At 37.7% G+C, this 72,089-nt stretch overlaps 2 protein-coding genes and 2 long non-coding RNA genes across 5 annotated transcripts; 3 read left to right on the top strand and 1 right to left on the bottom strand.

Annotated features, from left to right (window-relative positions):
• The first annotated feature begins 9,424 nt into the window (after nt 1-9,424).
• Nucleotides 9,425-11,664, top strand: LOC131604873 (uncharacterized). Its single transcript, XM_058877288.1, has 4 exons — nt 9,425-9,725; nt 9,828-10,046; nt 10,146-10,913; nt 11,075-11,664. Exons 1-4 carry the CDS (start codon nt 9,425-9,427, stop codon nt 11,662-11,664), a joined length of 1,878 nt encoding a protein of 625 aa, XP_058733271.1.
• Nucleotides 11,665-22,872: 11,208 nt separating this feature from the next.
• LOC131606771 (uncharacterized) lies at nt 22,873-24,699 on the top strand. Its single transcript, XR_009285026.1, has 3 exons — nt 22,873-23,131; nt 23,233-23,689; nt 24,177-24,699. It is a non-coding gene; the product is annotated as an uncharacterized LOC131606771 (long non-coding RNA).
• Nucleotides 24,700-34,319: 9,620 nt separating this feature from the next.
• LOC131606772 (uncharacterized) lies at nt 34,320-36,215 on the top strand. Of its 2 annotated transcripts, XR_009285028.1 has the most exons (3): nt 34,327-34,647; nt 34,749-35,205; nt 35,693-36,215. It is a non-coding gene; the product is annotated as an uncharacterized LOC131606772 (long non-coding RNA). The 2 variants fall into 2 exon arrangements; XR_009285027.1 differs by having other exon boundaries at nt 34,320-34,647; nt 34,749-36,215.
• A 26,817-nt stretch (nt 36,216-63,032) lies between these two features.
• On the bottom strand, nt 63,033-65,413 carry LOC131606773 (protein SULFUR DEFICIENCY-INDUCED 1-like). The gene is made up of 4 exons (XM_058878907.1): nt 65,172-65,413; nt 64,111-64,323; nt 63,848-64,003; nt 63,033-63,705 (listed from the first exon to the last, which is right to left on the bottom strand). The coding sequence occupies exons 1-4, from the start codon at nt 65,304-65,306 to the stop codon at nt 63,304-63,306; spliced, it is 906 nt and encodes a 301-aa protein (XP_058734890.1). The 5' UTR covers nt 65,307-65,413; the 3' UTR covers nt 63,033-63,303.
• Nucleotides 65,414-72,089: the final 6,676 nt, after the last annotated feature.

The following is a 72,089-nucleotide window of genomic DNA, read 5'->3' on the forward strand; positions in this document are numbered from 1 at the left end:
AGTGGGTTAACTGTTCAGTTTCTATTTACTTATAATATTAGTTTTTACTTAAAGTATTTTTAAAATAGTAACACATGCATCAAATAAAATATTATAATTAACCTTTATAAATTAAATTAAATACATTTAACACACACAACAATTATAAGGGGGGATAATTGGTAATTTAAATCTATAACTATCATTCTATTCATATTCAGTTCCAACTTCATATATATTCAACTATGAAAGAAAAATTAAAATCAACAGTGCATTCATGACATTTTAACCCACCGATGCCCCTTCAATTAGAATCTGTAAACTTTTAGTATTCAAAGCCATGAGGTAGCATGCTATACATCTCATAGTGCATAAATCTATAAAAATCAATCTTATTTGTATTATTCATCATACTTTTGTGTTTGTGATGGTAACAGATGTTGTTAAAAACACCGGTCCTCAAACATCAATTGCAAGAAATAGGAGAAAACTTATTCTCAGAGCGAAGAGGGATTATCGAAACCGTGTCAGATCAAACAACCTCACTTCCCATTTAAATCTTAATTTTACATCCTCTACAACATATGAAACCACTATTGAAACAACTATGGCTAGAAAGAGAAGGTAGATAATCTTGGATAACAGAAAAAGATTGAGAAATTTATTCAATACTGAAGTTAGTGGGGTTCAAAATACAAACAACATTGTTAGTCAAAGTCAGAACATGGATCATGCATCTACCTCAAATCATAATATGTCAGTTGGGTCTCATTATCAGGACAATGATGACTCCAACTCTGACAATAATTTAAATTCTTCCAATAGTTCCGACTCTGACGAGGATTCAGTGCCGTCACAATTACAGGAGGCCCATCTTCAAGGTATATCCATATCATACATTGATAACCAAATGATGTACACTTCCTCTGTTAATAGACATATTCAGTATTGTGCTTTCTTCTTTCAGAATATTACGATATTGGCGACCAAAATTATGAATGCGCACACTGCCAAGCATGTATGTGGTACTAAGAAAAAGTGAATAGACACAAAATTACAGCAACTCCTCGCTTTCATCGTTGCTGTCGTGGAGGAAAAATTGTTCTCCCGTTCCTTGAACAACCTCCACAGGTGTTGCAAGATCTTCTATTTAATAAAACATATTCGGATAGTAAAAACTACCAGGCTAACATACGAACATACAACGCAATGTTCTCATTCACCTCCCCCAGAATGAAGTTCGACACAACATACTCTAAAAGAGGAGGACCCCCTACTTTGAGACTGCAGGGTCAGACCTGCCATCGAATTGGTACACTACTGCCAGAAACCGGGAAAGCTCCGCAATATGCTCAATTATACATCTACGACACGGACAATGAAGTTGAAAACAGAATAAAATGTTTCAAGTAAGCCTGCTCAGACATAATTACACAATTTGTTTATAAAAATATTTTGTTAAACTATTTATTCATGACTGCCAATAATACACAGGGACAACAAAGGCATCGAGCGCCCCGTTGTCAATAAGCTCAAGATGATGTTAGATGAGCACAATGTTCATGCCAAAGCTTTTAGAATGGCAAGGGATGTTTTAAGGACAAATTCTTTCATAGATTTAAAACTCAGGCTTATTTCTGATAGATCCGAAGATGGTCGTGTTTACAACAAACCTACTGTCTCAGAAGTGGCTGTACTCATTGTGGGAGACATTGATTCTGCTGATAAAAGGGACATCTTAATTTAGCGCCGCAATGGTGGTTTGCAACGAATAGATGAGTTTCACCCAACATATTTGGCTTATCAGTATCCTCTTATATTTCCTTATGGGGAAGATGGTTATAGGAAAAATATAATGCACAGATATCTCCATGAAACTGAGGTCACTAGGAAAAACCTTCAAAGCATTAAGGATTGGTTTTCTTACCGGTTACAACAACGTCACAAAGAGGCAAAAACACTACTTTACTCAAGACGTCTATTTCAACAATTCTTAGTCGACGGTTATGCTATGATGGAATCCGAACGACTGAATTGGTTGAGGGATAATCAATCGAAGTTAAGAGTGGGCAAATATAATAATTTGACCACTCAAACTGACGGCGATAGAAGAAATGAACACCAAAAGCGAGGAAAACCAGTTGTTTTGCCATCAACATTTGTTGGTAGCAAGAGATATATGGATCAACTATATTTTGACGGTATGGCCATTTCAAGTCGATCGGAATTCCCTGATTTATTTGTTACATTTACCTGCAACCCAAATTGGCCTGAAATTAAAAGAGCATTGTCAGGAACAGGCCTACAACCCCATGATAGGCCAGATATCATTTCAAAAGTTTTCAAAATAAAGTTTGATACCCTCATGGATGATATTACAAAACACCATGTCGTCGGAAACGTGATTGCATGTAAGTTGTTTCATTTAATTATACTACTTTTCAATCATGTGTCTGTGGAGTACCAAAATATTACATCAAACTAACTTTCAATTTAATAGATATGTACACCATTGAATTCCAAAAGCGGGGATTGCCACATGCGCACATATTGATATTCCTACACCCTCAGAGCAAATACCCAACACCATCTGATATAGACAACATCATTTCTACTGAAATTCCCGACCCGACTGTTCATCCCAATTTATACAAGTTGGTTAAGGAACATATGATGCATGGACCCTGTGGCCTCGCGCGCATGAACTCACAATGTATGAAGAATGGACGATGTTCTAAATACTATCCCAAAAAGTTTATTGAACACACTATTGTTGATGCAGAGGGATATCCACTGTATAGGAGAAGATCAAAAACCTTCACTATTGAAAAAAATGGTATCACCTTGGACAACAAACATTTGGTTCCATATAACACCAGATTTCTTATGAAATACCAGGCACATATAAACATGGAATGGTGTAATCAGAGTACTTCCATAAAATATATTTTCAAATATATCAATAAAGGCTATGACAGAATAACAGTAGCAGTTTCAACAAATAGCAATCAACCTGTTGATGAAATCCAACAATATCTCGATTGCAGGTATGTCTCTCCCAGTGAAGCATGCTGGCGCATTTACTCTTACAATATTCATGGCAGAAAACCAGCTGTGGAACGTATGTTCTATCATTTGGTTGGGGAGAAACCTATCTACTATACAGATTATGCACGCATGGAAAATATGCTGGAAACTGCAAGTGTGACTGAATAAATGTTTACTGCATGGCTGGTGGCAAATGCTAAATATGAAGAGGCACGAACATTAACTTACGGTCAATTTGTCTCAAAGTTTGTTTATCACAAAAAACAGAGATAATGGAAACCGCGGTGTCATACCCTAATTTTGACCCCCCCCCCTGAGATGTCATACCACCAAATACGCCATCAAACTCAGGACAGGTACTCAGGGCAGTCACTTGCTTGTCTGATACCCAGTCGAGGATGTTCAAAGACAAAAAAGCTTAGGCAAAGGATCCATCAATAAAAAGGATTAGTTTCCAATACAATCATAGGACTCAAAAGCTTCATTCTATTCACCTATGATTGATTAGACACCAGTCATCAGGACTCAGGTCTGCTCAGATCACCAATCTAGGGTTTTGAGCCCATCAAGGGCTAAAATCAGGGATCACATTTGGGAAACCCTAGAAAGCCCCAGGACATCCATCATTTGGTTCAAATATCTTCAGTTGGTTCATATGACATTATCCATTGGACATTACACTTCAATTCAATATCTAAAGTCATCAATTTCATATGGTCGACAATTAGGGTTTTTGACCTAATTCACCAAGATAGTTTACTTTTAATCAGGACATGGGTCCATAACTCAAAGCATGGCTCAATATCCTCCAATAAATCAATATGATCCATTCATATCATTCATTTTATGAGGATAGCTTAATTCACTTGAAATCTCCAGAAACGCGATTCACCTGAAAAAGTCAACTGTACAAGATCACCATTGACTTTTTGGAAATTTTGGTCAACCATGACTTTTGAAGTTTTAAATCATCAATATATGATATTTAAAGTCATTTTATCAAGGAAAATCAAGAAAATCAATCAAGAATCAAAAAGTCAAAGTCTGACTTTTCATACTTAGAAAATTTTCCAAGTGTTTTCAAGTGGTTTTTACCAAAATTTGGAAGGGAATATCTCAAAATTTCACCTACAAACTGAAAAAAACTTCCAACATGAAAGTTGTAGATTTTGATCCAATGAACAACTTTGTCACATATGATTTTTTGGCTAGAAATCAACCATTGAAGAGATATGGAGCTTCAAAGTGACTGCCTTCACAAAACTAGCAAGAAAACCGTAGTTTTCTTCAAACTTTATGGGACTTTTTTTCACTAATTTCCCTAAGGATTTTGGGCAAACACCAAACTAATGAATTGAAGTACATATCAAGGGCTTTTCAAATTGTATTCAACCATCTTCTAATTCATTATGAGCTAAGAGATATGGTTGATCAAAGTTTGGGCATTTGAAGTGAAATTATGGGTCATGTCCAAATTTGAACTTTGCAAACTTTGTACCAATGCCTCTACCAATTGATGCATTCTTGTACATGATATATCAGAAGGGATTTAGAAGAACCAAATGCATTATTGCATCATTTTTGGCCAAGTTGCAAGAATTCAATGCCATATGATTAAGTAATCATTACAAAATGGAATATTGGTGAATCATCAAGGAATCTTCTCCTAAGCCAATTAGAGGCTTCTCTGCATCAGAAATGATCCCTAAAGATCAGATTAAATCGAGGGCTAGGGCTTGGGATCAAGAAGAATCAAATTGTCATCATTGCATTTTGGATATTTCTTTGAATTCCTTCATAACCAAGAAACCAAATTAACCTCACTAAGCAAGCTCACTCTCTGCAAACACACTGAACTCTTTGCCTATAAATAAGAGAGCATACCTCAGTAATTGATCACACCAAAGCAACCGAATTCTTGTTTTCTCTCTTCTTTCTTCATACTTAAGTTTTTCAAAGGTTCTTTGGCAAGAAGACTTGGATTCTTCAAACCAAAGCTCTTCCTTTGAAAGTAAGTATTCAAACACATCAAGGGAGGTATTTAGAGGTGATCCAAACCTCTGGAACACTTCTATACGTGGATAATCATCACCTTCACCTCTCACTTGGAGCTGTATCAGTTGGGGTCGAGCAAGGAGTTCTGGGCAGTTTCAATCCAAGCTAAGCATCTCAACACCTTCCAAAGGGATCACTGAAGCTATCTGGATCATTGCAACAACTCTGTAGCACACTTTGATCAGAGCCAAATCTCCATTTTTGAGGTAAGTTTTAAGAACTTCAAACTCTATAATTCACACATGATAAATTAGAAATGAAGTTACTAGTTGGTTTCTACACCTTTAAGGATCATTAACCCTCAATCAATTGCATCAAATCATGCATATAGAGTATTTCATGTTTAATTTCAGTTTTAGGGTTCTTCGTGTTCATGTGTGTGAATTTTGAATTATACTAAAAATAAATAAAATCAAAGGATACCATCATGATCCTTGTTCAAAAACGACCAAAATCCATGTTTACATCTTTAAGTTTGGTTGAGAAACTAAGGAGATAGCAAATTCAAAAAATTGGAAGCTTGAGGTTGAAGATGAAGATGGTGGCGCCATTTTTTGAATTTCCCAGAAACAAGTTTATTTTATTTTGAATGGTAGGCGTGTTATCTATGAATTCATCGTAGTGTCCCAATGGTTACAGCGCGCGTCCAAAAGCCTTGTCTTGCCTTAGGTCTGGGGTTCGATCCCTCCCTCAGACCTTTTGTTCATTTCATTTTTGAAATTCATTTTAATGCCTTGTTTTCACATATAATCACATGGGCTCCTTTCCTAAACAGGCCACGCGCGTGGCCCAGATGGTATTTGTTTTGTTTGGTGACTAAGAGGGCGTGAGTTCAACCCTTGGCAAGACCAAACCATATTTTTTACCACTATTTTTCTTCCATTTTCTTTATAACTTTAACTAATTATTTCACCTATTTAACTAAACTATTTTTTATTCATTTTTTACACACTTCTCATTTATTATATCTATTTTGAGAATATATCAAAAAATCATAAAAATATATTATTTTAGTATATTTTTAATTAGGTTAAAAATCATATATTTTAAGTATGTGTTAATATCTTAAAAAATATAATTTTTATTTGATTTTCAAAACCAAGTCTCTTGTAAATATTTTTGTGATAAAAACCATAATCATTTAGGTCTTAATCAAGATTAGACTTTGTCATTATCTTAATTAAGTTGACAGTTGTCAAGAATTTAAACTGTTTTCAAATCTCCGATTAGTCGGACGGTCAAAGTTTTCAAACAACAAAAACAGTAATCATTTTAATTGCCAATCATCTTCAACTGTTTTCATAAACAGTAAATCATTTTCAGTGGGCTTCTAATAGAGTGTAAGACCCAACACATTCTTTCTTTTCTTAGATTGTTTTTAAAATTGTATTTACAAAATCTTCTTTCTGTTTTCAAAACATTCTTATGGTATTTGAAGGGCATTATTCCCGGTGAAACTCTTCAGATACCTATGTGACCTTTGTCCATCTTCACTTCTTCTGTTTTCAAAAAACCTCTTAACTGTTTATCATAAATATTCAACTGTTATCAATCAACTGCTGGTAAAGCCTTGTACATACATCTTCAAAGGCCTCCACTCCATCCAGGTTAGGCTTTACAAGCTTTCAATTTACAGTCTTTGTTTAAATTACTGTCAAATATAGAACTGTTTATATATTGTTTAGAACTACGTTTGAGTGTAAACCTTAGGACAGTTAAACTATATATATATATATATATATATATATATATATATATATATATATATATATATATATATATATATATATATATATATATATATATTATAGGACTATGGCCTAGGATTGAGAATGTCTTCCCGGTGAAGGCTCTTTCCTAATTAGAGATCTTTAGTTCAAACCCTCAAGATGAATTATTCCCGGTGAAACCTCTTACCCATTTGCTTAGAGCCAAAATAAGTTCAAAACCACATAGCTTTCTCTTGTGCTATAACAAGGACCCTCGATGACCCTCGATTAGCCTCCTCTTGGGCTTTGTACAAGGACCCACAAGCTTCTTAAAAGCATTTCCAGCTTCCTCTTGAGCTTGTATACAAGGACCCATCAGGTTTCTTATAAACATAGGAACAAGTCTTTAGTTACCTTTTAGCCTATCCTGGTGAGTTTCTTCCTTTCTTTAAACCAAACTTTAAACAAGCTAAGATTGTCTCAATCTCATATTGAGTATACCTTTTGGAATGAGAGACATGGACAGTCTCTGTCACCCTTATCTTTATTAATTTCCTTAGCAGAGTCTAGGATCCATAGTTATCTATCCTTAGTCAGTGTCAGCCTTCATCTTGGGCTTTAAACAAGAAGTCTCAATTAGACAATCTTTCTACTTAAATCCAAAATCCCTGGAAAGGGTTAGCCTCCAAAATCACTCCTTTAAATCCAAAATCCCTGGAAAGGGTTAGCCTCCAAAATCACTCCTTTAAATCCAAAATCCCTGGAAAGGGTTAGCCTCCAAAATCACTCCTTTAAATCCAAAATCCCTGGAAAGGGTTAGCTTCCAAAGACTAGTCTTTTAATAGATAATTTCACCAGCTGAGTCAAAATCCTTGGAAAGTGTTAGCCTTCAAAATCACTCCTTTAAATCCAAAATCCCTGGAAAGGGTTAGCTTCCAAAGATCAGTCTTTTAATAGATAATTTCACCAGCTGAGTCAAAATCCCTGGAAAGGGCCAGCCTCCAAAAAAATCAGTCTTTTAATAGATAAATCCTCCAGCAGAGTAAAACTCCCCAAAGAGTCAGCCTCAACCTTGGGCCTCATACAAGGCATGAAACAATAACTTCCCCTATTAAGAGTCAGCCACAACCTTGGGCTTTGTACAAGGCAGATAATAGAGTCTCCCCAGTGAGTCCTTCATCATCAAGTAGCCACAACCTTGGGCTTTGTACAAGGAAGATAAACCACATTTCCTGTGTCAAATATTCCTAATCTCTAGGATCTTTTCCCTATAGAGTCATCCATACTCAGTTTCCTCAACAGTCAGCCACAACCTTGGGCTTTGTACTAGGCAGAAAACAATGTTTTCCCTAGCCAGAGTAGCCACAACCTTGGGCTTCACACAAGGCATAAAAAAGAGTCTCCCTAAGTAGAGTCAGCCACAATTTTGGGCTTTGTATAGAACACCAAATAAAATCCATCAAATAAACACTCTCCAATTAGAGTCAGACTCAATTCTGGGCTTTGTACAGAACACAAAAATTCCCTATAGTTAATCCCCAGTAAATTTATCTCCCAGAGTCAATAAAATAATAAATCAATCAAAAGCCTCAAGCTTGGGCCTCATGCAAGCCAGCAAAAATCAAATCTTTTATACAGTAGATGGACATGGCTTATCTCTATAGAGAGATCTTTCTCCTATCTCACCACATTCAAACAAACAAACATTACATTTCATTTTAATTTTAATTAAGTCTCCCATTTAGGATTTTGAAAGGCATGAGCTGGAAGTAAAACCCAGACATGTGGTAACTTTCCCTAATTTGGATGAGCAACTTACTTTCATTCAAGACGCAGTTGACTGGTATACTTGCACATAAACAAGTAAGGTCCCCCTCTTGAATGAAATGAATTCAATTATTCTGTCACTCTTTTTAATGTTTGTGGTGGAATAGTAGAAATACCTCTCTGTAAAGATGATTTCATGTCTCTTTACTGTAAACAGAGATTTAATTCAAGCTTCAACCTTGAGCTTCAAGCAAGGCACCAAAAATCATTAATTTCTCTAATTAGTTCCCCGAACTACATTAAGCTCTGACTTCCATTAGGGATATGTAGGCATGAGGTTCACAAGGAATCTCAGCGAGCTAACAAAATACCAAAAATAGTCAGTTTGTCTGTCTTCTTTTCAATTCAATTTAATTCTCGCTCCTAACACAAAGGAGAAACTTTCCCAATAACAAGCAACAAACACAATCACATTGACACAGAGAAGGTTCCCGTAGAGTACTACGGATATGTAGGGTGCTTAAACTCTTCCCTATGTATAACCGACCCCCCGGACTCCAGAATTTCTAGTCTAGGTGAATCCCCACACTTAGAAAACTCCTAGGGTTTATTTGAGATCTTTTTCCCCTTTCCTGCTCGTTAGGATAATTAAAAAGTTCGTGTCATATCGTAGTAAGAACTGAAACAAAATTCATCCCACCCCGGGCGCATTCTCCTTCCAAATTTCGCGTGAAGGGTCTAGCGTGCCGTCCTCCCAAGTGAAACGGGGAGGTAAAGAAAACGAAGACCACACGCAGAAAAAAGGCTTCACCGTTAGACGTCTCATATGGGTTCCGCCAACAGCTGGTGAACTGTTTTACCTACGCATGATGTTGACGGTGGCAAAAGGACCAACAACTTATGAGGAAATCAGGACCGTGGATAACATCCAGTTTGATACATTCAGAGATGCATGCTTTGCAATGGGATTTCTTGAAGACGATAAAGAATACATAGCTGCTATAAAGGAGGCAAGTCATTGGGGGTCTGGTCATTTTCTTCGAAAACTGTTTGTTATCATGCTTTTGTCTGGTGCTGTTAATCTCCCTGCACATGTTTGGGAACAAACTTGGCTCCTATTATCTGATGGTGTCTTACATACACAAAGAGCGTTGGCTGCAAATCTAGGTTTGTTAGACAAAATAAAATAGCAAACAAAACAATTTCTTAATAACAACCTACGGATGACTTACCAACAGTATTATAACTCAATTTCTCATATCAATGCAGAATTAGTCCTCACACAAGAAGAGTTACAAAATTTGACTTTAATAGAAATCGAGAAACTGCTACAAGCAAATAGAAGGACACTAAAGGATTTTAGTCCTATTCCATATCCGAATGCTTATGTTCTTGAACAGTTGGGAAACAGGCTCATATATGATGAGCGTAATTACGATACAACGTCAATGAACTCGGAATTTGAAAATCTGTTTGCTGCTCTTACAGGTTAATATTGCATCAATTAAATTCATTTTATTTTACACTTTGAAATTCTATGAATCGATTATTTTAGCACTATTCTACCCTCACTATTATATTTCTTAGATGAGCAAAGAGGTATTTATGAAAAAATTATGCATGTTGTGGAGTCTCAGAATCCTGCCGTTTTCTTCCTTCATGGTTATGGTGGTACCGAAAAGACATATATGTGGAGAACACTCGCAGCAGCTTTAAGATCAAAACACGATATATGTTTAACTGTTGCAACTAGCGGTATAGCATCATTGTTACTTCCAGGAGGTAGAACTGCACATTCAAAGTTCAGGATACCGGTACCCACTATGGACAATTCTACTTGCAAGGTTGAATTCAACGATGATGTTGCAGACATGTTACGACAGACAAAGCTTATAATATGGGATGAGGCACCAATGGCGCATAAGTATGCAATAGAATCGCTTGACAGAACTTTGAAAGATGTTATGAGTGCAAACAAAAATTCCACTGATGTATTTGGTGGAAAGGTTGTTGTTTTCGGTGGCGATTTCAGACAAATTTTACCTGTCGTCCCCAGAGGCAGTCGTTCTGATATTGTACACTGTGCCATAAATGCATCTTACATATGGCATTCAGTTGAGGTATTAGCATTGACAAGAAACATGCGGCTACAAACAGGATCAACACAGACTGATAAAAATGAGATAGCACAGTTTTCGGATTGGATTTTAAGAATAGGAGAGGGCCGAATATCTGAGCCTAATGACGGCACCGCCGAAATCGAGATACCACCTGATATTTTGATAACAGAATTTGATGATCCAATTGTGGCCATTGTCAATACCACATACCCTGATTTCATAAATAATTTTCAATGTGTTGATTAACTTAAAAGTCGAGCAATACTGGCCTCTACACTGGAGATTGTTGATCAGATCAATGACCATATACTTAACTTAATGCCAGGTTAAGCAACAAAAATATATAATTTAATGGATTATATTAATTGATTTTATGCTTTTACTAATTCTGTTCAGTCAACAATGCAGGAGAAATTCGTGACTACTACAGCGCAAATTCAGTTGACAAGTCTGAGATTCATGACCCAACAGTAGTTGATATCCTCACGCCAGAATTTCTAAGTTCCCTCCGAACATCAGGTTTGCCAAACCATCACTTAAAACTAAAGGTTGGGACACCTATAATGCTCATGAGAAACATAGATCAATCTGAAGGTTTGTGTAACGGCACAAGGCTGTGTATAACAAAGATGGCAGCCCATGTACTCGAGGCTTCAATAATGGGCGGTAAAGGTTTGGGAAATTTGGTTTACATACCTCGAATGGACATGTCACCATCCCAATCACCATGGCCATTCAAACTGAATAGAAGACAGTTCCCTATTATAGTTTCCTATTCTATGACAATCAACAAATCACAGGGACATTCATTGGATAACGTCGGTTTGTACTTACCAAGAGATGTATTCACACATGGCCAGATTTATGTGGCATTGTCAAGAGTAACAACAAAAAAGGGAATCAAAATACTAATACATGATGAAGAAAAGAAATTCAGGGGGAAAACTACAAATGTTGTTTATAAAGAGGTTTTTAACAATGTCTGAGTTTTAAACATTAATCTCAGTAATTCTGTAACAGCAGTAATATATATTACTAACAGCATATTAGTAATGCAAGTAACAGCAGTAATATATATTACTAACAGCATATTAGTAGAAAGAGGTTTTTAACAATGTCTGAGTTTCAAACATTTATCTTAGTAATTCTGTAACAACATTAATATATATTACTAACATCTTCATATGTATGTTGTAATGATTTATGGTAGCTTTCTCATTTATATTATTAAGTCCAATGTATGTATAGCAAAACATCTAAATACCAAAATCTTATATATTAATATAAAGATGGAGCTAAGTCCACCAGGGAATTACAAAATATTCATAGAAATATTAATAGATAGATACTTATAACAAACTTTTACATCATTTTTCAATTTTTCAACATTGTTACAAGTATCTCCTTGCTGACGGGATCCTTAATGCTGAAACCCATAGAGTCTCCATCAAGCAGGCTCCTTTCCTTGGCAAATTTGTACCAACCACGCCCTAAGAACATCTGACCCTTTTCGGTATGATGAACTTCACATTCATACCTGACTTCCCTTTCCCAGTCGACCAAATCTACAAACCTTACTCCATTGAGCCAGCGAGTTGCCACAATATGCTCAGGAATTTCCTACAATATTATTAATATAAAACAACATTAGATTATCCCATTAACGGTCCTAAGACAATAAGCTTAAAACGAATAATAACTTACAAGAAGACATGACTGAGCCATCTTCCCATTGGCCACATCTTTCTTCCATATACAATATGGTAACTTAACAGGCTGCTCTGCATGGCAGCTAACATCCTCACCATCCGGTTCATGGCATCTGAAACATAATACAAACAAACAGCATGTCCAATAAACAAATGTGTTATCAAACCTTCTAAATTAAAACATAAAAACGTATACTCAACATAAGCTAATTCAAACATACACAGAGTTATCAGAAGTGATAGCTTTCCCCACAACCATTTGGTTCACCGAGTTTTTTTCACCTGCATGCAACCATATACAACTTTTAAATTTAAAATGTAACAGAACAACCATTCAAATGATATGTTTACCTTTACCTCTCATTGCTTGATCAACTCTACCTTCCGTCTTTTCAGAAATTCGCAACTTACACTATTGGTTACAGAGTAATGATGACTGCTTCAGTTTTTAGTGCTTTCAAACTTCCTACACCTTACTTATATAACACTCTAAATGGACTCTTCACATACCTGCAACTTTTCCACCGTCCAATAGAATTCAATGCAATTGTTCAATTAGTCTTCTTTGCATTTACATCACTTCAAAACAATTTTCATTTTATTTATATTCCTCACGAAACACATTTACTGCCCATAACCCAATTGATCTTTCACATCCCAATATAATATAACACATTACAACTATTTTATAACCATTTAAAATTACTATACTACTGTTTAACATATACTATTAAATTCAATTTTCAACTATTCATAAGTCCATTGTTGTATGTTCACCATTTAGATTTAATAGGCTACCATTTACAGGACCCGTTTCACTACTTATACCAACAATAATGAAATTAGGAACCCTATTGTAATCAATTTTGATAGAAATCCTGTTCACTACTTATAATAAGCAATACTTAATTTAAAAACAAATTGGTAATCAATTTTGCATATAAAACCATGGCAGATTTTGCACAATCAATAAAACTTAAAGCTGATAATATTTAATTAAAAACCATACATAGTACCATAATTGTTAATCTTTGTTCACATCCACAATTACAATAAAAAAACAAAACGATAATTCACATACAAACCAAACTAACAACAAACTGTCCTATACATCCACCACAAACATTGCCTAACCAACAGCACCATCAACGATCACCACTGCGCTCCACTGTTACCATAATATCTAACACTGGCGGGTAATAAATCACAAAGTGCACTTTATCTCCTTCTTTCAATTCAGCTGCCCTTACATAGTCAAACCATTCTCCATACAAATATGTTTCCTTTTTGTTCGGCCTCTTCTTCACATTGCACTCATATGGGTACCCGTTGTCCACATCATAGAGGGTAATCTCTGACATTCCAACAAGACCACATTTGTCTACTATTTCTGCAGGAATATGCTGCACTCATTGACAGACAATATTAGTTACATTACATCTGTGTATAACACCATTGTGCTAACAACTATAGACTTTAAGCACTGCTTACCATAACATTTGAGCAAAACTTCTTTACATCATGAACTTCACGAGTCCAGTACGCTTCTTCCAGCTCCCCCTGTATAGGACTCATTTCCCTGAAATAAACACCACATTTACACCAAAATGCCAACACAACGACATCAGTATACCTATAACTATAATATATTCCCTATCACTTAAAAAAAAACTTTACCTGTCACTATCAGAAGAGATCATTATGTATTCATTCAAATCAGTAGTATCTGATAATCCCGCAGAAGTTCCTATCCCATCTTCATCATTCCTTCAACACAATAACATACAAACTAATCATTAAACTAAGTTGTAACACATTCTTTGGGAAACACATTCAATTTTGTGGAGGTTAGGTTCTATTTACAGACAACAAACCTGCAATATCCATTTATTTATATAACACACACCACACTTACAATCAATATAACAGATTATAATATAAAAAAAATTTGGCAAAATAGCCTTTTCGGTCCCGTATGTTAACCCCGAGGTTCATTTTGGTCCCTTAACTTCAAAAAGTTTCATATTGGTCCCTTAACTCTACAAATGGTGTCATTTTAGTCCTTTTTGTCATATTAGCGACGAATTTAGCGACCAATTTTTGAGGTTTTTCGTCGCTAATATGACAAAAAGGACTAAAATGACACATTTTGAAAAGTTAAGGGACCAATATGAAACTTTTTAAAGTTAAAGGACCAAAATGAACCCCGAGGTTAACATACGGGACCAAAAAAGGGTATTTTGCCAAAAAATTTCTATTAGAAACTATATTAAACATAACACAATACCATAAATTTATCAACACTACTATCGTAACCTGCAAAAACAAATAAAATTATAAGATTACCCTTTATTTTCAACAACACTGGCAGCACCTACAGATTCATTCTTTTGACCGACCTTAGAAACTTCACCAGCATCTTCGACACGATTCAATCTTTCATGTTGTTTCTTCCATTCCTCCATAAAATCCTCATTCTCATGTGACCCACTCAGTATCCTCTCAATCGTAAGCCGCTTCCATGGTGTTTGCTGCAACACCCCATAAAATTCTTTATTTAATTTAATTAATTTTTTTATTAAATATTAGAATTAAATAGAATTATTTGAGAACATGGATGAAATAAGGCTAATGGGCCAGTGTTGTAAGTAGCAGTTGGGGGGTGTATCAGTTGCAAAGCCCTTTTCTAAAATTAAGTTATATTTTCATAAAATAGAAAAGAGGAGTATTTTGTGAAAAGAGAACCAAAAAGGGAGCAGAAGAGTTGAACGTGAAATTGGGAGAAGAGCAAGTGCGAAGAGAAAGAGCATCCAAGAATTCGACATCGAGGTAAGGGGGGATTCTTCTCATTAACCTCTATTATGGGTATTATGAATGATTCGATCGATTTCGTATGTTAGGATTCCGAATTGGATTATATGTCGGTGTTTGGGGTTTTGGGGTTTGTAGGACTTTAGGTTCAAATTATGATGTATGATGCAATTGTGTTGTTGTGAATGATGTTTGATGTTGATTACTGATGTTAATACCTGTTAGAAGCATGTATAAATGTGTATTTTCGTGCTATGATGAGATTTTGGACGTGTTGAAATGATTGGGTTCGCACTTGGGATGAAAACAGTGCTGCAGGAAAATGATTTTTCTGCTATATCAGTAATGTAACCGGTTACATGAGGGAAGTAACCGATTACATGGTCTCAAACAGGCGAAGAATTGCATTTCGCGATGATGTAACCGGTTACATCATTTAGGTAACCGGTTACCACTGGGTGAAATTGAAAAATAAAAGTTACTGTCAGTGATGTAACCGGTTACATCATTTAGGTAACCGGTTACCACTGAAGCTTTTTGGAAAAATACTTATTTTAAATATCCGTAACTTTTAAACCGTTAATCCTTTTTGTACGCCGTTTCGAGTACTTGGTAGATGAATTAATGCCCTATTTTATGATGTATATTAGGGGATTATAATTTAAAAATCACTTTGTTGGTTTTGTGGATTGTGTTTGGTGATAGTTGAATAATAGTATGAATATGCTATGCAGTGTTTCTAGCTATTATGATTGATGAATGGTAATATATTTGTGGTGGTAAATGTATTATGCTGTGATGAATATCAAATGGTTGTGATATTATTATGCTTGTGTGTTGTGACATAAATGATTATGAATTGTCGGTGGATGTTAATGATGAGCATGTTGTGGTTGATGCATGCATTTCATAATCATGTTGTGGGCTGTATCCTTTACGGTGGTGGGACAGCGGTAGCTAATTCCCATTGTGTGGAATTAGTGAGAGAAGTAGCCGAATCTTTATGGTGGTGGATCGGTGAGATGGGTTATCCCATGATTGGTACCACATGCATTTAGTTGCATTGCATTAGGTTGTTGTGTATAATTGTAACATGAATGGAAGTGGTCCAATGTTGCAATTTGTGTGTATTTTAGTATGAATGACTGCATTTGATAAATGTTGCTATGCTATCTGAATATAATTGATTTGGGTGATTAATGTATGGATGAAGTTGTATTGTTTATATTCCTATAACATTTGTTAATGTGAATGAAACTCACCCTTACTGTTGTTATTTTTCAGATTAAGGAGTAGCTTGTATACTTGGTGAGGATTAGCTCGTCAAGTAGCTCGTTAGAGTCAGTTGGGTCTGTGTCATGCTCTGGTCGTGTAACACCGGGAACGTTATTTTAGAGTTGTTTGATAAACTTCTGTTTTGTTTATGGTTTATGGTTGAATTATGAGTCTATGACTCCGGTTGTTTGATTATTCAGTTGTTAAGAATATTCCGCTGTGTTAACATGCTACCTGAATAATTTTGGTTTATCGTTCCTTATATGGCATGACATGAATGTTTATTTATTTTATTGGAGTTGTAATGCCCTTTCTCATGTTTTACTCTGATTTTTGAAAAATTTTCCGCGGGGTTTAGAAGGGTGTTACAATAGTGGTATCAGAGCATAGTCGGTCGTTTGAGTCAGAGTCTTAGAGTCGGTTAATCCTTCGTATACGACTAGTGTAAGGTTGACACTGTCGATACTTCTTGTTCTAATGAATATTGTTTGATATTTAGCAGAACAATGGCCGGAAGAGGAGGAAGAAACGACGACGCGATCGCTGAGGCTCTGGGCATGATTGCTGGTGTGTTGGGAGGGAATGCCAATGGAGCTGGTATTGGTGCTGACAGGCAGCTGAACAGTTTTCAGAGGAACAATCCTCCTTTGTTCAAAGGCACGCACGATCCCGAAGGCGCTCAGAAGTGGCTGAAGGAAATTGAAAGGATCTTCCGAGTGATCGATTGTGCTGAGAATCTGAAGGTGAGGTATGGGACTCACATGCTGTCTGAAGAAGCTGATGATTGGTGGATGGCTAGTAGAGATGAACTTGAATCTGCAGGTGTAGCGATTACTTGGGCTGTATTCAGGCAAGAATTCCTGAGGAGGTACTTTCCTGAGGATATTCGGGGCAAGAAAGAAGTTGAGTTTTTGGAGCTGACACAAGGTAACATGACGGTACCGGAATATGCTTCAAAGTTTGTTGAGCTGGCCAAATACTATGTTCACTATAACAATGATGAAGCGAGCGAATTTTCGAAGTGTGTTAAGTTCGAGAATGGTCTCCGTGATGAAATTAAGCAGGGAATCAGGTACCAAAGGATTCGTCGGTTTGCTGATTTGGTAGATTGTAGTTGAATCTATGAAGGGGATAACCTGAAGCTGAAGTCATCTCACTCCCGTGAGTTAGTTGACAAGAAAGGGAAGAAGCCTATGGACCGTGGTAAACCATATGGTAGAGGTAATTATAAAGCTGGAAGTTGGAAGAAGCCTAGTGGGGGAGACTCTAGTGCTCCTGTTAAGTGCTTTAAGTGTGGAGAACCGGGACATCGCGTTCATGAGTGCAAAAGCGAAGAGAAGAAGTGCTACCGGTGTGGTAAGGCAGGCCACATTGCTGTTGACTGCAAAGGAAGGACTGTGACTTGTTATAACTGTGGTGAAGAGGGCCATATCAGTCCACAGTGTCCTAAGCCAAAGAAGAATCAAGCTGGGGGTAAAGTTTTCGCTTTATCAGGTTCAGAGACTACTCCAGATGATCGATTGATTAAAGGTACGTGTTTTATCCATGGCACTCCTTTAATTGCAATAATAGATACTGGAGCAACTCACTCGTTTATTTCATTGGATTGTGCTAAACGTCTGAACTTGGAAATATCTGATATTCATGGAAGTATGATCATTGACACTCCTGCGTCGGGTTCAGTGACTACTTCGTTTGCCTGTTTGAACTGTCCAATTGATATTTTTGGTAGAGAGTTCGGAATGGACTTAGTATGCCTTCCGTTGGAACAACTTGATGTCATCCTGGGTATGAATTGGTTGCAATTTAATCGGGTTCATATCAACTGTTTCACGAAGACAGTTATTTTTCCTGAAGATGTCAGTGTCGAGGATTTAGCAATGACTGCTAGACAAGTGGATGAAGCCATGAAGGACGGGGCTGCCGTGTTTATGTTGATTGCATCCATGGAAGTGAAGAAGAAAGCGGTGAGTAGTGATTTACCAGTAGTATGTGAATTTCCAGAAGTTTTTCCAGAAGATGTAAGAGAGTTACCGCCAGAGAGGGAGGTAGAATTTGCTATTGAGTTAGTTCCTGGAACTAGTCCTGTGTCAATGGCACCGTATCGTATGTCGGCATCTGAATTAGCAGAATTGAAGAGTCAACTGGAAGAGTTACTGGAAAAAGAATTCATTCGTCCTAGTGTGTCGCCGTGGGGTGCGCCGGTGTTATTGGTAAAGAAGAAAGAAGGCTCTATGAGACTGTGTGTGGATTATAGACAGCTGAATAAAGTTACTATCAAGAATCGGTATCCATTGCCGAGGATTGATGATTTGATGGATCAACTGGTTGGTGCGAGTGTGTTTAACAAAATTTACTTGAGGTCGGGATATCATCAGATTCGGGTGAAGACGGACGATATTCAGAAAACGGCATTTAGAACAAGGTATGGTCATTACGAGTATACAGTGATGCCATTTGGAGTAACTAATGCGCCGGGGGTTTTCATGGAGTATATGAATAGGATCTTCCATCCTTATCTGGATCAGTTTGTGGTGGTATTTATCGATGATATTCTAATATATTCTAAGAGTGAAGAAGAACATGCAGAGCATCTGAGAGTGGTATTAGAACTACTGAAGGAAAAGAAACTTTATGCGAAACTGTCAAAGTGTGAGTTCTGGCTAAGTGAAGTAAGCTTTCTTGGGCATGTAATTTCTAAAGATGGTATTGCCGTTGACCCAACGAAAGTAGAAGCAGTGTCTCAATGGGAAGCTCCGAAGTCAGTTTCTGAAATCCGTAGTTTCCTTGGTCTTGCGGGTTACTATAGAAAGTTCATTGAAGGTTTCTCGAAGTTAGCGTTACTGTTAACTAAGTTGACTAGGAAGGGTCAAGCATTCATCTGGGATTCGAAATGTGAAGAAGGATTCCAAGACTTGAAAAGGAGATTGACTAGTGCGCCGATCTTGATTTTGCCGAATCCGGCGGAATCTTTTGTTGTATATTGTGATGCTTCATTGTTGGGATTAGGAGGTGTACTAATGCAGAATCAACAGGTAGTCGCTTATGCGTCGAGGCAACTCAAGGTACATGAGAGAAACTATCCGACTCATGACTTAGAGTTGGCAGCAGTGGTATTTGTGTTGAAATTGTGGAGACACTATCTGTATGGTTCGAGGTTTGAAGTGTTTAGTGACCACAAGAGCCTGAAGTATCTATTTGATCAAAAAGAGCTGAATATGAGGCAAAGGAGATGGTTAGAGTTCCTCAAGGATTATGATTTTAGGCTGAATTACCATCCGGGTAAAGCAAACGTGGTTGCCGATGCTTTGAGTAGGAAGTCCTTGCATATGTCTATGCTTATGGCGAGAGAATTGGATTTAATTGAACAATTCAGAGATTTGAGTTTAGTATGCAAAGACACTCCTGTCAGTGTTAAGTTGGGCATGCTGAAGTTGACTAGTGGTATTCTGGAAGAGATTCGAGAGGGTCAGAAAGTTGATGTGGAGTTAGTGGATAAATTGACTCTAATTAACCAAGGCAAGGGAGGTGAATTCAGAATCGACGAGAATGGTATTATAAGGTTTGGTAATCGTGTTTGTGTTCCTAACGTTTCTGAATTGAGGAAGAGTATTCTCGAAGAAGGACATCGTAGTGGACTGAGCATACATCCTGGTGCGACCAATATGTATCATGATTTGAAGAAGCTGTTTTGGTGGCCTGGAATGAAGAAGGAAATAGCTGAATTTGTCTATGCTTGTTTAACTTGTCAGAAGTCGAAGGTTGAGCATCAGAAACCATATGGAGCTATGCAACCGTTATTTATTCCGGAATGGAAGTGGGATAGTATATCTATGGATTTTGTTTCTGGATTGCCGAGAACGGTGAAGAACTATGAGGCCATTTGGGTCATAGTGGATAGGTTGACTAAGTCTGCTCACTTTATACCAATGAGAATGGATTACCCAATGGAGAAGCTGGCTCAATTGTACATTGAGAAGATAGTGAGTTTACATGGTATTCCTTCGAGTATCGTGTCAGATAGAGATCCAAGGTTTACATCCAAATTTTGGGAAGGGTTGCAGAAGGCTTTGGGTACTAAGCTGAGATTGAGTTCTACTTATCATCCGCAGACGGATGGACAGACAGAAAGAACTATTCAATCGCTAGAAGATTTATTGCGTGCTTGTGTGTTGGAAAGAGGTGGTACTTGGGATAGTTATCTACCCTTGATCGAATTTACCTACAATAATAGTTTTCACTCGAGCATTGGTATGGCTCCGTTTGAAGCTTTGTATGGTCGGAGATGTAGGACGCCTTTATGTTGGTATGAATCTGGCGAAAGTGCGGTGATTGGACCAGAGATTGTTCAAGAAACGACAGAAAATATTAAGATGATTCAGGAGAAGATGAAGGCTTCTCAGAGTCGTCAGAAGAGTTATCATGACAAGAGACGGAGAACACTTGAGTTTCAAGAAGGAGATCACGTGTTTATGAGGGTTACACCTATGACTGGTATCGGACGAGCTCTAAAGTCAAGGAAGTTGACTCCGCGTTTTATTGGTCCGTTTCAGATTTCAGAAAGAGTGGGAGAGGTGGCGTATCGCATTGCGTTACTGTCGCTACCGTGAAAATTAACAGAGTCGCCACTAACATATTTATCCTGAAAAGGAAGGGAATGCCAGCAAACCACAAAACAAAACAACGGTCTCACGACCAGAGAAAAGGGTAAGGGAGTCGGTTACGCGAGGGGAAGGTATTAGCATCCCTCGCGCCCATCGTACTCGATGGTATCCACGCTAGTGTCTAAATCTATGGGTGTGTAAGCAAACTACGCTAATCTGGACTAAAATGCATGCAGAATGTAGGGAAAATAAAGTATTATGCTCGCACGGGCCCTACCCCGCTGCCTACGTATCTGTTTTGCAGAATCAGAGCTACCGTAGCTCGGCTAAAGATTTTCTGTTTGTTTTGTGTTTTTTAGTTGGGCGGAGTTAACGCTCGCGCTCTTGCACAAGGGGACAGCCTAGGATGCAATGGAGCGGAGATAACAATGCCCTTAGAAAGGAGAAAAAGAGATTGGTTTGTATCTTTTAGGGTAATTCCATGATGACGAGAACCCACTACAAGGTCTCGCATCACTTCCTTACTTTTGCTTTAAATCTGACCATTTATTAGGTTTTTTGAAGTATTTTTGGTTAGTGATTTTTAAGGGGATTTAATTTTGTGACTTAGATCATACCAAAAAGAGTTTTGTTTTGTATATTTAGAGAACACACATCGAGGCCTACGCCACAATCGTTTCTCTAAATGGCGGTTAGGAAATACACCGAGGCTTCACACCTCAATCATTTCTTTTCCGCTAAGTAAAAGAAGTTCTTTTGTGAATATTTAGAGAATGCACATCGAGGCCTACGCCACAATCGTTTCTCTAAATAACGGTCAAGAAATACACCGAGGTCTCACACCTCAATCGTTTCTTCTCCGCTAAGTAGAAAAGAACATACATCGGGGCCTACGCCCCGATCATTTCTTTCCTACTATGAAATATAGTAACGGTATGATCCTTGTCGGTATTTTATTAAGTGTTTTAAAAGTTGAAAAGAAAAAAGAATGCAATAGGGAACTATATCTAGATTCTAATCTAAGTTGTCTATACAAGTCTAAATCCTTATGTTAACATGGGATAGATTCTAAAAGAAGCAATAAAATGGTACTAACAAAATAGGCCAAAATATGGCCAAAACAAGTAACAAAATCACACAACAATTATACAAAAATAGCATGAAAATGATACAAAGCATAAAGGAAGCAATTCAAGTATTAGTACAAAATTAGTCTAAAACTACTATTTTTATGAGTTTTTTGTTAATAAGAGAAATCTAATTCAAACCTAAAGATACACTAAAAATCTATTAATCCTAAAACTAACAATTTTATTGGTTTCTATGTCATTTTATCAATTAAAGGACAAAAATCATTCCTAAAAATGTGATCTAAAATCTAACAAGAAAATTTATATCGATTTTATTGTGTCTAAAAAGGAATAAGAGAGAAAACAAACTATGTAACAATCTAAAGTCTAAACAAGAGAAATAGTGAATCAGGGATGTGAAAGTTGATAATGCTGGTGTGGTTAGTAAATAGGCGCAGAGGCCCAAGCAAATGGCCCATCAGACTTGTTTTTGTCACAGTTTTTTTCTCATGTCAAAAAGGAACTTGGGCCATATAGGGTGCGCATAACAGTTTTGTGAAGGCCCAGAAGAGTACTGATCCACATTCTAGATTTTCAGATTTTATTCCATTAATCCGCCAGATATCTTAATGTTCTAATTAACACTTAAACTAATTGCGATTAATCTTCACTTAATATCACACTAATCTCAATTAATTCAATTAATCAAAGCAAGAGATAAAAGGGGAATTAGGTCAAGAGAATTGTGACCTTTGAGCTTTCTTCATTCAAAAGATCTCACTCTTTCTTCTTCACCGAGAAACGGCGACGGCAACCTCCCTTGCTCCGGCGCGATTCGCGACACACCACTCTCCTGTCTCCACTTCAAATCGATCATCTCTCAACAATGACCTCTCCGAATCAAGCTCGTTCTCATCTCAGATTACCTCTCGTCTCGATCGGAGTTTCTTCACGGTGGCGGAGAATTTCGAAGAGGAGATTCAGGTACAATTCTATTTCCGCAGCAATCACCTTCTCCTTCTTCTTCGTTTCGTATTTTCTGAATCGCGAACTCGGTGTGATGCCGTTGTTGTCGTTTGTTGTAGCGTTGTGAGGGTGATGACACGATGAAGACGCGTTGATAGAGTCAAAAACCTTGAGGATTGCAGAACCACGAACAAACGGAGAAGATTGAAGATCATGAAGAGATTTTCTGTTGCCAAGATTGAAGAATTTCTGCCAAATCTTTGAAGGTTGGAGATTTTTTTAAAGTTGAAGAGCGAATTCGAGAGAGATATTGAAGATTTTCAGAGTTAAAGAACTCGGTTCTCTTGTGATAGTTTCTGTTCGAGTTTTTTGTTACTCTTTTTCAGTGATGAAGAATGGTAGAGATTGTAGAATCGTGGAGGTTAGTGGATGAAGATGATGAGGAATGGTGTGAAGATGATGAAGAGTGGGTGATGGTGTGCGAAGATGAATGAGGGTGAAATGGCGTGTCGAACCTTGAATCATGGAGGGAGATTCTGTTATATAGTATCAGGGAGAATCAGAATTGATTGAAAGGTTAGTCACTTCTCTCCTCTTCCTGATTTTTCTCTCTTATGCATATGGAGGTTTCTCTTAGGCTTATAACTGAATCGGTTAGTGAGGTAATTCTGTTACAAATCGGTTAGATGGAAAATATTAGTTACAAAATGATAGGTTAGTTAGTTAGGGATCGTACTAGGTTGTTAGAGGTGGTTTATGAACTCTGTTGGTTGATTGGGTTATTGCAGTTCGTAACAGTTAGGGAGTTTTTATTATGAAGTTAGTTGCAGTTTGGATGGTTATTGAGAATTGGTTAGGAAAGTTGGTTAGAACTGTTATGTGAAATGTTAGTTATGCTAAAAGTGTGGTCTCTTATTTCTCTTTAGAATGTATGGCTGTACCGGTTTTATTTAGTGTGATATGCAGGTAATTTGGTTTTTTTTTCTAGTTTGAAATTGTATGACTTGCTGAACCGGTTTTGCAGGATTTCAGTGGTGATGTTGGTTTTGTTATGTGGATGCAGGGCTGACTTTGGCTTGGATTTCAGTGGTGATGTTGGTTTTGTTATGTGGATGCAGGGCTGATTTGTGAAATGCAGGTTCAGGATTATCGATAAGCTTCGGCATGGTATTATATGTGGCAGATGCAGGTAGCAGCAGGCTATGGTTCCAATTTGGTAGAATGTAAACCGGTTTTTTTAACGGGATGTGGATGTATGTTTGTTATGCATTTGAGTGTGATCGGAAGAGATTAGTTAATGACTGTTAGCATGAAGGTATGGGGAGTTTGTGTACTGAGTTTATGATTGGTTATGCTGTTTTTCAACATGCAGGCAGCAGGTTGGCTCAATGAACGGGAACAGAAGGTGGGCTTATGGTCATAAAGCTTGAAGATCGAAATAGCAAAATCGGAAGTGTGTCTAGAATAGGATTTGGATTTTTCTTTGTAGTTTTTGATGTGAATGTCTCAGTGTAATAACATGGAATTGATTTTGTGTAATTGTGGATGAACTTTGGATGTCGTAATGATAATGGGAATTGAAAGAATGTATAGATCGAATGAATTTGGACCTTAGTAAAGGGACTTGAAATGGATGTATAGACACTCGACTTTTGTATTGACTTATATTTCAACCAAATACAGATGAAGTTTTACTTCTATTCTTTCCAACTTTGAATTTCTCTTCATGCTTCAATATCTACTATGAGTATAGAGCCTTTCAAATGAAATTACCCATATCCCATCTTGAATGAGGAGATCCACATGACTTAGTTAGCAAATGTCAACCTTCCTAGGTTGACTTGTTGACCAAGTGTCAATTATCTTTAGATCTCTTTTCTTTTTTTTGAATTCAAATGAGCAATTATCCTTTATTCCTCTCAATGCTTGACATCAAAAGAATTTGCACTTTAAACTTCAAATCTGCCATTAACCCAATATCTTGTCGTGGAAGAAACAAAACTCGAACAATGGTTGCCCACACGGAGATGAATCAATGCCCCAACTCAATTCATAGCATCGTAACTTAGGTCAAGCAATAAGTCATCTGAACAAATGCCTTCCAGAAGACATGTACCTATCACAATCTTGATTAAGTGTCAAACAACCCTTTTGAGAGAATGAATAACCTTTTGCCAAGGCTTAGATGAAATCCCACTTATTTCGAGACCCTTAATCCTATGCTTTTAGACATTTTATTTTATGAATGAATGTAAGGCCATGCAAATACCCTGATGGGGGTATGCAGATGAGATGGGAAGTATACGCCAGTTAAAATAAAGGGGTAGGACAAATTTGGGGTATGACAGCTGCCCCTATTTAATCGTCTTAAACCTGAAGGTGAGATTGGCGCTAGCCTTTCGAACATTCAAGGTAGAAGAAGATTAAATATCAAGACCTGAAATTTGTCCTGAAGAAAAGATGGTGTAAGTGTTATCTTTATTTTTGATATCTGCTGGGGAAAGAGAAATTTTGTTTTTCCTGGTGGAAGAATTTACAGTGGGTAATGGGTTTGAATGGAGATAGCTTATAACGTGGTAGCGGTGCCGACACGGGGTTTTCAAAGAGAATGGTTGTATGAAACAATGATCGAAAGAAAAAGACCTCGTGCGATCTACGACTCAACGTCAGGACTGAAAGGGATAAGATCTCGTGGCGATCTATGACTCAACATTTAAAGAAGATCTCGTGGCGATCAACTCCGTCAACAGAAGAAAAGGGAAAGAGATCTCGTGGCGATCTATGACTCAACATCGAAAGAAGATCTCGTGGCGATCAACTCGTCAACAGAAGAAAAGGGAATAAGATCTCGTGGCGATCTTATGACTCAACATCGAAATAAGATCTCGTGGCGGTCAACTCGTCAACAGAAGAAAAGGGAATAAGATCTCGTGGCGATCTTATGACTCAACATCGAAAGAAGATCTCGTGGCGATCAACTTGTCAACAGAAGAAAAGGGAATAAGATCTCGTGGCGATCTTATGACTCAACATCGAAAGAAGATCTCGTGGCGATCAACTCGTCAACAGAAGAAAAGGGAATAAGATCTCGTGGCGATCTTATGACTCAACATCGAAAGAAGATCTCGTGCGATTTTCCACACTTTGGAAAGGAATAAGATCTCGTGGCGATCTATGACTCAACATCGACTCGACATCGAGGGACAAAAGAAGACATTGTGTCAGACACTCATCAGAGATTGAAGATACCTCGCATCGGCACCGAGGTTGGAAGAGATTTGAAATGTGGTAGCAGATATCAATCGGAATTTGTAAGGACAACCTTTTGTGTGAGGATGTGTCGTCGCCTTGATTGAGTGTTGATTTGTATTATCTGGCTTATGCTTTGTATGCATGTTTGAATTTTTTTTTTTATGGCGTAATGATCCGCTTTGAAGGATATGCTACGCTTTTGAGGATGCAATGCTATATGCAGTGAATACTATATGCAGGATGCCAAATAAAGGCATTAGTGAGGTAAACACCAGGGAGAATACCCTTGGCATTAAGGACCATGTGGAGGTGCCAAAAGATATTGGACTTTGATTTGCAAGATGCACCTTCTTTGACTTGAAGGATAATTTCTGACTTCTCACCATGCGCCACTGCTTGGAAGATTTTCAACTTGAGGAGATTCCCTCGATTCACCATTTTGGGGATGAGAAATCCAGATAAGGAGCCTTGATTAGGGAAGTAGGACAACTCCTAGGAGAAATAAACTCCTATGCTTGAGGAATGGAACAGACTCTCGGGAGAAATAAACTCCATGCTTGGGGAGATACCAAGGTTCCAGGAGAAATAAACTCCTATGATTAGGGAAAGGACAATAAAACTCAGAAGATCGTGCCCCAAGTTTCATGACCCACAAAGGAAATTGCCCCACAGGATCCACGGAGAGATTTGTCAAATCTCGACGTAACTGCCCCAGATTGGTTGAATTTGAGAGAGATTCCTTGACATGATTGCCCCAGATTGATCAAAGCTTGAAGAGATTTACCGACATGATTGCCCCTGATATGCTGAATTTGAGAGGTCAAACCTCGACTCAATTGCCCCTGATTAGGTACATCTTACTAGAATCCCCAAGCTTTCTTTGTTTTGAAGTCAAACAAACATGGAAACAACTTTACCACGCCCAACGGAGTCTTCACACTCTCCCCTTCGAGGTAACCAAGGAAAACATTAACTGTTCATGCCCAACGGAGTTTTTTAGAGAATCTGCCCCTTGATGGTCAACATTTGAAATGATTAGCTTTTACTCCTCGGAGTTCTCAAGTCTCTTGTATTTTGACATGATCAAGTTGCTCATTGATTCTCATCCTTGAAAATTTCCTTGATATTAAGCACATATTTTGCATGTAAAAGAATGTTAATTCTAAGAATGATGATTCTAATGCAAATCCTATGTTAGTCTTGAAGTTTAACGAAACTTTTTATTGAAATGAGGTTGCGACCTCTTGTGACTGAATCACTAGTTGACACAACCTCGATTTTTGCATATGGAAGATAAAGCAAACATACAATACCAACATGGATATGAGTCTCGCTTCATTGGGAGTCAGTTAAACGCTATCTCTTGGGAGTGTGCTTTCAAAACAACCCTACTTCAATTAGGACTTTTGAGGGTTGTAACTTGGCCAGGTTCACGGTTTTTAGAAAACAAGGGATTTTTAGGCTCAAAATTATTTGTACCCACCCCCTTCATGATGTTCTCCAGTCCTATGTTCAGTTAACTCGACACGAGTGTTCATCTCTCACAAGGAATTTGGAATGGTTGAGGAATCAATGAGGTTTTTCGGACATGGCAGTCGCTTGCCTTTTATACTTTTGATTGATTATCACACGACTTTGTTCCTTTGATAAGGATTTTTTTTTTGTAATCCTTGTTTTTTCGCTTCTGCTTTCCCTAACTTTTGCCTGGACAAATTCTCTTGAATTTTATTTTGGAGTCCAGCGGGATGCCCTAACTTTTGCCTAAGTCACTTATTTTCATGTTATTGACTTAGCGGGCTCTCTTTTTTTTTTATTCTCCTTTTTTTGAACAAGTCGTATGATATCGCGTTGCTCTCGATTTGTTTGAAATATTATGACTGCCTCATTCTCTGATTGATGAGGGATAACCATTGTGGCATCGTCCTCTTTTGACCTCTTGATGGAATAAGGATAATCATTGCGGTTTTGACATTCCTCCGCCCTTTGAAGAATAACCCTTGTTGTATCCTTAGATTCATACCTTTTTGGTGAGTTCTGAACACTCGATCAAGTTAAATGAACACTACCCTGCCCCAAGGTTAAAATAAGGGTTTTTTATGATTAGAAAAGAAACTCCTTCTCCAAGGCTCAAAGGGGTTAACGAAGGTCTATCTCCCTTATATCTCCGGTGTTTGGGGATTTGAAACAATGCCTGTACATCCTCAGTAGGGTTTTTATTCGAAATCACATGATTAGAGATTTTTCATTTTTATCTTTCATCACTCTCCCTCAGCTTTTTGCATAAGCAAGCAATTAGTAAAGTTGGTATCGTAATGCCAAAACATTTTATGAGTGATAACGAATGGATTACTTCAAGACAAACATAGACAATGTATTATGATTTTCATTCAGAAATTAACAAGTTTTTACATGCTATTGATGCTTAAACACACAAATGAAAAATTACAATGAGAATGCAGTAAGAAACTAAATGGGTGTCGTTGTTGAGGAGACTTGACTCCGTCTGGACTTGTTGAGCTTGAATACTTTCTGCAGTTCCTTCCAAACACTTCAGATTACTTCAAAAGAGAACTCCAACAAAGTCACCCATGAGTTGTAAACTTTTGCCTTGCTTTAGGGATTCGAGCAATGCGAGTGATGCAATGCTCAAGATAAGAGTACGTCTTGCTTATCCCTCGTGCGGGAGCCCCAAGCGTAGTTGCTAGAGTAGTAATCGCCATCACAAATGGGAAGAATCTTGTATGATCATCAACTCAAGAGAGCCACTTGTGGTGAAGAAGACCCAATACTAGAATCTTAACCAATTGTGATTCCAACAAACAAGGAAACGAATGAGCACAAGGCATCACATCAATTTATTTCTCATATTCTTCTTGTCTCTGTTAACTAGCAAAGCCACTGAGAAGGAGATCCTGAGAAAAGGCAACTGATTATGAAGTAGAACCTTGAGAATGAGAATCATTGTGAAGAACACTCTTGATTATCACACAGAAGAAGATTCTGACGGATTCACATAGGAATTTGTAATGCTTTTAGGGATTTGAGCAATGCAAATGGCGCAATGCTCAAGATAAGAGTACGTCTTGCTTATCCCTCGTGCGGGAGCCCCAAGCATAGTCGTTAGAGTAGTAATTGCCATCCTAAATGGAAGAACCTTGCAAGTTCATCAAACTTAGAGAAGCTATCTGTTGTAAGGAAAGACCAAAACACCAACTGAAACACCAATCTCCACGGATACAACTGAGCACAAGAACCTTGAGAATGAGAGATGCTTCTACATAACATCTTGATTACTACTTGAAAGAGATTCTGACAAAGTTGCTCGAGAATTTGTGGTGTTTTTATTATTATTATACCAACGAGTTCAAGGAAGAAGCTTTCTACAAAACAGGAAATACTTGAAATGAGAACACAGAAAGGAAATGATGATTGCCATAGTTGAGGAGACTTGACTCCTTCTGGGTTTATTTCTTTTTGTGACACTTCATGGAATACGGACATTCACTTGGGCACGGGCATTCCGTTCACCCATATGTTTCCTCCTTGAAGGGTTATATGTCTCTCGTCGATCAACTGTTGCACCTTGGCTTTGAAAGCGTTGCAGTCCTCGGTTGAGTGCCCTGCTGATCCAGCATGGTACCCACATTGCACATTAGGGTCATGCCCAGGTGGAAACGGGCGTGGTGGAGGTTTCAGAGATTTGGGGACCACCAATGAGCTTTGCACTAGATATGGCAGAAGTCTAGTGTATGTCATAGGAATCTGGTCCAGAGGAGCATTTCTTCGTCCCAAATTACTCCTAGGTGGGTATTCATTCAGATGACCTTGTTGATGATTCTGTTCAGGTGTCTTCTCCCTTTGATTTGGTTGTGAAACAATCGGAGACTGATGAAGTGGGAAACCTGGAACCCAAGATGGTGCATTTGAAGTAGATCCGACATAGAAGCATGAATCAACCTTTCTTTCCACCACATGTGGAACCCTGTTTCCTTGAACAATCATACCCTCGGGGGTGAACAAAATCACTTTTGAATCAATGAGATCTTGAACTTGATGTTTCATCGCCTTACAATTCTCAATGTCATGGCCAGGTGCCCCAAAATGGAACTCGCATCAAGCATTGACATCAAAGTTGGGAGGTAGCTTTTCAGGCGTAGCCAAATCTCGTGGCTCAATCAACTGAAGTTCCAGCAAGCGAGGAAGTAACTGAGCATAAGGCAACGGGATAGGATTGAGAACTCTCTGAGGTATCTTAGGCTTTTTCCCACGCATTTGGCCCCCTTGATTCATTCTAGGGACATGAACAGATTGACATGGAGATAATGGCACTTGAAATTGAGGGAGAGCTCCGTGAGGCATTCCATGAGTGGAAAGGAATCCTATTGGGAAGAAGGAATCAACAACTTCTGTTGCAGCAGCAGGAACAACATCACCTTCCTTCCTTAATACCGTCTTCAGAACTTCCATGACCAAGCTCAATTGAGTCTTCAACTGACTATTCTCCTCTTTTAGTGCATCCTGATTACGGACCAAGTCTCGCATCTCCAACATAAGATGACCCATTTGTTCCTTCATCTCATCCATTTCCTCACGGAGTTGTTCCATAGTTGATCTTGGAGCTCGGGGGTGAACAAAATCACTTTTAAATCAATGAGATCTTGAACTTGATGTTTCATCGCCTTACAATTCTCAATGTCATGGCCAGGTGCCCCAGAATGGAACTCGCATCGAGCATTGACATCAAAGTTGGGAGGTAGCTTTTCAGGCGTAGCCAAATCTCGTGGCTCAATCAACTGAAGTTCCAGCAAGCGAGGAAGTAACTGAGCATAAGGCAACGGGATAGGATTGAGAACTCTCTGAGGTATCTTAGGCTTTTTCCCACGCATTTGGCCCCCTTGATTCATTCTAGGGACATGAACAGATTGACATGGAGATAATGGCACTTGAAATTGAGGGAGAGCTCCCTGAGGCATTCCATGAGTGGAAAGGAATCCTATTGGGAAGAAGGAATCAACAACTTCTGTTGCAGCAGCAGGAACAACATCACCTTCCTTCCTTAATACCGTCTTCAGAACTTCCATGACCAAGCTCAATTGAGTCTTCAACTGACTATTCTCCTCTTTTAGTGCATCCTGATTACGGACCAAGTCTCGCATCTCCAACATAAGATGACCCATTTGTTCCTTCATCTCATCCATTTCCTCACGGAGTTGTTCCATAGTTGATCTTGGAGTTGTGGCGGTGAGAAGTCAAATCTGTTGTTGATCTTGGAATCTGAATAGAAATGGTCCCATAAGTCTTTGAAAGAACCATGATATGCATGATAGTATGAATGCATGTTTCATTTATGAGAGATCCTAAAGTCTTTTCTCACACTTTCATCTTTCTTTTTCTTTTTTTTTTCAAGGCTTTATTTTGTATAGAATATCTTTTCTTTTTTTTTTTCTTTTCTATTTCCTTTTTCTTTTTCTCCTTCTTTTTTTTGGAAATAGACTTTAGGATCTTTCATAAATGAAGTGGACAAAGCAATGATGTTATGCAATGCAAAAGCATGGGATCAACGGTCGATGTAATCTTAGTAACCACTGTACAATCCTCTGAATAACTGATACAGGTCAAATGTCACAGGATCAAAGGTCCGACACCTTTTTGAATACCAGGAGAACCAATAGTCACCAACAGAACCTGAGTCACCAACGGTACCTGTCATGTATATCCCTCCCCACTCACGGGTGAATCTAGGTCAGGGTAAGGTTAAAATGGCAACCAGCGTTATCAGTCCTCCTGAGGCACCAATGTTGTTGCATCTACATGCCAACAATGATACCCCATTTGGACCTCGACTGGGCGTGGGTCTCATGATCGCACTAGACAAGACCTGACATCTCATCGGCGTCATGACTATCCACTCTATCCTAGGTATCCTATGTGTCACTCTGGCCTGGGTATTGGGCCTTTTACCTCATAGAAACAATCCCACCCAACCTGCAAAACAGAACAGAAGACCCCAAGGAACACAGAATATAATCCATACGCATGATGTGCAAACAAAAATAAACATGATATGCAAGCAGAAAAATAAACATGCAAACATATATACAAGGTATAGACATAAAAACAAATAAACACCCAGTAAATAAACAAACAAACGCAGGCTAGGATCGACTCGCTAAGGATGGACCAGCAAAAGGTCTAGCAACATCCCCAGCAGAGTCGCCAGCTGTCGCTACCGTGAAAATTAACAGAGTCGCCACTAACATATTTATCCTGAAAAGGAAGGGAATGCCAGCAAACCACAAAACAAAACAACGGTCTCACGACCAGAGAAAAGGGTAAGGGAGTCGGTTACGCGAGGGGAAGGTATTAGCATCCCTCGCGCCCATCGTACTCGATGGTATCCACGCTAGTGTCTAAATCTATGGGTGTGTAAGCAAACTACGCTAATCTGGACTAAAATGCATGCAGAATGTAGGGAAAATAAAGTATTATGCTCGCACGGGCCCTACCCCGCTGCCTACGTATCTGTTTTGCAGAATCAGAGCTACCGTAGCTCGGCTAAAGATTTTCTGTTTGTTTTGTGTTTTTTAGTTGGGCGGAGTTAACGCTCGCGCTCTTGCACAAGGGGACAGCCTAGGATGCAATGGAGCGGAGATAACAATGCCCTTAGAAAGGAGAAAAAGAGATTGGTTTGTATCTTTTAGGGTAATTCCATGATGACGAGAACCCACTACAAGGTCTCGCATCACTTCCTTACTTTTGCTTTAAATCTGACCATTTATTAGGTTTTTTGAAGTATTTTTGGTTAGTGATTTTTAAGGGGATTTAATTTTGTGACTTAGATCATACCAAAAAGAGTTTTGTTTTGTATATTTAGAGAACACACATCGAGGCCTACGCCACAATCGTTTCTCTAAATGGCGGTTAGGAAATACACCGAGGCTTCACACCTCAATCATTTCTTTTCCGCTAAGTAAAAGAAGTTCTTTTGTGAATATTTAGAGAATGCACATCGAGGCCTACGCCACAATCGTTTCTCTAAATAACGGTCAAGAAATACACCGAGGTCTCACACCTCAATCGTTTCTTCTCCGCTAAGTAGAAAAGAACATACATCGGGGCCTACGCCCCGATCATTTCTTTCCTACTATGAAATATAGTAACGGTATGATCCTTGTCGGTATTTTATTAAGTGTTTAAAAGTTGAAAAGAAAAAAGAATGCAATAGGGAACTATATCTAGATTCTAATCTAAGTTGTCTATACAAGTCTAAATCCTTATGTTAACATGGGATAGATTCTAAAAGAAGCAATAAAATGGTACTAACAAAATAGGCCAAAATATGGCCAAAACAAGTAACAAAATCACACAACAATTATACAAAAATAGCATGAAAATGATACAAAGCATAAAGGAAGCAATTCAAGTATTAGTACAAAATTAGTCTAAAACTACTATTTTTATGAGTTTTTTGTTAATAAGAGAAATCTAATTCAAACCTAAAGATACACTAAAAATCTATTAATCCTAAAACTAACAATTTTATTGGTTTCTATGTCATTTTATCAATTAAAGGACAAAAATCATTCCTAAAAATGTGATCTAAAATCTAACAAGAAAATTTATATCGATTTTATTGTGTCTAAAAAGGAATAAGAGAGAAAACAAACTATGTAACAATCTAAAGTCTAAACAAGAGAAATAGTGAATCAGGGGTGTGAAAGTTGATAATGCTGGTGTGGTTAGTAAATAGGCGCAGAGGCCCAAGCAAATGGCCCATCAGACTTGTTTTTGTCACAGTTTTTTTCTCATGTCAAAAAGGAACTTGGGCCATATAGGGTGCGCATAACAGTTTTGTGAAGGCCCAGAAGAGTACTGATCCACATTCTAGATTTTCAGATTTTATTCCATTAATCCGCCAGATATCTTAATGTTCTAATTAACACTTAAACTAATTGCGATTAATCTTCACTTAATATCACACTAATCTCAATTAATTCAATTAATCAAAGCAAGAGATAAAAGGGGAATTAGGTCAAGGGAATTGTGACCTTTGAGCTTTCTTCATTCAAAAGATCTCACTCTTTCTTCTTCACCGAGAAACGGCGACGGCAACCTCCCTTGCTCCGGCGCGATTCGCGACACACCACTCTCCTGTCTCCACTTCAAATCGATCATCTCTCAACAATGACCTCTCCGAATCAAGCTCGTTCTCATCTCAGATTACCTCTCGTCTCGATCGGAGTTTCTTCACGGTGGCGGAGAATTTCGAAGAGGAGATTCAGGTACAATTCTATTTCCGCAGCAATCACCTTCTCCTTCTTCTTCGTTTCGTATTTTCTGAATCGCGAACTCGGTGTGATGCCGTTGTTGTCGTTTGTTGTAGCGTTGTGAGGGTGATGACACGATGAAGACGCGTTGATAGAGTCAAAAACCTTGAGGATTGCAGAACCACGAACAAACGGAGAAGATTGAAGATCATGAAGAGATTTTCTGTTGCAAAGATTGAAGAATTTCTGCCAAATCTTTGAAGGTTGGAGATTTTTTTAAAGTTGAAGAGCGAATTCGAGAGAGATATTGAAGATTTTCAGAGTTAAAGAACTCGGTTCTCTTGTGATAGTTTCTGTTCGAGTTTTTTGTTACTCTTTTTCAGTGATGAAGAATGGTAGAGATTGTAGAATCGTGGAGGTTAGTGGATGAAGATGATGAGGAATGGTGTGAAGATGATGAAGAGTGGGTGATGGTGTGCGAAGATGAATGAGGGTGAAATGGCGTGTCGAACCTTGAATCATGGAGGGAGATTCTGTTATATAGTATCAGGGAGAATCAGAATTGATTGAAAGGTTAGTTACTTCTCTCCTCTTCCTGATTTTTCTCTCTTATGCATATGGAGGTTTCTCTTAGGCTTATAACTGAATCGGTTAGTGAGGTAATTCTATTACAAATCGGTTAGATGGAAAATATTAGTTACAAAATGATAGGTTAGTTAGTTAGGGATCGTACTAGGTTGTTAGAGGTGGTTTATGAACTCTGTTGGTTGATTGGGTTATTGCAGTTCGTAACAGTTAGGGAGTTTTTATTATGAAGTTAGTTGCAGTTTGGATGGTTATTGAGAATTGGTTAGGAAAGTTGGTTAGAACTGTTATGTGAAATGTTAGTTATGCTAAAAGTGTGGTCTCTTATTTCTCTTTAGAATGTATGGCTGTACCGGTTTTATTTAGTGTGATATGCAGGTAATTTGGTTTTTTTTTCTAGTTTGAAATTGTATGACTTGCTGAACCGGTTTTGCAGGATTTCAGTGGTGATGTTGGTTTTGTTATGTGGATGCAGGGCTGACTTTGGCTTGGATTTCAGTGGTGATGTTGGTTTTGTTATGTGGATGCAGGGCTGATTTGTGAAATGCAGGTTCAGGATTATCGATAAGCTTCGGCATGGTATTATATGTGGCAGATGCAGGTAGCAGCAGGCTATGGTTCCAATTTGGTAGAATGTAAACCGGTTTTTTTAACGGGATGTGGATGTATGTTTGTTATGCATTTGAGTGTGATCGGAAGAGATTAGTTAATGACTGTTAGCATGAAGGTATGGGGAGTTTGTGTACTGAGTTTATGATTGGTTATGCTGTTTTTCAACATGCAGGCAGCAGGTTGGCTCAATGAACGGGAACAGAAGGTGGGCTTATGGTCATAAAGCTTGAAGATCGAAATAGCAAAATCGGAAGTGTGTCTAGAATAGGATTTGGATTTTTCTTTGTAGTTTTTGATGTGAATGTCTCAGTGTAATAACATGGAATTGATTTTGTGTAATTGTGGATGAACTTTGGATGTCGTAATGATAATGGGAATTGAAAGAATGTATAGATCGAATGAATTTGGACCTTAGTAAAGGGACTTGAAATGGATGTATAGACACTCGACTTTTGTATTGACTTATATTTCAACCAAATACAGATGAAGTTTTACTTCTATTCTTTCCAACTTTGAATTTCTCTTCATGCTTCAATATCTACTATGAGTATAGAGCCTTTCAAATGAAATTACCCATATCCCATCTTGAATGAGGAGATCCACATGACTTAGTTAGCAAATGTCAACCTTCCTAGGTTGACTTGTTGACCAAGTGTCAATTATCTTTAGATCTCTTTTCTTTTTTTTGAATTCAAATGAGCAATTATCCTTTATTCCTCTCAATGCTTGACATCAAAAGAATTTGCACTTTAAACTTCAAATCTGCCATTAACCCAATATCTTGTCGTGGAAGAAACAAAACTCGAACAATGGTTGCCCACACGGAGATGAATCAATGCCCCAACTCAATTCATAGCATCGTAACTTAGGTCAAGCAATAAGTCATCTGAACAAATGCCTTCCAGAAGACATGTACCTATCACAATCTTGATTAAGTGTCAAACAACCCTTTTGAGAGAATGAATAACCTTTTGCCAAGGCTTAGATGAAATCCCACTTGTTTCGAGACCCTTAATCCTATGCTTTTAGACATTTTATTTTATGAATGAATGTAAGGCCATGCAAATGCCCTGATGGGGGTATGCAGATGAGATGGGAAGTATACGCCAGTTAAAATAAAGGGGTAGGACAAATTTGGGGTATGACAGTTACCACCGACACTTGCGAATCTGCATGATGTATTCCATGTGTCGCAGTTGAGGAAATACATTGCTGATCCGTCACATGTTATCCAAGTGGATGATGTACAGGTAAAGGATAATCTGACAGTTGAAGCTTTGCCTACGAGGATTGAGGATCGGAAGGTGAAACAATTGCGTGGCAAGGAGATAGTGTTGGTCAGAGTAGCTTGGGGAGGACCAGCCGGTGGAAATGTTACATGGGAATTGGAGAGCCAGATGAAGGACTCCTACCCGGAACTCTTTGCCTAAGGTATGTTTTCGAGGACGAAAACTTTTCTAGTGGGGGAGGGTTGTAACACCCCATAAAATTCTTTATTTAATTTAATTAATTTTTTTATTAAATATTAGAATTAAATGGAATTATTTGAGAACATGGATGAAATAAGGCTAATGGGCCAGTGTTGTAAGTAGCAGTTGGGGGGGTGTATCAGTTGCAAAGCCCTTTTCTAAAATTAAGTTATATTTTCATAAAATAGAAAAGAGGAGTATTTTGTGAAAAGAGAACCAAAAAGGGAGCAGAAGAGTTGAACGTGAAATTGGGAGAAGAGCAAGTGCGAAGAGAAAGAGCATCCAAGAATTCGACATCGAGGTAAGGGGGGATTCTTCTCATTAACCTCTATTATGGGTATTATGAATGATTCGATCGATTTCGTATGTTAGGATTCCGAATTGGATTATATGTCGGTGTTTGGGGTTTTGGGGTTTGTAGGACTTTAGGTTCAAATTATGATGTATGATGCAATTGTGTTGTTGTGAATGATGTTTGATGTTGATTACTGATGTTAATACCTGTTAGAAGCATGTATAAATGTGTATTTTCGTGCTATGATGAGATTTTGGACGTGTTGAAATGATTGGGTTCGCACTTGGGATGAAAACAGTGCTGCAGGAAAGTGATTTTTCTGCTATATCAGTAATGTAACCGGTTACATGAGGGAAGTAACCGATTACATGGTCTCAAACAGGCGAAGAATTGCATTTCGCGATGATGTAACCGGTTACATCATTTAGGTAACCGGTTACCACTGGGTGAAATTGAAAAATAAAAGTTACTGTCAGTGATGTAACTGGTTACATCATTTAGGTAACCGGTTACCACTGAAGCTTTTTGGAAAAATACTTATTTTAAATATCCGTAACTTTTAAACCGTTAATCCTTTTTGTACGCCGTTTCGAGTACTTGGTAGATGAATTAATGCCCTATTTTATGATGTATATTAGGGGATTATAATTTAAAAATCACTTTGTTGGTTTTGTGGATTGTGTTTGGTGATAGTTGAATAATAGTATGAATATGCTATGCAGTGTTTCTAGCTATTATGATTGATGAATGGTAATATATTTGTGGTGGTAAATGTATTATGCTGTGATGAATATCAAATGGTTGTGATATTATTATGCTTGTGTGTTGTGACATAAATGATTATGAATTGTCGGTGGATGTTAATGATGAGCATGTTGTGGTTGATGCATGCATTTCATAATCATGTTGTGGGCTGTATCCTTTACGGTGGTGGGACAACGGTAGCTAATTCCCATTGTGTGGAATTAGTGAGAGAAGTAGCCGAATCTTTATGGTGGTGGATCGGTGAGATGGGTTATCCCATGATTGGTACCACATGCATTTAGTTGCATTGCATTAGGTTGTTGTGTATAATTGTAACATGAATGGAAGTGGTCCAATGTTGCAATTTGTGTGTATTTTAGTATGAATGACTGCATTTGATAAATGTTGCTATGCTATCTGAATATAATTGATTTGGGTGATTAATGTATGGATGAAGTTGTATTGTTTATATTCCTATAACATTTTTTAATGTGAATGAAACTCACCCTTACTGTTGTTATTTTTCAGATTGAGGAGTAGCTTGTATACTTGGTGAGGATTAGCTCGTCAAGTAGCTCGTTAGAGTCAGTTGGGTCTGTGTCATGCTCTGGTCGTGTAACACCGGGAACGTTATTTTAGAGTTGTTTGATAAACTTCTGTTTTGTTTATGGTTTATGGTTGAATTATGAGTCTATGACTCCGGTTGTTTGATTATTCAGTTGTTAAGAATATTCCGCTGTGTTAACATGCTACCTGAATAATTTTGGTTTATCGTTCCTTATATGGCATGACATGAATGTTTATTTATTTTATTGGAGTTGTAATGCCCTTTCTCATGTTTTACTCTGATTTTTGAAAAATTTTCCGCGGGGTTTAGAAGGGTGTTACAATAGTGGTATCAGAGCATAGTTGGTCGTTTGAGTCAGAGTCTTAGAGTCGGTTAATCCTTCGTATACGACTAGTGTAAGGTTGACACTGTCGATACTTCTTGTTCTAATGAATATTGTTTGATATTTAGCAGAACAATGGCCAGAAGAGGAGGAAGAAACGACGACGCGATCGCTGAGGCTCTAGGCATGATTGCTGGTGTGTTGGGAGGGAATGCCAATGGAGCTGGTATTGGTGCTGACAGGCAGCTGAACAGTTTTCAGAAGAACAATCCTCCTTTGTTCAAAGGCACGCACGATCCCGAAGGCGCTCAGAAGTGGCTGAAGGAAATTGAAAGGATCTTCCGAGTGATCGATTGTGCTGAGAATCTGAAGGTGAGGTATGGGACTCACATGCTGTCTGAAGAAGCTGATGATTGGTGGATGGCTAGTAGAGATGAACTTGAATCTGCAGGTGTAGCGATTACTTGGGCTGTATTCAGGCAAGAATTCCTGAGGAGGTACTTTCCTGAGGATATTCGGGGCAAGAAAGAAGTTGAGTTTTTGGAGCTGACACAAGGTAACATGACGGTACCGGAATATGCTTCAAAGTTTGTTGAGCTGGCCAAATACTATGTTCACTATAACAATGATGAAGCGAGCGAATTTTCGAAGTGTGTTAAGTTCGAGAATGGTCTCCGTGATGAAATTAAGCAGGGAATCAGGTACCAAAGGATTCGTCGGTTTGCTGATTTGGTAGATTGTAGTAGAATCTATGAAGGGGATAACCTGAAGCTGAAGTCATCTCACTCCCGTGAGTTAGTTGACAAGAAAGGGAAGAAGCCTATGGACCATGGTAAACCATATGGTAGAGGTAATTATAAAGCTGGAAGTTGGAAGAAGCCTAGTGGGGAGACTCTAGTGCTCCTGTTAAGTGCTTTAAGTGTGGAGAATCGGGACATCGCGTTCATGAGTGCAAAAGGGAAGAGAAGAAGTGCTACCGGTGTGGTAAGGCAGGCCACATTGCTGTTGACTGCAAAGGAAGGACTGTGACTTGTTATAACTGTGGTGAAGAGGGCCATATCAGTCCACAGTGTCCTAAGCCAAAGAAGAATCAAGCTGGGGGTAAAGTTTTCGCTTTATCAGGTTCAGAGACTACTCCAGATGATCGATTGATTAAAGGTACGTGTTTTATCCATGGCACTCCTTTAATTGCAATAATAGATACTGGAGCAACTCACTCGTTTATTTCATTGGATTGTGCTAAACGTCTGAACTTGGAAATATCTGATATTCATGGAAGTATGATCATTGACACTCCTGCGTCGGGTTCAGTGACTACTTCGTTTGCCTGTTTGAACTGTCCAATTGATATTTTTGGTAGAGAGTTCGGAATGGACTTAGTATGCCTTCCGTTGGAACAACTTGATGTCATCCTGGGTATGAATTGGTTGCAATTTAATCGGGTTCATATCAACTGTTTCACGAAGACAGTTATTTTTCCTGAAGATGTCAGTGTCGAGGATTTAGCAATGACTGCTAGACAAGTGGATGAAGCCATGAAGGACGGGGCTGCCGTGTTTATGTTGATTGCATCCATGGAAGTGAAGAAGAAAGCGGTGAGTAGTGATTTACCAGTAGTATGTGAATTTCCAGAAGTTTTTCCAGAAGATGTAAGAGAGTTACCGCCAGAGAGGGAGGTAGAATTTGCTATTGAGTTAGTTCCTGGAACTAGTCCTGTGTCAATGGCACCGTATCGTATGTCGGCATCTGAATTAGCAGAATTGAAGAGTCAACTGGAAGAGTTACTGGAAAAAGAATTCATTCGTCCTAGTGTGTCGCCGTGGGGTGCGCCGGTGTTATTGGTAAAGAAGAAAGAAGGCTCTATGAGACTGTTTGTGGATTATAGACAGCTGAATAAAGTTACTATCAAGAATCGGTATCCATTGCCGAGGATTGATGATTTGATGGATCAACTGGTTGGTGCGAGTGTGTTTAACAAAATTTACTTGAGGTCGGGATATCATCAGATTCGGGTGAAGACGGACGATATTCAGAAAACGGCATTTAGAACAAGGTATGGTCATTACGAGTATACAGTGATGCCATTTGGAGTAACTAATGCGCCGGGGGTTTTCATGGAGTATATGAATAGGATCTTCCATCCTTATCTGGATCAGTTTGTGGTGGTATTTATCGATGATATTCTAATATATTCTAAGAGTGAAGAAGAACATGCAGAGCATCTGAGAGTGGTATTAGAACTACTGAAGGAAAAGAAACTTTATGCGAAACTGTCAAAGTGTGAGTTCTGGCTAAGTGAAGTAAGCTTTCTTGGGCATGTAATTTCTAAAGATGGTATTGTCGTTGACCCAACGAAAGTAGAAGCAGTGTCTCAATGGGAAGCTCCGAAGTCAGTTTCTGAAATCCGTAGTTTCCTTGGTCTTGCGGGTTACTATAGAAAGTTCATTGAAGGTTTCTCGAAGTTAGCGTTACTGTTAACTAAGTTGACTAGGAAGGGTCAAGCATTCATCTAGGATTCGAAATGTGAAGAAGGATTCCAAGACTTGAAAAGGAGATTGACTAGTGCGCCGATCTTGATTTTGCCGAATCCGGCGGAATCTTTTGTTGTATATTGTGATGCTTCATTGTTGGGATTAGGAGGTGTACTAATGCAGAATCAACAGGTAGTCGCTTATGCGTCGAGGCAACTCAAGGTACATGAGAGAAACTATCCGACTCATGACTTAGAGTTGGCAGCAATGGTATTTGTGTTGAAATTGTGGAGACACTATCTGTATGGTTCGAGGTTTGAAGTGTTTAGTGACCACAAGAGCCTGAAGTATCTATTTGATCAAAAAGAGCTGAATATGAGGCAAATGAGATGGTTAGAGTTCCTCAAGGATTATGATGTTAGGCTGAATTACCATCCGGGTAAAGCAAACGTGGTTGCCGATGCTTTGAGTAGGAAGTCCTTGCATATGTCTATGCTTATGGCGAGAGAATTGGATTTAATTGAACAATTCAGAGATTTGAGTTTAGTATGCGAAGACACTCCTGTCAGTGTTAAGTTGGGCATGCTGAAGTTGACTAGTGGTATTCTGGAAGAGATTCGAGAGGGTCAGAAAGTTGATGTGGAGTTAGTGGATAAATTGACTCTAATTAACCAAGGCAAGGGAGGTGAATTCAGAATCGACGAGAATGGTATTATAAGGTTTGGTAATCGTGTTTGTGTTCCTAACGTTTCTGAATTGAGGAAGAGTATTCTCGAAGAAGGACATCGTAGTGGACTGAGCATACATCCTGGTGCGACCAAGATGTATCATGATTTGAAGAAGCGGTTTTGGTGGCCTGGAATGAAGAAGGAAATAGCTGAATTTGTCTATGCTTGTTTAACTTGTCAGAAGTCGAAGGTTGAGCATCAGAAACCATATGGAGCTATGCAACCGTTATTTATTCCGGAATGGAAGTGGGATAGTATATCTATGGATTTTGTTTCTGGATTGCCGAGAACGGTGAAGAACTATGAGGCCATTTGGGTCATAGTGGATAGGTTGACTAAGTCTGCTCACTTTATACCAATGAGAATGGATTACCCAATGGAGAAGCTGGCTCAATTGTACATTGAGAAGATAGTGAGTTTACATGGTATTCCTTCGAGTATCGTGTCAGATAGAGATCCAAGGTTTACATCCAAATTTTGGGAAGGGTTGCAGAAGGCTTTGGGTACTAAGCTGAGATTGAGTTCTGCTTATCATCCGCAGACGGATGGACAGACAGAAAGAACTATTCAATCGCTAGAAGATTTATTGCGTGCTTGTGTGTTGGAAAGAGGTGGTACTTGGGATAGTTATCTACCCTTGATCGAATTTACCTACAATAATAGTTTTCACTCTAGCATTGGTATGGCTCCGTTTGAAGCTTTGTATGGTCGGAGATGTAGGACGCCTTTATGTTGGTATGAATCTGGCGAAAGTGCGGTGATTGGACCAGAGATTGTTCAAGAAACGACAGAAAAGATTAAGATGATTCAGGAGAAGATGAAGGCTTCTCAGAGTCGTCAGAAGAGTTATCATGACAAGAGACGGAGAACACTTGAGTTTCAAGAAGGAGATCACGTGTTTATGAGGGTTACACCTATGACTGGTATCGGACGAGCTCTAAAGTCAAGGAAGTTGACTCCGCGTTTTATTGGTCCGTTTCAGATTTCAGAAAGAGTGGGAGAGGTGGCGTATCGCATTGCGTTACCACCGACACTTGCGAATCTGCATGATGTATTCCATGTGTCGCAGTTGAGGAAATACATTGCTGATCCGTCACATGTTATCCAAGTGGATGATGTACAGGTAAAGGATAATCTGACAGTTGAAGCTTTGCCTACGAGGATTGAGGATCGGAAGGTGAAACAATTGCGTGGCAAGGAGATAGTGTTGGTCAGAGTAGCTTGGGGAGGACCAGCCGGTGGAAATGTTACATGGGAATTGGAGAGCCAGATGAAGGACTCCTACCCGGAACTCTTTGCCTAAGGTATGTTTTTGAGGACGAAAACTTTTCTAGAGGGGGAGGGTTGTAACACCCCATAAAATTCTTTATTTAATTTAATTAATTTTTTTATTAAATATTAGAATTAAATGGAATTATTTGAGAACATGGATGAAATAAGGCTAATGGACCAGTGTTGTAAGTAGCAGTTGGGGGGGTGTATCAGTTGCAAAGCCCTTTTCTAAAATTAAGTTATATTTTCATAAAATAGAAAAGAGGAGTATTTTGTGAAAAGAGAACCAAAAAGGGAGCAGAAGAGTTGAACGTGAAATTGGGAGAAGAGCAAGTGCGAAGAGAAAGAGCATCCAAGAATTCGACATCGAGGTAAGGGGGGATTCTTCTCATTAACCTCTATTATGGGTATTATGAATGATTCGATCGATTTCGTATGTTAGGATTCCGAATTGGATTATATGTCGGTGTTTGGGGTTTTGGGGTTTGTAGGATTTTAGGTTCAAATTATGATGTATGATGCAATTGTGTTGTTGTGAATGATGTTTGATGTTGATTACTGATGTTAATACCTATTAGAAGCATGTATAAATGTGTATTTTCGTGCTATGATGAGATTTTGGACGTGTTGAAATGATTGGGTTCGCACTTGGGATGAAAACAGTGCTGCAGGAAAGTGATTTTTCTGCTATATCAGTAATGTAACCGGTTACATGAGGGAAGTAACCGATTACATGGTCTCAAACAGGCGAAGAATTGCATTTCGCGATGATGTAACCGGTTACATCATTTAGGTAACCGGTTACCACTGGGCGAAATTGAAAAATAAAAGTTACTGTCAGTGATGTAACCGGTTACATCATTTAGGTAACCGGTTACCACTGAAGCTTTTTGGAAAAATACTTATTTTAAATATCCGTAACTTTTAAACCGTTAATCCTTTTTGTACGCTGTTTCGAGTACTTGGTAGATGAATTAATGCCCTATTTTATGATGTATATTAGGGGATTATAATTTAAAAATCACTTTGTTGGTTTTGTGGATTGTGTTTGGTGATAGTTGAATAATAGTATGAATATGCTATGCAGTGTTTCTAGCTATTATGATTGATGAATGGTAATATATTTGTGGTGGTAAATGTATTATGCTGTGATGAATATCAAATGGTTGTGATATTATTATGCTTGTGTGTTGTGACATAAATGATTATGAATTGTCGGTGGATGTTAATGATGAGCATGTTGTTGTTGATGCATGCATTTCATAATCATGTTGTGGGCTGTATCCTTTACGGTGGTGGGACAGCGGTAGCTAATTCCCATTGTGTGGAATTAGTGAGAGAAGTAGCCGAATCTTTATGGTGGTGGATCGGTGAGATGGGTTATCCCATGATTGGTACCACATGCATTTAGTTGCATTGCATTAGGTTGTTGTGTATAATTGTAACATGAATGGAAGTGGTCCAATGTTGCAATTTGTGTGTATTTTAGTATGAATGACTGCATTTGATAAATGTTGCTATGCTATCTGAATATAATTGATTTGGGTGATTAATGTATGGATGAAGTTGTATTGTTTATATTCCTATAACATTTGTTAATGTGAATGAAACTCACCCTTACTGTTGTTATTTTTCAGATTGAGGAGTAGCTTGTATACTTGGTGAGGATTAGCTCGTCAAGTAGCTCGTTAGAGTCAGTTGGGTCTGTGTCATGCTCTGGTCGTGTAACACCGGGAACGTTATTTTAGAGTTGTTTGATAAACTTCTGTTTTGTTTATGGTTTATGGTTGAATTATGAGTCTATGACTCCGGTTGTTTGATTATTCAGTTGTTAAGAATATTCCGCTGTGTTAACATGCTACCTGAATAATTTTGGTTTATCGTTCCTTATATGGCATGACATGAATGTTTATTTATTTTATTGGAGTTGTAATGCCCTTTCTCATGTTTTACTCTGATTTTTGAAAAATTTTCCGCGGGGTTTAGAAGGGTGTTACAATAGTGGTATCAGAGCATAGTTGGTCGTTTGAGTCAGAGTCTTAGAGTCGGTTAATCCTTCGTATACGACTAGTGTAAGGTTGACACTGTCGATACTTCTTGTTCTAATGAATATTGTTTGATATTTAGCAGAACAATGGCCGGAAGAGGAGGAAGAAACGACGACGCGATCGCTGAGGCTCTGGGCATGATTGCTGGTGTGTTGGGAGGGAATGCCAATGGAGCTGGTATTGGTGCTGACAGGCAGCTGAACAGTTTTCAGAGGAACAATCCTCCTTTGTTCAAAGGCACGCACGATCCCGAAGGCGCTCAGAAGTGGCTGAAGGAAATTGAAAGGATCTTCCGAGTGATCGATTGTGCTGAGAATCTGAAGGTGAGGTATGGGACTCACATGCTGTCTGAAGATGCTGATGATTGGTGGATGGCTAGTAGAGATGAACTTGAATCTGCAGGTGTAGCGATTACTTGGGCTGTATTCAGGCAAGAATTCCTGAGGAGGTACTTTCCTGAGGATATTCGGGGCAAGAAAGAAGTTGAGTTTTTGGAGCTGACACAAGGTAACATGACGGTACCGGAATATGCTTCAAAGTTTGTTGAGCTGGCCAAATACTATGTTCACTATAACAATGATGAAGCGAGCGAATTTTCGAAGTGTGTTAAGTTCGAGAATGGTCTCCGTGATGAAATTAAGCAGGGAATCAGGTACCAAAGGATTCGTCGGTTTGCTGATTTGGTAGATTGTAGTAGAATCTATGAAGGGGATAACCTGAAGCTGAAGTCATCTCACTCCCGTGAGTTAGTTGACAAGAAAGGGAAGAAGCCTATGGACCGTGGTAAACCATATGGTAGAGGTAATTATAAAGCTGGAAGTTGGAAGAAGCCTAGTGGGGGAGACTCTAGTGCTCCTGTTAAGTGCTTTAAGTGTGGAGAACCGGGACATCGCGTTCATGAGTGCAAAAGCGAAGAGAAGAAGTGCTACCGGTGTGGTAAGGCAGGCCACATTGCTGTTGACTGCAAAGGAAGGACTGTGACTTGTTATAACTGTGGTGAAGAGGGCCATATCAGTCCACAGTGTCCTAAGCCAAAGAAGAATCAAGCTGGGGGTAAAGTTTTCGCTTTATCAGGTTCAGAGACTACTCCAGATGATCGATTGATTAAAGGTACGTGTTTTATCCATGGCACTCCTTTAATTGCAATAATAGATACTGGAGCAACTCACTCGTTTATTTCATTGGATTGTGCTAAACGTCTGAACTTGGAAATATCTGATATTCATGGAAGTATGATCATTGACACTCCTGCGTCGGGTTCAGTGACTACTTCGTTTGCCTGTTTGAACTGTCCAATTGATATTTTTGGTAGAGAGTTCGGAATGGACTTAGTATGCCTTCCGTTGGAACAACTTGATGTCATCCTGGGTATGAATTGGTTGCAATTTAATCGGGTTCATATCAACTGTTTCACGAAGACAGTTATTTTTCCTGAAGATGTCAGTGTCGAGGATTTAGCAATGACTGCTAGACAAGTGGATGAAGCCATGAAGGACGGGGCTGCCGTGTTTATGTTGATTGCATCCATGGAAGTGAAGAAGAAAGCGGTGAGTAGTGATTTACCAGTAGTATGTGAATTTCCAGAAGTTTTTCCAGAAGATGTAAGAGAGTTACCGCCAGAGAGGGAGGTAGAATTTGCTATTGAGTTAGTTCCTGGAACTAGTCCTGTGTCAATGGCACCGTATCGTATGTCGGCATCTGAATTAGCAGAATTGAAGAGTCAACTGGAAGAGTTACTGGAAAAAGAATTCATTCGTCCTAGTGTGTCGCCGTGGGGTGCGCCGGTGTTATTGGTAAAGAAGAAAGAAGGCTCTATGAGACTGTGTGTGGATTATAGACAGCTGAATAAAGTTACTATCAAGAATCGGTATCCATTGCCGAGGATTGATGATTTGATGGATCAACTGGTTGGTGCGAGTGTGTTTAACAAAATTTACTTGAGGTCGGGATATCATCAGATTCGGGTGAAGACGGACGATATTCAGAAAACGGCATTTAGAACAAGGTATGGTCATTACGAGTATACAGTGATGCCATTTGGAGTAACTAATGCGCCGGGGGTTTTCATGGAGTATATGAATAGGATCTTCCATCCTTATCTGGATCAGTTTGTGGTGGTATTTATCGATGATATTCTAATATATTCTAAGAGTGAAGAAGAACATGCAGAGCATCTGAGAGTGGTATTAGAACTACTGAAGGAAAAGAAACTTTATGCGAAACTGTCAAAGTGTGAGTTCTGGCTAAGTGAAGTAAGCTTTCTTGGGCATGTAATTTCTAAAGATGGTATTGCCGTTGACCCAACGAAAGTAGAAGCAGTGTCTCAATGGGAAGCTCCGAAGTCAGTTTCTGAAATCCGTAGTTTCCTTGGTCTTGCGGGTTACTATAGAAAGTTCATTGAAGGTTTCTCGAAGTTAGCGTTACTGTTAACTAAGTTGACTAGGAAGGGTCAAGCATTCATCTGGGATTCGAAATGTGAAGAAGGATTCCAAGACTTGAAAAGGAGATTGACTAGTGCGCCGATCTTGATTTTGCCGAATCCGGCGGAATCTTTTGTTGTATATTGTGATGCTTCATTGTTGGGATTAGGAGGTGTACTAATGCAGAATCAACAGGTAGTCGCTTATGCGTCGAGGCAACTCAAGGTACATGAGAGAAACTATCCGACTCATGACTTAGAGTTGGCAGCAGTGGTATTTGTGTTGAAATTGTGGAGACACTATCTGTATGGTTCGAGGTTTGAAGTGTTTAGTGACCACAAGAGCCTGAAGTATCTATTTGATCAAAAAGAGCTGAATATGAGGCAAATGAGATGGTTAGAGTTCCTCAAGGATTATGATGTTAGGCTGAATTACCATCCGGGTAAAGCAAACGTGGTTGCCGATGCTTTGAGTAGGAAGTCCTTGCATATGTCTATGCTTATGGCGAGAGAATTGGATTTAATTGAACAATTCAGAGATTTGAGTTTAGTATGCGAAGACACTCCTGTCAGTGTTAAGTTGGGCATGCTGAAGTTGACTAGTGGTATTCTGGAAGAGATTCGAGAGGGTCATAAAGTTGATGTGGAGTTAGTGGATAAATTGACTCTAATTAACCAAGGCAAGGGAGGTGAATTCAGAATCGACGAGAATGGTATTATAAGGTTTGGTAATCGTGTTTGTGTTCCTAACGTTTCTGAATTGAGGAAGAGTATTCTCGAAGAAGGACATCGTAGTGGACTGAGCATACATCCTGGTGCGACCAAGATGTATCATGATTTGAAGAAGCTGTTTTGGTGGCCTGGAATGAAGAAGGAAATAGCTGAATTTGTCTATGCTTGTTTAACTTGTCAGAAGTCGAAGGTTGAGCATCAGAAACCATATGGAGCTATGCAACCGTTATTTATTCCGGAATGGAAGTGGGATAGTATATCTATGGATTTTGTTTCTGGATTGCCGAGAACGGTGAAGAACTATGAGGCCATTTGGGTCATAGTGGATAGGTTGACTAAGTCTGCTCACTTTATACCAATGAGAATGGATTACCCAATGGAGAAGCTGGCTCAATTGTACATTGAGAAGATAGTGAGTTTACATGGTATTCCTTCGAGTATCGTGTCAGATAGAGATCCAAGGTTTACATCCAAATTTTGGGAAGGGTTGCAGAAGGCTTTGGGTACTAAGCTGAGATTGAGTTCTGCTTATCATCCGCAGACGGATGGACAGACAGAAAGAACTATTCAATCGCTAGAAGATTTATTGCGTGCTTGTGTGTTGGAAAGAGGTGGTACTTGGGATAGTTATCTACCCTTGATCGAATTTACCTACAATAATAGTTTTCACTCTAGCATTGGTATGGCTCCGTTTGAAGCTTTGTATGGTCGGAGATGTAGGACGCCTTTATGTTGGTATGAATCTGGCGAAAGTGCGGTGATTGGACCAGAGATTGTTCAAGAAACGACAGAAAAGATTAAGATGATTTAGGAGAAGATGAAGGCTTCTCAGAGTCGTCAGAAGAGTTATCATGACAAGAGACGGAGAACACTTGAGTTTCAAGAAGGAGATCACGTGTTTATGAGGGTTACACCTATGACTGGTATCGGACGAGCTCTAAAGTCAAGGAAGTTGACTCCGCGTTTTATTGGTCCGTTTCAGATTTCAGAAAGAGTGGGAGATGTGGCGTATCGCATTGCGTTACCACCGACACTTGCGAATCTGCATGATGTATTCCATGTGTCGCAGTTGAGGAAATACATTGCTGATCCGTCACATGTTATCCAAGTGGATGATGTACAGGTAAAGGATAATCTGACAGTTGAAGCTTTGCCTACGAGGATTGAGGATCGGAAGGTGAAACAATTGCGTGGCAAGGAGATAGTGTTGGTCAGAGTAGCTTGGGGAGGACCAGCCGGTGGAAATGTTACATGGGAATTGGAGAGCCAGATGAAGGACTCCTACCCGGAACTCTTTGCCTAAGGTATGTTTTTGAGGACGAAAACTTTTCTAGAGGGGGAGGGTTGTAACACCCCATAAAATTCTTTATTTAATTTAATTAATTTTTTTATTAAATATTAGAATTAAATGGAATTATTTGAGAACATGGATGAAATAAGGCTAATGGACCAGTGTTGTAAGTAGCAGTTGGGGGGGTGTTTCAGTTGCAAAGCCCTTTTCTAAAATTAAGTTATATTTTCATAAAATAGAAAAGAGGAGTATTTTGTGAAAAGAGAACCAAAAAGGGAGCAGAAGAGTTGAACGTGAAATTGGGAGAAGAGCAAGTGCGAAGAGAAAGAGCATCCAAGAATTCGACATCGAGGTAAGGGGGGATTCTTCTCATTAACCTCTATTATGGGTATTATGAATGATTCGATCGATTTCGTATGTTAGGATTCCGAATTGGATTATATGTCGGTGTTTGGGGTTTTGGGGTTTGTAGGACTTTAGGTTCAAATTATGATGTATGATGCAATTGTGTTGTTGTGAATGATGTTTGATGTTGATCACTGATGTTAATACCTGTTAGAAGCATGTATAAATGTGTATTTTCGTGCTATGATGAGATTTTGGACGTGTTGAAATGATTGGGTTCGCACTTGGGATGAAAACAGTGCTGCAGGAAAGTGATTTTTCTGCTATATCAGTAATGTAACCGGTTACATGAGGGAAGTAACCGATTACATGGTCTCAAACAGGCGAAGAATTGCATTTCGCGATGATGTAACCGGTTACATCATTTAGGTAACCGGTTACCACTGGGCGAAATTGAAAAATAAAAGTTACTGTCAGTGATGTAACCGGTTACATCATTTAGGTAACCGGTTACCACTGAAGCTTTTTGGAAAAATACTTATTTTAAATATCCGTAACTTTTAAACCGTTAATCCTTTTTGTACGCTGTTTCGAGTACTTGGTAGATGAATTAATGCCCTATTTTATGATGTATATTAGGGGATTATAATTTAAAAATCACTTTGTTGGTTTTGTGGATTGTGTTTGGTGATAGTTGAATAATAGTATGAATATGCTATGCAGTGTTTCTAGCTATTATGATTGATGAATGGTAATATATTTGTGGTGGTAAATGTATTATGCTGTGATGAATATCAAATGGTTGTGATATTATTATGCTTGTGTGTTGTGACATAAATGATTATGAATTGTCGGTGGATGTTAATGATGAGCATGTTGTTGTTGATGCATGCATTTCATAATCATGTTGTGGGATGTATCCTTTACGGTGGTGGGACAGCGGTAGCTAATTCCCATTGTGTGGAATTAGTGAGAGAAGTAGCCGAATCTTTATGGTGGTGGATCGGTGAGATGGGTTATCCCATGATTGGTACCACATGCATTTAGTTGCATTGCATTAGGTTGTTGTGTATAATTGTAACATGAATGGAAGTGGTCCAATGTTGCAATTTGTGTGTATTTTAGTATGAATGACTGCATTTGATAAATGTTGCTATGCTATCTGAATATAATTGATTTGGGTGATTAATGTATGGATGAAGTTGTATTGTTTATATTCCTATAACATTTGTTAATGTGAATGAAACTCACCCTTACTGTTGTTATTTTTCAGATTGAGGAGTAGCTTGTATACTTGGTGAGGATTAGCTCGTCAAGTAGCTCGTTAGAGTCAGTTGGGTCTGTGTCATGCTCTGGTCGTGTAACACCGGGAACGTTATTTTAGAGTTGTTTGATAAACTTCTGTTTTGTTTATGGTTTATGGTTGAATTATGAGTCTATGACTCCGGTTGTTTGATTATTCAGTTGTTAAGAATATTCCGATGTGTTAACATGCTACCTGAATAATTTTGGTTTATCGTTCCTTATATGGCATGACATGAATGTTTATTTATTTTATTGGAGTTGTAATGCCCTTTCTCATGTTTTACTCTGATTTTTGAAAAATTTTCCGCGGGGTTTAGAAGGGTGTTACAATAGTGGTATCAGAGCATAGTTGGTCGTTTGAGTCAGAGTCTTAGAGTCGGTTAATCCTTCGTATACGACTAGTGTAAGGTTGACACTGTCGATACTTCTTGTTCTAATGAATATTGTTTGATATTTAGCAGAACAATGGCCGGAAGAGGAGGAAGAAACGACGACGCGATCGCTGAGGCTCTGGGCATGATTGCTGGTGTGTTGGGAGGGAATGCCAATGGAGCTGGTATTGGTGCTGACAGGCAGCTGAACAGTTTTCAGAGGAACAATCCTCCTTTGTTCAAAGGCACGCACGATCCCGAAGGCGCTCAGAAGTGGCTGAAGGAAATTGAAAGGATCTTCCGAGTGATCGATTGTGCTGAGAATCTGAAGGTGAGGTATGGGACTCACATGCTGTCTGAAGATGCTGATGATTGGTGGATGGCTAGTAGAGATGAACTTGAATCTGCAGGTGTAGCGATTACTTGGGCTGTATTCAGGCAAGAATTCCTGAGGAGGTACTTTCCTGAGGATATTCGGGGCAAGAAAGAAGTTGAGTTTTTGGAGCTGACACAAGGTAACATGACGGTACCGGAATATGCTTCAAAGTTTGTTGAGCTGGCCAAATACTATGTTCACTATAACAATGATGAAGCGAGCGAATTTTCGAAGTGTGTTAAGTTCGAGAATGGTCTCCGTGATGAAATTAAGCAGGGAATCAGGTACCAAAGGATTCGTCGGTTTGCTGATTTGGTAGATTGTAGTAGAATCTATGAAGAGGATAACCTGAAGCTGAAGTCATCTCACTCCCGTGAGTTAGTTGACAAGAAAGGGAAGAAGCCTATGGACCGTGGTAAACCATATGGTAGAGGTAATTATAAAGCTGGAAGTTGGAAGAAGCCTAGTGGGGGAGACTCTAGTGCTCCTGTTAAGTGCTTTAAGTGTGGAGAACCGGGACATCGCGTTCATGAGTGCAAAAGCGAAGAGAAGAAGTGCTACCGGTGTGGTAAGGCAGGCCACATTGCTGTTGACTGCAAAGGAAGGACTGTGACTTGTTATAACTGTGGTGAAGAGGGCCATATCAGTCCACAGTGTCCTAAGCCAAAGAAGAATCAAGCTGGGGGTAAAGTTTTCGCTTTATCAGGTTCAGAGACTACTCCAGATGATCGATTGATTAAAGGTACGTGTTTTATCCATGGCACTCCTTTAATTGCAATAATAGATACTGGAGCAACTCACTCGTTTATTTCATTGGATTGTGCTAAACGTCTGAACTTGGAAATATCTGATATTCATGGAAGTATGATCATTGACACTCCTGCGTCGGGTTCAGTGACTACTTCGTTTGCCTGTTTGAACTGTCCAATTGATATTTTTGGTAGAGAGTTCGGAATGGACTTAGTATGCCTTCCGTTGGAACAACTTGATGTCATCCTGGGTATGAATTGGTTGCAATTTAATCGGGTTCATATCAACTGTTTCACGAAGACAGTTATTTTTCCTGAAGATGTCAGTGTCGAGGATTTAGCAATGACTGCTAGACAAGTGGATGAAGCCATGAAGGACGGGGCTGCCGTGTTTATGTTGATTGCATCCATGGAAGTGAAGAAGAAAGCGGTGAGTAGTGATTTACCAGTAGTATGTGAATTTCCAGAAGTTTTTCCAGAAGATGTAAGAGAGTTACCGCCAGAGAGGGAGGTAGAATTTGCTATTGAGTTAGTTCCTGGAACTAGTCCTGTGTCAATGGCACCGTATCGTATGTCGGCATCTGAATTAGCAGAATTGAAGAGTCAACTGGAAGAGTTACTGGAAAAAGAATTCATTCGTCCTAGTGTGTCGCCGTGGGGTGCGCCGGTGTTATTGGTAAAGAAGAAAGAAGGCTCTATGAGACTGTGTGTGGATTATAGACAGCTGAATAAAGTTACTATCAAGAATCGGTATCCATTGCCGAGGATTGATGATTTGATGGATCAACTGGTTGGTGCGAGTGTGTTTAGCAAAATTGACTTGAGGTCGGGATATCATCAGATTCGGGTGAAGACGGACGATATTCAGAAAACGGCATTTAGAACAAGGTATGGTCATTACGAGTATACAGTGATGCCATTTGGAGTAACTAATACGCCGGGGGTTTTCATGGAGTATATGAATAGGATCTTCCATCCTTATCTGGATCAGTTTGTGGTGGTATTTATCGATGATATTCTAATATATTCTAAGAGTGAAGAAGAACATGCAGAGCATCTGAGAGTGGTATTAGAACTACTGAAGGAAAAGAAACTTTATGCGAAACTGTCAAAGTGTGAGTTCTGGCTAAGTGAAGTAAGCTTTCTTGGGCATGTAATTTCTAAAGATGGTATTGCCGTTGACCCAACGAAAGTAGAAGCAGTGTCTCAATGGGAAGCTCCGAAGTCAGTTTCTGAAATCCGTAGTTTCCTTGGTCTTGCGGGTTACTATAGAAAGTTCATTGAAGGTTTCTCGAAGTTAGCGTTACTGTTAACTAAGTTGACTAGGAAGGGTCAAGCATTCATCTGGGATTCGAAATGTGAAGAAGGATTCCAAGACTTGAAAAGGAGATTGACTAGTGCGCCGATCTTGATTTTGCCGAATCCGGCGGAATCTTTTGTTGTATATTGTGATGCTTCATTGTTGGGATTAGGAGGTGTACTAATGCAGAATCAACAGGTAGTCGCTTATGCGTCGAGGCAACTCAAGGTACATGAGAGAAACTATCCGACTCATGACTTAGAGTTGGCAGCAGTGGTATTTGTGTTGAAATTGTGGAGACACTATCTGTATGGTTCGAGGTTTGAAGTGTTTAGTGACCACAAGAGCCTGAAGTATCTATTTGATCAAAAAGAGTTGAATATGAGGCAAAGGAGATGGTTAGAGTTCCTCAAGGATTATGATTTTGGGCTGAATTACCATCCGGGTAAAGCAAACGTGGTTGCCGATGCTTTGAGTAGGAAGTCCTTGCATATGTCTATGCTTATGGCGAGAGAATTGGATTTAATTGAACAATTCAGAGATTTGAGTTTAGTATGCGAAGACACTCCTGTCAGTGTTAAGTTGGGCATGCTGAAGTTGACTAGTGGTATTCTGGAAGAGATTCGAGAGGGTCAGAAAGTTGATGTGGAGTTAGTGGATAAATTGACTCTAATTAACCAAGGCAAGGGAGGTGAATTCAGAATCGACGAGAATGGTATTATAAGGTTTGGTAATCGTGTTTGTGTTCCTAACGTTTCTGAATTGAGGAAGAGTATTCTCGAAGAAGGACATCGTAGTGGACTGAGCATACATCCTGGTGCGACCAAGATGTATCATGATTTGAAGAAGCTGTTTTGGTGGCCTGGAATGAAGAAGGAAATAGCTGAATTTGTCTATGCTTGTTTAACTTGTCAGAAGTCGAAGGTTGAGCATCAGAAACCATATGGAGCTATGCAACCGTTATTTATTCCGGAATGGAAGTGGGATAGTATATCTATGGATTTTGTTTCTGGATTGCCGAGAACGGTGAAGAACTATGAGGCCATTTGGGTCATAGTGGATAGGTTGACTAAGTCTGCTCACTTTATACCAATGAGAATGGATTACCCAATGGAGAAGCTGGCTCAATTGTACATTGAGAAGATAGTGAGTTTACATGGTATTCCTTCGAGTATCGTGTCAGATAGAGATCCAAGGTTTACATCCAAATTTTGGGAAGGGTTGCAGAAGGCTTTGGGTACTAAGCTGAGATTGAGTTCTGCTTATCATCCGCAGACGGATGGACAGACAGAAAGAACTATTTAATCGCTAGAAGATTTATTGCGTGCTTGTGTGTTGGAAAGAGGTGGTACTTGGGATAGTTATCTACCCTTGATCGAATTTACCTACAATAATAGTTTTCACTCTAGCATTGGTATGGCTCCGTTTGAAGCTTTGTATGGTCGGAGATGTAGGACGCCTTTATGTTGGTATGAATCTGGCGAAAGTGCGGTGATTGGACCAGAGATTGTTCAAGAAACGACAGAAAAGATTAAGATGATTCAGGAGAAGATGAAGGCTTCTCAGAGTCGTCAGAAGAGTTATCATGACAAGAGACGGAGAACACTTGAGTTTCAAGAAGGAGATCACGTGTTTATGAGGGTTACACCTATGACTGGTATCGGACGAGCTCTAAAGTCAAGGAAGTTGACTCCGCGTTTTATTGGTCCGTTTCAGATTTCAGAAAGAGTGGGAGAGGTGGCGTATCGCATTGCGTTACCACCGACACTTGCGAATCTGCATGATGTATTCCATGTGTCGCAGTTGAGGAAATACATTGCTGATCCGTCACATGTTATCCAAGTGGATGATGTACAGGTAAAGGATAATCTGACAGTTGAAGCTTTGCCTACGAGGATTGAGGATCGGAAGGTGAAACAATTGCGTGGCAAGGAGATAGTGTTGGTCAGAGTAGCTTGGGGAGGACCAGCCGGTGGAAATGTTACATGGGAATTGGAGAGCCAGATGAAGGACTCCTACCCGGAACTCTTTGCCTAAGGTATGTTTTTGAGGACGAAAACTTTTCTAGAGGGGGAGGGTTGTAACACCCCATAAAATTCTTTATTTAATTTAATTAATTTTTTTATTAAATATTAGAATTAAATGGAATTATTTGAGAACATGGATGAAATAAGGCTAATGGGCCAGTGTTGTAAGTAGCAGTTGGGGGGGTGTATCAGTTGCAAAGCCCTTTTCTAAAATTAAGTTATATTTTCATAAAATAGAAAAGAGGAGTATTTTGTGAAAAGAGAACCAAAAAGGGAGCAGAAGAGTTGAACGTGAAATTGGGAGAAGAGCAAGTGCGAAGAGAAAGAGCATCCAAGAATTCGACATCGAGGTAAGGGGGGATTCTTCTCATTAACCTCTATTATGGGTATTATGAATGATTCGATCGATTTCGTATGTTAGGATTCCGAATTGGATTATATGTCGGTGTTTGGGGTTTTGGGGTTTGTAGGACTTTAGGTTCAAATTATGATGTATGATGCAATTATGTTGTTGTGAATGATGTTTGATGTTGATTACTGATGTTAATACCTGTTAGAAGCATGTATAAATGTGTATTTTCGTGCTATGATGAGATTTTGGACGTGTTGAAATGATTGGGTTCGCACTTGGGATGAAAACAGTGCTGCAGGAAAGTGATTTTTCTGCTATATCAGTAATGTAACCGGTTACATGAGGGAAGTAACCGATTACATGGTCTCAAACAGGCGAAGAATTGCATTTCGCGATGATGTAACCGGTTACATCATTTAGGTAACCGGTTACCACTGGGTGAAATTGAAAAATAAAAGTTACTGTCAGTGATGTAACCGGTTACATCATTTAGGTAATCGGTTACCACTGAAGCTTTTTGGAAAAATACTTATTTTAAATATCCGTAACTTTTAAACCGTTAATCCTTTTTGTACGCCGTTTCGAGTACTTGGTAGATGAATTAATGCCCTATTTTATGATGTATATTAGGGGATTATAATTTAAAAATCACTTTGTTGGTTTTGTGGATTGTGTTTGGTGATAGTTGAATAATAGTATGAATATGCTATGCAGTGTTTCTAGCTATTATGATTGATGAATGGTAATATATTTGTGGTGGTAAATGTATTATGCTGTGATGAATATCAAATGGTTGTGATATTATTATGCTTGTGTGTTGTGACATAAATGATTATGAATTGTCGGTGGATGTTAATGATGAGCATGTTGTGGTTGATGCATGCATTTCATAATCATGTTGTGGGCTGTATCCTTTACGGTGGTGGGACAGCGGTAGCTAATTCCCATTGTGTGGAATTAGTGAGAGAAGTAGCCGAATCTTTATGGTGGTGGATCGGTGAGATGGGTTATCCCATGGTTGGTACCACATGCATTTAGTTGCATTGCATTAGGTTGTTGTGTATAATTGTAACATGAATGGAAGTGGTCCAATGTTGCAATTTGTGTGTATTTTAGTATGAATGACTGCATTTGATAAATGTTGCTATGCTATCTGAATATAATTGATTTGGGTGATTAATGTATGGATGAAGTTGTATTGTTTATATTCCTATAACATTTGTTAATGTGAATGAAACTCACCCTTACTGTTGTTATTTTTCAGATTGAGGAGTAGCTTGTATACTTGGTGAGGATTAGCTCGTCAAGTAGCTCGTTAGAGTCAGTTGGGTCTGTGTCATGCTCTGGTCGTGTAACACCGGGAACGTTATTTTAGAGTTGTTTGATAAACTTCTGTTTTGTTTATGGTTTATGGTTGAATTATGAGTCTATGACTCCGGTTGTTTGATTATTCAGTTGTTAAGAATATTCCGCTGTGTTAACATGCTACCTGAATAATTTTGGTTTATCGTTCCTTATATGGCATGACATGAATGTTTATTTATTTTATTGGAGTTGTAATGCCCTTTCTCATGTTTTACTCTGATTTTTGAAAAATTTTCCGCGGGGTTTAGAAGGGTGTTACATTTGCAACTCCAACCAATCGGGTGAACTGGAATCAAAACAACATCGCGACCTCTAAATGGATGAATATCTTATAATAAACTCTGCAAACAACATAAACAGAAACACATGCACATACCTCATTCGAAGAGGATACCTTCTTGGCTGTGACATGTTGTTCTTCAAACTTATCACCGAACCCTGCGTTTCTTACAGCAACAATGCCCAACACAGACTTATGAAGACACAACCTTTGATTGCCAACACGTTGAAAAGTTATGAAGTCCAACGTTTCTTTTATTTTAAATGCCAACGTTATGTAACAATAACAATAATAGGATTCTTTTGTGGGCCTATTAATCCTATTAGGTCTAACAATAAAATTAGGTAATCTCCACCAAGGCTAACCATCTAAGGCCCAATGAAGTTTAATGTCCTATTAACTTACATATATTAACCAACAATAAGGCCCGACATATATTTTTAACCTATTTCAATCATTTTACCTTATTATATGAACTTACCCATATATATTAATTTTTCCTATTCTATTTAAGTTCCCTAAAGCCCAATGCGCAAGACCGACGGGTACCCGTGCGAACGCACAGGTAAGACACTAGTTATGGTAATAATCTCATAACTCATTTACTCATAAAATTCCTTTCTATAATTATTAAGACTAAGAAATCTTGTTCCATTCAATTTCTCAAATTTTTCTACTTTTGGCATCATTGCCAAATAAACATGGAAGATGTAGTGATACATAGAGTTCACCATAACTCTTTATCTTCAGTCATGTATCTGAAACAGCCCGTGTAAAAGAAGATACTAGTCTTTTTTAGCAAAAAACAAAACTTAAGGAAAACACCTTCGTTGAGCATTATCCCCTGCTTGGTCAATCTTTGGAATAAACATACATTTTGAGAACAAAGTGGTCTGATATGCATATCTTTTATCACAAAAGTGACATTTCTAGTTCAAGCCTCTGCCATTAGCTTGAAGATTTTGATGTTTGGTATGATATTGAGACATTTTTTTTGACATCATTGACTCAACTCTGCCTTTGAATAGAAACAGATTTATGTCACCTAAGATTTTCTTTGCTTGTTAAAGCCTTGAAAATCAAACCTTGTCCCTTTTAGGTTTTTCAGTCATCTTCTAATCTTGAAGAATTTCTCAACATATTAGAACCAATTGTTCACCATTCTCACAAACTTGATCATGATTTCAAGTTTGGAGTTCAAAGAGGTTACCACATCCTACAAGTTAAAGATAGTATACAAACAATATTTCTTTACAACCTGTAGTTGAGAAACAGTTACCTTTTATTTTTCTCCTTGTTGGCATACTTCTTCACTTGATGCACAAATCTTTGCAGGAAACGGCTAGCTCATCATGAGTTATTTCCTCGTTGCAGAAGTCTACAAAAGAACCTTACTTTCCTGTCTAGATAGGTACAAAATCAATATTACTATCCTGAACAAATCTGGAGATAGAAAGCCCCTTCAATTAATTCTTGACGAAGGAAGGGCATTCTGCCATAGCAAGTCCAAAGCCTTCACATATATTGCACTGAATGCTTTCATTTCAGATCCATCTTTACTTGATCATTAAGGATCTTGCTGATGTCATGACATATGTTTTTGACATCTGGCCTTGATCTTCTATTCACTTTCCTAGATTTTGATAGAAATGCACAATAGCATTACAATAACCCTTCATCGGACATTAGGATACTTCCTCCTATAGATTTAGAGACAAAAGTCATTCTCTTTTTATTTAGAACTATTAGTCTAAATAGTTTAAATAAAATTGAAGCTTCTTCAGTGGTTGCCACTTTTATGTCAAGTCTCTTGAGTAGAAACCTCAGTATCTTCATCTTGATCAGCCTTTCTCCTGAACTCTCTTCTCCCAAAACACTTGGATGTTCCTTTATGAGTGGACTTGACAATCTCCCAAGTATCTTTGACCATAACACGTGTGATAATCAGTCTGAACAAGTGCTCATCAACTCCATTGATTATGACTTTGACAGCTTCAGAGTTATAGGGAGCCGATTCATATACTTCCCTTCTGTATCCATAACCAGGATTCTCCCATCCTGATAAACTTCAATATTCTACTGTCCAATGATTTCCATAATGCTATCATTCTAACTTTCTATGATACATACAATACTAGAAAATTATCTCCTGATAGCTCACCTAATAAACAGACCAGGGAGCCTGCTCTGATGCCAATTGAAATTCTGGAACTTGCAATACATGTCACAACTGATGTTCTAACATCAGAGCATGATGTCAAGATAGATGTTACAACATTTGTGAACACACAGAACAAAACAAAACAAAATAAACCATACTGTAATTATGCAAACATAATTTACAAAACCACAATGTTAGAACAAATGTCTTGACATCATCTACTGATAGAACACACATTTACCAAACAGAAAATCATGCAGGATTAATTGTAAAATGGTAAATAATACAATTAATTGTTAACCCAGTTTGGTGCAACATCACCTACTCTGGGGACTACCAAGTCAGGAAGGAAATTCACTATAATAGTATTAGTTCAAAGCCTAAACAGTCACAGTTTACAACTTCTCTCCTAATCACTACCCCGTGCAACTTCTATCTAGAAATCAACATCTAGATATGAGAAATCTCATCTTACTTTCAATCACTGCACTGATATACCCGCAACCACAAACCTTGTGACTATAATCAAAAGAACCCAATAAAAATATTACACTTTCAAATACACAATACTTAGTTTTGCCTAAAAGCTTCAACCAAAAACAATACTTAACTCTAAACTTGAAAGCTTTAAGAGTGAGAACAACAACTTGACAAACACTCAACTAACAATCAGTATACCACATGTATCAAAAGATACATGGGTGACTTAACACACAAGATACTCTCAAAACCTAAGACTTAAGATTTCCCCTAATTTTACAATTTTGAAAGTTATAAGTTATATTAGGTTGGGTATTATCTTTAAATACTCTTCAGCATTCCACGGGCTTTGAAATCTTTACCCAAATATTTCTTGATCCACAAGTTGAGAGCTGTAACAAATCTGCATAAAGTCTCTTTAAATCTTGTAGCAAATTTTCAAGTTTCTTAAATTGTCTCAACATCCAATTTTAGAAACTTTAATTCTGTTGGAAATTTGTTTTACTTGTTCCATATTAAATCCTCTGGACCTGCATAAACATCTGTAATATATCCAAAAGAAATGTCACAAAATCAAATCAAATATGTCAAGATTTAAAACACGATGCATTAATGTTCTTGTTCAGCATGTCACAACATTAGTCTTTAGTGTAACCTTCTCATTCTGTCGTACCATCTTTATCAAGATGTTATTACATCTTGCTCAACATCTGTCATGAACCATGTATTTGTAAAATTGTTATCAATCCTAAAACCATGGAACTAACAGTAATTGATTTAGTAGAAATTATTTGTCATTGTTTAAGCTAATGTTTTAAATGATGAGGGTCACATATTTATTAATTTTAAACTTTTCTATTTTTATTTTGTGTTGAAGTTATTTTGAATATTTGTCGCACTCCCTAATATTTTAGACAAGATCCGCCACTAACGATAAAATACACGCAAAAAGCATTTAAAATATTGTAGATCAACACATAATGGATTTTTGTCTCGAGGTTGACGATAATGAATTTCATAAACCATATCACACATACTTGTTGGAACACTCACAGATTCGACACAATAAAAGTTTAGAGCACTGCTATTCTTACACCTAAAATCTTACACCTATGCTTACACCATGTAGAATACTACCAGCACATGTGTTTATTTGTATTGAAAAAAATGAAAATATAATTATTAAATATAATAGAAAAAGGCAAACCGTATGAAACTAGGTGTAGGTGTCATATGTGGTGTACAAATATCATTCCTGAAAAGTTTATCTCATATTTTTCTTCACCTCAACTAGTGACTTGAAGGTTTCGAATGATAACTATAAATATCCTCTATCTAAACACCAGAGACCTCAAAGGTTTGAAATGCTAACTTTGTAGATACCCCCTATCTCATCACTAGAGACCTCAGTCACCATACCAAAACTACTTTTACGATGGTCATCCCTCTACATCTCATCCATTCTTTGTTTCAATAAAATTATATCCAATATAAGCTCTTTGAAGTTAAAGAAGACAATCTAATGATAGCGAAACGAAGACTTAAAAAAGTTGACTAGTTTAGATGTAAAAATAACTACTAGATTAAGAAATTAAGTCAGTCTTTTTTACACTTTTCATACAAATACATTCGTTTATAAGCCTTAAATATTTATTTATTTTATTTCTTGAAATACAATATTAAAAACTCACATTTATTTGCTAAAATTGGTAATTTTAACGGTTGGAAAGAAATAGTAATTCACATCATCAACTTCACTTCATTTATGGTGTTTACTGCTTAGTGATACTTCTTGTCAATCGATCAAGAAAGATATCAGCTTCAACTTACATTTTGAGGTCTCTAATTTCCAAACAAGCAATTAGTTCTCACATACATTATCTTATACACCTCTTCCCAAAAAACAAAACAAAAAAGTCCTCCACTATGAGGAAAGTAAAAAAAAAAAAGGAAAATTATCAAAAATATAATATTAAAAAAAAAACTATGTACAAAGTTAAAAACTTAACAAGCTAACTGGTTTCTACAAGAAGAAATCTCTTCAAAAATTGGAAGTCTCTTTGATCTAAAAGGACCCCATTCATTCATCAACTGTTCTATGCCTTTGATAAACTCATCATCAAGAACTAAAAGATCCAATGTATGTGATGGAGGTATCAATGATTTCAACTCTATTACAAGATCTTCAGCCCTTTTTCTAGACTTGATATCATCTGAGCCTGGAATTTCTCCTTTTAATATTTCATCAATAATCACTTGGGCCTCTTCATACCGGGCTTGCCTAATGAGACATAGGCCCAAGTTACATGCCTTGTTACAATCCGGGTCGATCATTTGGGCTTTTCGATACACCACCTCCGCCATCACGTAGTTCATCTTTTGCATGTAGGCCCAGCCCAAGTTTCCCTATTATGCAACAACATTTAGGGTTATTATCTTTATAAGAAATCTTGATACCAAGTAGGCAACTATAAGTCATCTAATAAATATGAAAACAGAATCTTTGCTCATAATACTCATCAGAGGATGTATAGTTAAGATAAAATACCAGTAATCTTGAAGTTTCTTGTTTAATAGAAACTTGAAACTTCTTGCCATGAGATCGTGCAGTTTTTGTGAGTTTCCCATTGAAGGCTTCGCCTTGGTAGATTAATTTCAGCTTTCTCTTCAGCAAATCTATTTGCTCATCTATTTTCCCACTTTTCTATATATAAAAAAGTTAATTGATGTTTAGCACATGAATATGCAGTTTCTACACTAACCACATACATTACTATATAAAAAAAGTTTAAAATCAATGATTTGTAATACCTTGTAAAGATCAATGAGTACATTATCAAGGGATTCTTGGGATTGTTTGGAGCAAAGGCCTCTAAAGGAAGAGATAGCTTCAATGGCTTCTTGAGATCTGTCTAATTGCTTCATCACCACAGCCATATCTTTTAAAGCACTATCCACCTTATCCCTTGCATTTATTGCTTTCCAAAATAATACAATTGCAGCTTCCGGGTCCTTTTCTACCAGCTATAATAATTCATATAGTTAATATTATTAGGGTAAACATTATGTCACACTCACACCCTAGTAGGAAATTTGAGAGGCAGTATAGCCAAGAGACCTAGAAATTAAAGGCAACAGACCTAGAAAAGATGAAAGTAGAGTGTAAACCGAAGTTTAGCAAATCATATAAAAGTTAATGATAGTTAATACCACTCTTAATTAATATATCATCAAATCTTAGTTCAATCGTTTGTTCGTCCCGTGGTAATTGACACTGAATTTGGTAGAGAGACCAGAGTTCTATCTTCCGCAACAACAATCAACGGGGACTGAAACTACCTAATGTAAAAACTGACTCCGAACCAAATTATATCAGTTGCATCACACTTATGTCGTGAACTTTATATTGCAATGTACCCCCAAACTAATTAATTTCTATCTTAAGTATATTAATCAAGTCACTTATATATGTCACTTATAGAAAACTAGTTTTTTTTTTCTTTTACATTTATGTCACTTTCAACCAAATTTGTCATAGATACAATAATGATGATATCAAATATATCTTGTATACAAAAGCTATATCAATTGTGGTTATAATTCTATTCCAAATTTTATAACCTTGAGTTTGAGAAAACATTTTCCATTTTCATTTTTTAAATTTTATACTAATTCAGATTAAAAGAGACAAAGTTAAAAATTAAAATCAAACACACAACAAGTGACAATCACAAACCTTCAAATGAAAATAGAAAAAATCCAGAATGTAAGCCAATAAAGATAAAATCAACATATTCAACAACAACTTCACTTTATGCATAAAATCCAAAAAATGGAAGAAGAAAAGGTATGAAGAAGTTGGAATAGTGTACCTGAGCATGTTTGGCTCTGACATAAGGACTATCACCATAAGGAACCTTGTAAACAACATGATAAACGTCTTCTTTCTTCTTCCCTTGTGAAAACAAACTCTTGTTGTTCCTGTAACTACCTCTTTCTTCTTCCATTTTTAGAGGTCGAGAAGAAGAAAAGAAAAGTTTGTGTTTACGATTACACGCTTTCGAGTTTCAACTAGAGAGAGAAAGAGAAGAGTAATGAACCTGGGTGGGTTTGCGTCTTTGTTCATTTGAATTTGGTGTTTTATTCTAATGAGTTGATTAAGGGCTGTTGGACGACGGTGGAACCAGCGATTGGACACGTGTTCGGTTGTGATTCATTTTGAAAAAAAAGGAGATTCTCGCTGTTAATTTTTTTGTTTATAATAATAAACCAGTGTTTTATTTTGGGAAGAAATAAAACCAACTGTTGCAATTATTATTATAATCCAAAAATTTCAATTCAAACATAATTGTACTTTTGACTCTATTTTTTAATTTAAGGATTTTCTTGTTATTTTTATTTTTCTAAGTTATTTTAATCTCAGCATTTACTACAAAGTTCTAAGAGTATTTTTTTTATTTCACTTCATAATCTTCTAGCGCGGCACACGAAAATACTATAATGTTATAAGATTTTGAAGATGTATTTTTGAACGCATCAAACGTGTTTTGAAACATCAATTATTTCAGTGATGTATTTACATAAATTTTCATAGGTATATTTCTGAAATGTTACGAAGTAGAAACGAAAAATCAAAATGAAAAAATAGCAATTTGACAAAATGAAAATATCATTGATATTATAAAATCAACAATACATAAGAGATTTTGACATAGATCAAACATTATATTTCAATATTCAGGTGAACGTTGTAACATCTTGATAATATCATTGAGCGATCTCGAATTAGTCGCATCTAACTCGATTGAAACTTTTGATTCAAAAAAGAAAAAGTTCTCCACATAACCAGGGGCGGATCCAAACATGACAAATTGGTGAGGCTAAATTTAAAATAATAAATAATATTATTTAATAAAGTACATTTACAATGAAAACAATAAAGAAAAATCGAAACGCTCACTTTGCATTTGATTTTTAATCACCCATAAATAAATGTAGTCATGCCAAGTGAAAATATTAGAGAAAAAAATGAAGGATATTGAATTAACAAATATGAAAGGAACATGCAAGCATAACAGATGGTAAGGTTTGAGAGGAACATAAAAAGAAGATATTTTGAGAAAGAGGAAAATAGTGTTTTAAAAATTGAATTGAATAGAACGGACGAACCTAGTGATATGAGAACAGGAGAGGTTGCTGATCTGGTCTGATTCTTGGATCGATAAGTTATTAAAATATATGTAAACTTTGTTCAAAACATATTTGAAACAACTTTCTTTCTATAATTAAATTTATTAGATAGTGTTCTTTCTATAATTAAATTTATTAGACGTAACAACTATGCAGTTAATTGAGTTTTATTATGCAGTTAGACGAGTGACCCATTAATTCGACCAATAAACCAATAACTCAATAGTCTTGTAGATTTGATGGCCGATCTGATTTTTAAATCATTAGAAAAAGTGAGAGGAAGAAATATTGAGAGGGAAAAAAGTTAATTGAATTTGGTGATTTTTTTTCTTGGGTAATGCTAACGAGTGCCCCGGAGGCACTCGTTAAGAGTTTAAAAAAAGTGGTGTGGCTATAGCCACACCCAGCCTTCACGTAGATTCGTCCCTGCACATAGCCCCTAAATCAGCGGCCGTCTTCAGCTCATAGTTGTTGAACTCAAGCTTCATTTTTTATCAACGGATGGCGAGCGGTACTCGATCTTCACTATTTTGCGATTATCGCCATATGATAGAACCTCATGTAGTGTATATTGCAGATCTTCTAGAGGGGTGTACTCAATGATCTTAAATTCTCTTGATGGTGTATCACATGTAAAGTGAACATTTCTTACATGTCAAATGATGTTCATTCTGGTGTATTGTGTTTTGGTATGAATTAAAATGACAAGTGATCTATATTTATAGTAGTGGGAAATTTTTTTTTGAGTAACCGTATCTTATAAGATCAATACACATTCTCCTAGACACTTTTTATGAGATGACTCGTTTTAGGAAAACTCGTCCATTTATCCTCTGGTGCAGGTTCACTAATGCAAGGAACAAGATAGTGATAAATTGCTTCAACTTTTTCTTTATTCCCGAATAGCCGTGTATATAATTCTTTATTGCTCCTCAACTTTTGAATAAGAGTATGACGAACAAGTGTGTGATCCTCTTCTCCTTTACTGAGTAAAGTAGAAACAGCTCAGAAACCACAGTTAGTGTCACCTTTGACAGTGACGATCCGTTGAATATATTTGTGCATAAAAACCAGTATCTCCTCGATGAATGAAATTTTTGGTGGAGGCGGTGAAAGAGGTGGTTTGCTAATGCGAGCTCCTTTGAAAACACTTTTCTAAATTTGTAGAGTTGGTGAATCGGAATAAACTTTGTCAACGTGTTCAAAATATGATGGACTCCGCTTAGTTGAATTGTCACTCGGTGTAGGTTTGACCTTCTAGTTATTGCGTGACTTTTTTTGCTTCAAAACCAGATAAATGTGGGCAATAAGGGTTGAAATGAATGAACTTTACCTTAAATTCCAACTCCTTTTACTCCTTTTGATTTGATGAAACACAAAAATGAAGATTTAGAGTGAAAAACTTGATTGAGAATGGATGTGTTTTTGGAGAGGGTTTAAGGAAAAAAATGGAAATGAACTCTAATCATGCATGTGGCTGTTTTTAGCAATTTTACATTTGATTTTTTCGGAGATACTTCTCTAGAATAATATGACATGCAAAGATAAAAATTAACTTCTAACGATTCAGAATTTCTAATGGTATACCAAATCAATGATTATGGTTTGTTCAATTTTAAATAAATTGAAACGCTTTGATTCAATTCGAATAATTTTTTATTATAGTTTAATTCAATTCTGTTCAGTTTTCTTACTAACCATATTATGAATAACCATATGAAAAGTCCTAGTATCTTCATTGAAATTTTTATATACATTTATAAAAATTCAATGCTTGAGATTTCACTGAAAGTTTTTAAAATTGGAGACCATGTGCTCCCGAAAATATAAATTTTAAAGAAAAGAAAAAGTGCTAAAATATTTTATCAAAACATAAAATCCATGTTATCGGTTTAAGATCCTGCTGGCCTACTATTCTCTTTTTTTTTTTTGCTAAAGAAACTTACATTAAGAACCGCTCCTACATATGATACTTATTCCAATATTTTATTACTAATAAGCATTTTCCATATCATCAATTCAACCATGTCGTTTACGGCTTTATCTTCATCAGTCATGCTATTTTGCTAAAGAAACTTAAATTAAGAACCGCTCCTACATATGATACTTATTCCAATATTTTATTACTAATAAGCATTTTCCATATCATCGATTCAACCATGTCGTTTACGACTTTATCTTCATCAGTCATGCTATAGAACACCTTGAATTTTCCAAACTTATAAAAAGTACAAGTTTAAAGTTTATGAGTGGTTAAAATATATATTCATTCAAGTTGCACAAATAAGTAATGGAAAAAAGTATTAATACATAAATAAAAAGAGTTAATTTGATTTTCTTTTACCAAAACAAAAATGTAGCCAAATGGATGTAACCGATTTTTGGTAGTTATGTGTCATGTGAGAATTTAGAGAGAGATTACAATTTTTCTTTTAAAAAATTGTACTTGATAGGATTTGTAATTTTTTTTTCAAAAATACTAGTTAATAAGATTTGAAATTTTTCTATACAAAAATTACAGTTGATACCACTTCCTCCTAGATCCATTTGGTTAAATAGTCCATGCCCACGAGTAGGAATTTGAAGTTTCTTACACTAAAGGGAAGAGATCCAAAATGTTCATGCCTTATTGATTGAAGGGGCAGGGCGAGGTTACATAATGAATAACCTTGGTTGGGCGTGATGGAGGTTCAAGTGTTTTTAGAAGTTGTCACACTTGTTGATCTAGTCGATGTTATCTTTCATCATGATAAAAAAAAAGTAATAGTCATCCCTTAATAGCTTGTGAGCCAAGGTCCCAATGTGACTTCTGAAGACGCCTTCATGCACCCCAATCAATACTTGGGCGAATTCATTTTTACCTTGGCACCTTAGCATTGGTGTAGCCTTACCCATCTTGTACAATTTTTTTGAGATCATGGTGTACTTTACTGGAAGTCTTCTCATTTTATTCGCTTTATCCTTGTTTAGGGGTAGTTTCTCTACTATCAGACTTTTTAGTACTGAAGAGCTTAGATAATAGGCCATCCATGGAGTTTTCTTCTCTGGGCATGTAGATTATTTTGAAAAATTAAAGTGTTTTTCCAGGTCTTGAATATTATGGATATATTTTGAGTTATGCTTTTTTTGTCTAAGAGACGCCCACGACCTGACTTTTAACTAATTAAGAATAGTTTATGAAGTTGGACACATTCAGCTATCTAGCCAAGGTCATACTTGCAATCATACATTCATGTTTTGCCTGATTATTGCTAACTTTGTATTCATATCTCAATGATTATTTTATGAGGACGTCGCTTGGGCTCTTCCAATATGATTTTGGCTCCATTTCCTTTCAGATTGGACGCTCCGTCTTCTTATAGGATCCACACACACGAGACTTCTTCACTGGTAGAGGAGCTGAACTCGACCTGAAAATCATCAAGTTCGTGAGATTTTATACTGCCTTTAGGGAGGAAGTGTATATCCTATTATGACAACTCACATTTATTTTGTTCGAATATTACATGCTCATTAATGGCACGGGAAGAAAAGCTCAACGTGTTTAAAATGATTTGTATATGCAAGTGGACGTAAAATCACAAGAATTTGTTTTCTAAAAGTGAAATGGATGAGTACTTGAGATCATCAATTACTAGTTTTGCCCCATCTTTGTTAGATACAAGTATATACTCTAACTTACATTTTCACAATAGATTTGTGGTTTTGAAACACCATTCGAAACATATCAACTAAAGGCATATTGTGAGCGTTAAAAATTGAAGTTCCATAAGTAGAATTTGCATTATAATAATGCGTGAAAGGGAACAACTAAAAAAGTGTAAAGAGGATAACTGGAACAAGTAAAAATTGTAAATCAAATAATGTTTTAAAAGGTTCAAAATAATGCTAATAAACTACCCTCAATGACTCATTTTAGGAAGTGGAGCCTGATAAGAAATCATGTAAAGCCAAAATGTTACCCTATGCATGTCGCATTAGCAAAACATATGCAGTCATGATACTTGAAAAAAAAGTCTCAGATATTTAAAATTTGATAATGGCTAGTCATGATGTGACGAATTCAAAATACACCAATCTTACACAACATCCTAAAAATGTCAATTTTGGAAGCCATATGTTATATATAAATTTTATAGCTTTAAGATCAAAGTAAACGAACTCCCTTGAACTGAAAGAAAATAACATTCCATTTAAAAGTTATCAATATTTCTTGAAGCAACATCCCATTGGAATTCAAAGACGGCACCCCTATTTCCACAACAAGAAATATTACAAGTGAATCACTCGAGTAGAAGCTCTCTATAAGCCATAGTAGGATGGAATTGCATTGTCATGGAGGAAATATCACCAGATTCAGAAACAGGAATGGTGGATCTGTGTTCTTAACGTAAAACTATAGAAAAAGGTTTCTCTAAAGATGGAAGATGTTCTATAAGAAAGATCTGAGAACGAACCATGGAGAAAGAATCGTTGAGGCCCTTGAGGAACTTAAGAACACGATATTGGGATTTATATTTGTGAAGATCAGTAGCTGCTTCACATGTACAAGGAATTGCACAAGTGCAATGGCACATTGGACGAAGGGAATCAATCTGTTCCCAAATAGAAGTGTGTTTCGTGAAATAGCTTAATATATCCAAGGTGTCGTGATGAAGATTGAGAAGATCGTCCTGAAGATCCAAAACTTTGAAGATGTCTCCTTGAGAAAACCTTGATTCAAGATTATTCCATACTACGTGAGCTTGGACAATCCATAGAATTGATTGTGCAATGTTTTTAGAGATTGACCGTTGAAGCCACGAGAGGACCATATTGTTGCAGCGGAGCCATGGATGGTGCAAGAGATAACCATGAGCAGGTTCAGCGAAGGTGCCATCTATGAAGCAAAGTTTGTTTTTCAATAGTAATGCCACTTTCATAGATGTTGACCAAGAAAGATAGTTTGTATGATAAAAAGGGGGTGTGACGAGGGTGAGGTAAGGGTTTTCGTTGGGTGGAGATAATAGGGTTGGAAGGATTGGTGGCGAAATCGGCGAATGGAATAGCCGCCATGAGAGGAAAACAAGGGTCTTCCTGATACCGTATTACAAGTGAATCAATCCAATATAATTCATCATTGGTCAGGAAATTATTATTCAAAACATATGCTTTACATGAAAAGGTATTGTTATATTTATAACACGTGAACAATAATTGTAATATATGAAAAGGAAAAGTCATAATAAAGTGAATGGAGATTCCTATTTTATTAAGAAATAAGATATTTTGCTATCGATTTTTTTACAGCGAGATTCAATTTAGTGATGCAGCAGGGAAAAAATACTCGAGCGCAAACACGCTCGAAAGCAATGAAGTCTCCATGAGAGTTTATTTAAAAAAAAGAAGGAAAACATGGGTAAAACCCTTAAAGAAAAAAATATGGTCATCACAATTAGAGGTGTCAATTTATGGGGCCAATTAATTTGAGCCTCAGCCCCATAATAATGGGGCCTTAAAAAAGTTCAAAAATAATAGGCCCTTAAACACATAGGGCCCAAACTTAAAAGACCCCAAAATTTAAAAGAGGACCATTAGGCCCCAAATCAAATAAAATTAAA

The sequence above is a fragment of the Vicia villosa genome, linkage group LG5 (genome assembly GCF_029867415.1).
Source record: "Vicia villosa cultivar HV-30 ecotype Madison, WI linkage group LG5, Vvil1.0, whole genome shotgun sequence".
NCBI lineage: Eukaryota > Viridiplantae > Streptophyta > Magnoliopsida > Fabales > Fabaceae > Vicia > Vicia villosa.

Excerpts from the sequence above, each read along its gene's own strand:
- LOC131604873 (XM_058877288.1), top strand. The coding sequence starts at position 9,425 with ATGATGTTGACGGTGGCAAAAGGACCAACAACTTATGAGGAAATCAGG. Across the intron at positions 10,047-10,145 it reads TCTGTTTGCTGCTCTTACAG|ATGAGCAAAGAGGTATTTAT; the intron begins GTTAATATTGCA and ends TATATTTCTTAG. Across the intron at positions 10,914-11,074 it reads TTTCATAAATAATTTTCAAT|TCAACAATGCAGGAGAAATT; the intron begins GTGTTGATTAAC and ends AATTCTGTTCAG.
- LOC131606773 (XM_058878907.1), bottom strand. The coding sequence starts at position 65,306 with ATGGAAGAAGAAAGAGGTAGTTACAGGAACAACAAGAGTTTGTTTTCA. Across the intron at positions 64,324-65,171 it reads TCAGAGCCAAACATGCTCAG|CTGGTAGAAAAGGACCCGGA; the intron begins GTACACTATTCC and ends GAATTATTATAG. Across the intron at positions 63,706-63,847 it reads AAGAAACTTCAAGATTACTG|GGAAACTTGGGCTGGGCCTA; the intron begins GTATTTTATCTT and ends GTTGCATAATAG.